Source organism: Triticum aestivum, chromosome 3B (assembly GCF_018294505.1).
Source record: "Triticum aestivum cultivar Chinese Spring chromosome 3B, IWGSC CS RefSeq v2.1, whole genome shotgun sequence".
Classification (NCBI taxonomy): domain Eukaryota; kingdom Viridiplantae; phylum Streptophyta; class Magnoliopsida; order Poales; family Poaceae; genus Triticum; species Triticum aestivum.
In genome coordinates this window covers 460,660,158-460,732,246 of record NC_057801.1, presented here as the reverse complement: position 1 = coordinate 460,732,246, position 72,089 = coordinate 460,660,158, and the positions used below count along the sequence as shown (strand labels likewise).

General features: G+C 44.5%; 1 protein-coding gene across 17 annotated transcripts; it reads right to left on the bottom strand.

Moving 5' to 3' along the window:
• Positions 1 to 21,775: 21,775 nt before the first annotated feature.
• LOC123070362 (myosin-17) lies at positions 21,776 to 47,459 on the bottom strand. Of its 17 annotated transcripts, none has more exons than XM_044493534.1 (53): positions 46,806 to 47,449; positions 45,577 to 45,705; positions 44,949 to 45,092; positions 44,709 to 44,854; positions 44,446 to 44,602; positions 44,264 to 44,322; positions 42,515 to 42,674; positions 42,284 to 42,433; positions 42,063 to 42,199; positions 41,817 to 41,963; positions 41,636 to 41,737; positions 41,461 to 41,518; positions 41,279 to 41,380; positions 40,823 to 40,860; positions 40,054 to 40,180; positions 39,803 to 39,973; positions 39,113 to 39,244; positions 38,903 to 39,012; positions 38,748 to 38,811; positions 35,129 to 35,306; positions 34,827 to 35,032; positions 34,599 to 34,718; positions 34,409 to 34,507; positions 34,090 to 34,278; positions 33,744 to 33,883; positions 32,560 to 32,727; positions 32,193 to 32,360; positions 31,885 to 32,052; positions 31,540 to 31,707; positions 28,883 to 29,050; positions 28,637 to 28,804; positions 27,831 to 27,998; positions 27,512 to 27,679; positions 27,179 to 27,346; positions 26,895 to 27,062; positions 26,553 to 26,720; positions 26,284 to 26,451; positions 26,004 to 26,171; positions 25,657 to 25,824; positions 25,305 to 25,514; positions 25,076 to 25,196; positions 24,904 to 24,996; positions 24,746 to 24,826; positions 24,465 to 24,650; positions 23,746 to 24,090; positions 23,524 to 23,655; positions 23,369 to 23,439; positions 23,196 to 23,295; positions 23,072 to 23,128; positions 22,925 to 22,981; positions 22,731 to 22,811; positions 22,367 to 22,449; positions 21,776 to 22,273 (listed from the first exon to the last, which is right to left on the bottom strand). In XM_044493534.1, the coding sequence occupies exons 1-53, from the start codon at positions 46,806 to 46,808 to the stop codon at positions 22,150 to 22,152; spliced, it is 7,161 nt and encodes a 2,386-aa protein (XP_044349469.1). In that variant the 5' UTR covers positions 46,809 to 47,449; the 3' UTR covers positions 21,776 to 22,149. The 17 variants fall into 17 exon arrangements, with proteins under 17 accessions (XP_044349469.1, XP_044349468.1, XP_044349481.1 ...); XM_044493533.1 differs by having other exon boundaries at positions 24,465 to 24,659; positions 46,806 to 47,447; XM_044493546.1 differs by having other exon boundaries at positions 24,465 to 24,659; positions 38,748 to 38,808; positions 46,806 to 47,445.
• Between the last annotated feature and the right edge of the window lie 24,630 nt (positions 47,460 to 72,089).

The following is a 72,089-nucleotide window of genomic DNA, read 5'->3' as shown; positions in this document are numbered from 1 at the left end:
TGCAACTTTCCACCGTTCCATTTACTATGACATGCTCCATCATCGTCATATTGCTTTTGCATGATCATGTAGTTGACATCGTATTTGTGGCAAAGCCACCTTTATAATTCTTTCATACATGTCGCTCTTGATTCATTGCATATCTCGGTACACCGACGGAGGCATTCACATAAAGTCATATTTTCTACTAAGTATTGAGTTGTAATTCTTGAGTTGTAAATCAATAAAAGTGTGATGATCTTAATTATTAGAGCATTGTCCCAAGTGATGAAAGGATGATGGAGACTATGATTCCCCCACAAGTCGGGATGAGACTCTGGACTTTATGAAAAACAAAAGAGGCCAAAGAAGCCCAAATAAAAAAGAGGCCAAAGAAGCCCACCAAAATAAAAAAAATAAAAATAAATAAAAAAATGAGAGAAAAAGAGAGAAGGGACAATGTTACTATCCTTTTCCCACACTTGTGCTTCAAAGTAGCACCATGATCTTCATGGTAGAGAGTCTCCTATGTTGTCACTTTCATATACTAGTGGGAATTTTTCATTATAGAACTTGGTTTGTATATTCCAATGATGGGCTTCCTCAAAATGCCCTAGGTCTTCATGAGCAAGCGAGTTGGATGCACACCCACTTAGTTTCTTTTTGAGCTTTCATACATTTATAGCTCTAGTGCATGTGTTGCATGGCAATCCCTAATCCTCGCATTGACATCAATTGATGGGCATCTCCATAGCTTGTTGATTAGCCGCGTCAATGTGAGACTTTCTCCTTTTTTGTCTTCTCCACACAACCTCCATCATCATATTCTATTCCACCCATAGTGCTATATCCATGGCTTACGCTCATGTATTGCATGAGGGTTGAAAAAGTTGAACCGCATTAAAAAGTATGAACCAATTGCTTTGCTGAAACCGGTGTTGTGCATGATGGGAGTATTTTGTGTGACGAAAATGAAGCATGGCCTAACTATATGATTTTGTAGGGATAAGCTTTTTTTGGCTATGCTATTTTGATAAGACGTGATTACTTTGTTAGTATGCTTGAAGTATTACTATTTTTATGTTAATATGAACTTTCATCTTGAATCATTTGGATCTGAACATTCATGCCACGATAAAGAAAGCTACATTGAGAAATATGCTAGGTAGCATTCCACATCAAAAATTCTGTTTTTATCATTTACCTACTCGAGGACGAGCAGGAATTAAGCTTGGGGATGCTAGAACGTATCTATAATTTTTTATTGTTCCATGCTATTATATTACCTGTTTTGGATGTTTAATGGGCTTTACTAAGCACTTCTATTTTATTTTTGGGAATAACCTATTAACCGGAGGCCCAGCCCAAATTGTTGTTTTCTTGCCTATTTTAGTGTTTCGCAGAAAAGGAATATCAAACAGAGTCCAAACGGAATGAAACCTTTGGGAGAGTTATTTTTGGAACAAACGCAATCGAGGAGACTTGGAGTGGACGTCAAGCAACAAACGAGGAAGCCACGAGGCAGGGAGGCGCGCCCCCCACCCTCGTGGGCCCCTCGTGGCTCCCCTAACCGACTTCTTTCGCCTATATATATCCACATACCCTGAAAACATCCATGATCACCACGAAACCCTATTTCCACCGCCGCAACCTTCTGTACCCGTGAGATCCCATCTTGGGGCCTTTTCCGGCGCTCCGCAGGAGGGGGAATCGATCACGGAGGGCGTCTACATCAACACCATAGCCTCTCCGATGAACTGTGAGTAGTTTACCACAGACCTTCAAGTCCATAGTTATTAGCTAGATGGCTTCTTATCTCTCTTTGAATCTCAATACAAAGTTCTCCTCGATCTTCTTGGAGATTTATTCGATGTAACTCTTTTTGCGGTGTGTTTGTCGAGATCTGATGAATTGTGGGTTTATGATCAAGTTTATCTATGAGAAATATTTGAATCTCCTCTGAATTCTTTTATGTATGATTGGTTATCTTTGCAAGTCTCTTTGAATTTTTAGTTTGGTTTGGCCTACTAGATTGATCTTTCTTGCAATGGGAGAAGTGCTTAGCTTTGGATTCAATCTTGCGGTGTCCTTTCCCAGTGACAGCAGGGGCAGCAAGGCACGTATTGCATTGTTGCCATCGAGGATAAAAAGATGGGGTTTATATCATATTGCTTGAGTTTATCCCTCTACATCATGTCATCTTGCTAATGCGTTACTCTGTTCTTGTGAACTTAATACTCTAGATGCATGCTGGATAGCGGTCAATGTGTGGAGTAATAGTAGTAGATGCAGAATCATTTTGATCTACTTTTCGCGGACGCGATGCCTATATGCATGATCATGCCTAGATATTCTCATAACTATGCACTTTTCTATCAATTGCTCGACAGTAATTTGTTCACCCACCGTAATACTTATGCTATCTTGAGAGAAGCCACTAGTGAAACCTATGGCCCCCGGGTCTATTTTCCATCATATAAGTTTCCAATCTATTTTATTTTGCAATTTTTACTTTCCAATCTATATCATAAAAATACCAAAAATATTTATCTTATTATTATCTCTATCAGATCTCACTTTTGCAAGTGGTCGTGAAGGGATTCACAACCCCTTTATCGTGTTGGTTGCAAGGTTTTGTTTGTGTAGGTACGAGGGATTTGCGTGTAGCCTCCTACTGGATTGATACCTTGGTTCTCAAAAACTGAGGGAAATACTTACGCTACTTTGCTGCATCACCCTTTCCTCTTCAAGGGAAAACCAACGCAGTGCTCAAGAGGTAGCATGCTTCCGCGGCCTCGGTCTTTGATCCCTAGTTATATGTCCACCCAAAACTCCTGCTACCGGTCATGGCAAAGAACTGTGTTTTGGGTGATGACGAGAGGAATTGTGAAGTAATCTTCGAGTGGGTCATTTTTATAGCCCAGTGCTAAGTGGGAACGCGTTTAGGTTTGATCAGTGTGAATAGATTCTCAATCATTTATTGCGTGGTAATATGGAATGTGACAAGAAACAAGCTCAAAATTTATTGATGGTTCTGGGCTCGAAGCCCGAAACGGTTCTCGGATGGCGTACGTGGGTCCATGTTCTCAGACGTGTATGTGTCTTCCCACTATCACACATGGTCTTTATATCACCAGCATGTTTGGTGGATGGGCCATCGCGCCTCCCACGCGGTGCCAGAAGGTTGACCAGAATTGCAATATGCAGGTGTGGTTGCTCGCTGTTCAGGCGGCCGCGGTGCGCTCTACTCGCCCCCCCCCCCCAGTGCGCTCTGCTCGTCGTTGAGGCGGCCGCGGTGCACTCCACTCTGGCGTCCCTGCGAGCGCTCTACTCATCGTATAAGCAAATCTACAATGGCAACGGTTAATGATTGTCTTACATATTCAGGATAATTTAAAATGCCACATGCGGCAACGCCCAAAACACTCATGACCTACATATGCTTAGTGACTTAAAATATCGATATGTGTCATTTGCATACAATTATAATAAAATATAGGCTAAAAGGCTGAGTTGGCGGCCTTCCGACGATAGTCTTCTTGGACTCCATGATCAGCTTAGCACCCTTGCGGCCATTCATTCTGAGTGTCCCGACCCGCGACCATGGTACTCGTCTCCGCCTATGGAGCTGCTGGCACTGGGAGGCTCTTGGGGTTGTTGGGCCTCTTCTAGTAGAGCTTGATAGCATGCAATCGCGCACATGACATGCCCGCGAAACTTCTCCATTTCCGTGTCTCTGCCCTGGTAGCAAATTTCGTCCATCACCTGCATCCTCAAGATACCACGTTGGCGATGTTCTACTTCATCGGTGACGACAACTCCGCCAAGGGTGCGCTCGAGCCTGGCCACCACATCGTCGGGATCGGGGTTGACACGGCCGCCGCCATCAATGGTGAAGTCATAGACTGGTTGTCTAATGACTGAATTGCAGAGGTCCTGTGCCCATTCCTGGTGGGGCATCAGGCTCTCGACGAGCACCGGTGAGGGCGGCTCTTCGGGTGGGTCGTCGATCATGCTGCCTAGCAGCTCTTGATCTTTTGCACGGTGGATGGCAAACTGCTCATCACACTTCCTCTGCAATATGTCCATTGTGCGCCCAAGGATTGTCACGGTGATATCGCTGTCGATGGGCTATGGTGCATGCACCAGCTGATGAAGCTCTTACTCCCCGACCTGCTCCGGCTCGTTCTCCTCGTCGGAGATGTAACGCGAGTAGGGGTCGACGTCGAAGCTTTGGTCGTTGCCTGGCATGCTTGGAATAACTAATGGTAGATGGGTGTGGACTAGATCTGGGCACAATGTTGCGATGGTGCGTTGCCGCCTGGGTCATATGCAGCAAGCCACTAGGTGGTGGCGGGAAAGCGATGAGGGAAGAGGCGGGAAGCATTGGCGTGGATTGTGGGACACGTGTATGACGTCACTAATTTCTGCACTGGACGTCTATGTTGGTATAGGTACTACCTCTGTCGTAGTTTATTGGACGTCTTCGTATTTAGTAGTACCAAAATTTGACCTTAAATTTAACTACGAATATAGTAATGCATGTCATCAAAAATAATATTGTTGGACCGCTATTCCCTGCTATGTTCAATTGCTATATGCAATAATTATGCATGTGCTTGCTCGCCGTTTAGGCGGCCGCGGCGCGCTCTGCTCGCGTCCCTCCGCGTGCTCTACTTGCCATTTAGGCGCCAAGGCGTGCTCTGCTAGCGGTTGGGGCCGGCGCACGATCATGATGGGGAAACTTTGGTTATTTGATCTCATATTATGTTAATTAATTATACCTCTATACCCGGATCATCCAGCTCTGGAGGTATAATTAATTAACATAAACTATGATCTCTGGCGCCCATTCCCGTCGTGCAACTCCATCCTGTCATCGGCCGTTGGGAGTATGCCGGTATGTGTGGGTAACTAGCTAGCAAGTGGATCAGTAGTGAGTCGCCATCGCCGGTCATTGCTATGGTTATTTATAGCTACGAGCTGGCTAGGGGAGGGATTTTACAATTCATCCATGTGGAGCGCGGGAAGCCTTCACTGGAGCACGGAAGCCTTTCCTGGAGCGCCAGAAGACTAAGTGAAGCACACAACCCGACAACCGTATGCGGTATCACGTGTTATCACACATGTGTTAACATAAGGAAACATATGTGTAACTTACTAATCATCGCACATAAGTACTTGCATACGCATCGTGTGCGATACTCCTAGCCACTACAAGCAACTAATTTGCATTTTCAAAGTTTTTTGTAAACACAGAATCATACACGAATTAACTGTAGTAACCGTCTGTATTATATTTTCTCATCGCAAATAGTTCATCCGAGTGGGTTGCTTGCCAGGTATCACACACAACTTGTTTACACGATTCGTTTGTGTTCTTTTGGCTCATCGCAAACAGTTCATATATGTGAACTGTATGCCGCAGATCACACATATCTTGTTAAGTTGAACCGTTTCTGTTGTGTTCCCTAATCGAAAATAGTTCGTCCGAGTGAACCGTATGCCATTTATCACACACACACCTTGATCTGGCTACCGTTTCTATTGCATTCCCTAATAGCAAACAGTTCATCCGAGTGAACTGTATGCCGTATATCCCACACACCTTTATATAGATGCCCGTTTATGTTGTTCTGCCTCATCGCAAACAGTTCGTATGGATTAATCGTATGTCACGCATCGCACACACAACTATAGTATGAATCGTATTTGATGTATCCGTCATCGCAATTGTTTTGCATCTTTTTGACAGTCTTTTACATCACCGTTTGTGATTAATGCATCACACACAGTTTTGTTGAAGGGTCTCTGATTGTAGTGTTGCGTTAACAGCATCATGTAGTAGTGTGTGGTGCCATCCTATTCGCTCCTTGTGGGATCGATAAACCTTACTTATCACAAAATTGCTACATAGCCATGTGCACTTGCAGGCCATCAAGCTTAAACATTTGAAATCCAAAGTAGAAATCCAAAATTGGAGTTCATATACAAAGAACAAGTTTTGAACTTGATGTGTTAGATCTTGGCAAATCTTCTTATTAGTAGCAATACTAAAAGTATAAATGGATTACAATGGTGAGTGATGTATATCATTGATATATAACAGGCGAGTAACAAAACTATTTTGAAAGAGATTTCAACTGGATGTGTATAAAATACAACCAAAAAGTTTTGTTAGGAATACCAGAATGATATTAATATTTCAAGCCATGTGTATGATTTGAAATAAACTATCAAGTGTTTGGAATTTGATGAAGTAATTAGAGAATTTAAACTTCATCAAGAAGCTTGTGGATATAAGAAGTTTAGTGAGAGCTCTATGGTATTTCTAATCTTACATATGTATAACATATCACTTGATCATAAATAGTGTAAAGTATATTAGCACAAACGATTAAAATCATGTTTCTAAAAGGGACTTAGAATTATTGGATGAAAATCTATATAGATAGATTGAAACATCTGATAATGCTAGACATGTACTGTAACAAAGTTTTAAAAAGTTTAGAAGGAGAAAATGTTTTCTCAAAATGTCAAATAGCAGAACACTGTGCAGAAATCAATAGTTGATGAGCATGTTTGATTCAGAGATTGAATTCATCATGTATGCTATCAAACGTACAAAGCCATATGTTTCGAATGTACTAATTATTAGTAGTACCTGCTACTTGTGAGCTGCGATGGGATTTTCCTCGAAGAGGAGGGAAGATCTAGTACAATAAAGATAAGTATTTCCCTCAGTGAGAACAAAGGTATTTTCCATGATTTGATTTAATTATGAAGGAATGAAGTCAACCGATTTTTTGGGGCGTAAGAAATTGGTAAATGTAAGGATTTCAGTTGTAAATAAGTTGTCCAAAACATGTAACGAAACTAAAATACCTCGCTTTTCAAATTGATGAGTGTTGGGTGGAAAGAGCTGGTGTGATTATAGCCCGTGTGCGGGCATTCAATGTATTGACTGCTTAGCGACTTGCTCCAAATAAACTGTACCCACATTTTTAACCTGGCGTGGACAAAAAGATGGCCATGGGATCAAGCTCCAGAGTGTCGTTTACTGTCCACTACTCTGGCGAGACTTTTCTATGCTGATTGGGATCCTAGTACATAACACGAGCTTGCAATTTCCACCGCCTCATTCTGAACAGGTTTGATTAGTGTTTGGTTGACCGGGTCACATTTGGCTGCATCGCATCTAGCATCTGAGGTGAGGCCGTGGGGATGGGAGGAGGCCAGACCGTGGGGATGGGAGGAGCGACGAGTGGACTGGGGGTTCTGTTATGCGAGAGGCATCGCGACGCCCTGCGTGAAGCTGCACGCGTGGGTGCACGTGCGGGTGCTGGCTCGCGGAAACGGCCAGAACTTGCGTTCCCGCTCAGCCTGGCTAGAAGGCCCTTTTTGCACCCGTCGGACCAGGCCCAGGTGGACATGCAGCATACCAAATAACGAGATGATTGCATGATGGGTACGAGCCAGGTGCAATACAAGAAACCAAACACGTCCTAAGAATATGCATCCAGACCGACTATTAGTTTGGTTGGCAGCTTGGTGCTGATAGCTCCTTCCATGGAGTTGCGTCCCCACTGGAACTTCATGGTATTTGGCTTAGAGACTAACATAAACGAGAGACAAAGGGGTGAATAAGAAGTGATTAATGTGGTGGACAGAAGGAAAAAAATGAAGTCTGTCGTTAGTTCAAATTGCCATGGGCCAGCTGCTCCACATAAATGGAGAGTTACTCCATATATTTAACACTGCAGGTCCGGTGCAGTTAATGGTGTGTTAATACTATCATTATACAATGCTGAAGCTTATACACAATTATTGGTATGCATACTGTGTGCAGTTAAGATTCTAGCCTCACGTGGTATCATGTCTACTACTACCTCCGTCCGGTGTATAAGTCATTCGCGTAGTTCTAGGTCGATAATTTAACTATCTAAATATGTATTATATGTGACAAAAAATATATATTTAAAAACTACATCCGCGTGGAAATCTAGTGATATACTTTTCATGACATATAACACATATTTAATTCCTCAAATCGATGACTTAGAACTACGCGAATGACTTATACACCCGGACGGAGGGAGTAATACATTTTCTATTGGCAAGTTGTTGTTGATGAGGTGGCGTTGTTTGCATGGATAGATTAATGCAAAAATAAAATGATGTGGCATTGTTTGCACGATGGATTATGCAAAATATGGAACTTCTCAATACAAGCATGACTTGCTGATGTCATACAATTTTGATTGTATGGCCACAGGTAATTAAGGTGATGTGAAAGCACACATGTGTAGAAAAATCTTATAGTGAGGGCTAACTATTTATTTATTTTTAAGCTGGGGGCTAATTATTTACATATAGAATCCTCAAACACAACGGTATACCGAAAAAGGCTTTCGCCATGTTTTATAAATAAAGCAAACCATCAGAGAGCACACATACAAGAATAGTCCACACACACCCAAGAGAACACAACGGTATAGCAGGTGCATCTTTCTCTGTGGCGATAAATGATCCTCTTCTACTCGTCTAGATTAACACACCATAATAAATCTTCAAATGTAAGTCTAGCACACATGGAACTAGCTGAACAAATAATAAAGAATTAGAATTGAAGGTGTCGGGGAAACTGATCCACGAACACCTATGGGACCGGCGGACCGAGCCCCTTTCGGTTCGGCGGGGGGCGGAGATCGCACAAAGAGCGGATCGAGGCGAAGCACACGAGCAGTTTACCCAGCTTCGGAGCTCTCCGGAGATATAACACTCCTACTGCTGCATGTCTGGGTGTATTGAGTTCTTGCCCGGAAGCGCTGAGTGCTACAGTACACACTAGCTGCTAACGAGACCGAGCGTGAGTGTTTTCTGCCTTCCAACCCCCCTCTACGTTGCGCATGGGCCTCCTTTTATATGCTAAAGGGGTCTCCGACAGGTGGCAACGTAGACAAGGGTAAAAATGGAAAAGGAATTGCGGTTGGTACAACTACCTGTACAGTGTATCATACCTAACCCTGACGGCAGGGGACAAAGGCATTAAATGCCCGTCTACGTCGCCCAAATAGTGCAAAAAGGGACCGTCAGGGACGCCACCGCTTGCCACGATGGCAATCTTGTCAGCGTCGCTTGCCACCGCGCACCGCTGGCCGCACAGCCTCTTGCCACGCGCGCCTGGAAAGGTCCCAGGGCGACACGTTGGTGGATGTGCTGGAGCGCGGGTACAGAGTGGTAGTTTGCCGCGGCAAGCGCCTTGCCGCGGTCGTTGTCTTGTCGCGTCCGGAAGCTTGTCGCTTACCGGGCCTCGCCGGGACGTGTGCGCGTCGCGGCAAGTTCCTTGAGATGCCTTGGTTGACCTTCCCGGCAAGCTCCTCTTGCCGGGGCCTTGTCTCCTTGGCTTGAATACTTTGTTCTTGAATGGCTCCAAAGGAACCACGGAGGACCTTGGCGGTCACCTGGCAAGCCTTGCCGCGGGGTGTTGCGACTGCCCGTGCACGAGTTCGGGATACTAGGGTACCCCTACTCTAGTACACCGACAGGAGCCCCCGGGCCTGGGCCACACACGGTGCCGAGCGCTATTGGGCCAGGCCCAAAACAGGGCACGGGCACGCGCGGCCTGGGTTACGCCGTATCTCACTCTGTATCCACCGCGCCCTCCTCGAACGGCACGCGTCGAATGCGGCGTCGTGGGAGAGATCGTGGGTGGTTTCTTTATTCGGAAAGACGGAACTTCCGCCCCCTCCCTCTTTATAAGCAGGGGAAACAGGGGCAGTCCGCCCATCTCGCTGGTTGCTACTTCAATCTTAAAATCCTCCGCCGCTCCCCCCTTCTTCTCAAAGCTGAAAGAAAGCAGCGCTCCGCCCCCCATCGCCACCGGCACCACCAACGCCGTCGATCTTTCTCACCACCTCCGCCATGGCTCCGAAAGCCGGGAAGGTTGTGAAGTCGGCTGAGGCGCAGCGGCTCGCGGTGCTGCGAAAGGAGCGGGCAATCTTCCCCCCTCAGCTCGCCGCGAAGGAGCTGAGGGAGTATTACTACCTCTTCTGGTCGACGGAGACGTGAGCGCATCCGCGCACGAAGGTACTCTCAGCTGCCGCCTCGGAACTGGCTCTGAACGGATATCCCTTCTTCACATTGTTCTTCTACTGTGGGCTCTGCCCGCCTTTCTCTGAGTTTTTCTGTGATATTATGAACACCTACGGGTTCCGCCTCCTTGACTTCACCCCCAACACCGTTCTGACCATGGCAGTTTTCGCACATCTCTGCGAAAACTTTGTCGGAGTCTATCCAAATGTAGCTCTTTTTCGCCACTTCTTTATGCCCCGAGTTGAGAGAGGGGAGCCTTTATCCGGTGGAATCGCCTGGATCTCGAGAGCTGGCAAGAAGGAAGCTTATCTGGAGGGAGAGCTCTGCAGCAAGTGGGAGGAATGGAGAGCAGACTGGTGCTGGATTGTCGAGGAGAACCCGCAGCCATTTACCGCCCAGCGCCAAGCCCCAATAGCGCGCGGCAACGATTGGAGCAACGTGGCCCCGGAAGACGATAGGCTGAAGATTGCCGTCACCCGGATCCTATGCCTCAGGCTTGCCGGGCTCACCATAGGCGCTGTTGGCGCAGATTTTCTTCGCCGCCGCATCGCCCCCCTGCAGGAGAGGAGGAGACCCGCCTGGGAGTTCCAGAATGCGGCGGATATCATGAGGCTGCGCCTAGGCCTCAACTTCAACTTCACTGTCCTAGAACTGGACGCGATGCTCCTGGAACTGTTTAAGCACGATCCTCAACATCCCGAAGCGTTCATGTTGCCGAGGGGTGTCGTTCCGCTGTGCAACAATTCCTCGCTCGACCGCATCCGTGCAATGATGCCGCTGTGCGATTCGCATGGAATTGTCCCAACTTGGCAAGAGCCTGCAGACGACGTCGTGCAGGAGTTCTTTGACGGCTTGGTAGAAGTGCCGGTCCGCTCCGATGAACAGAAGAGCCTTACTCGCGACACCACCGATGCGGAGATGCAGCGCATCGCCACTAGGCTGGAAGAGGCGGCGGCAGCCGCTGCCGCGGGCGAGTTTGGATTCACCGTGGAGGAGGCAGAGGCAGCAGAGGCGGCAAGCCTTGCCGAGCGAGAGGAGCTTGCCGGCGAGGGAGAGCCTGTCGGGCCTGAAGCTGAGTCGAGCGAGCCCGGCGAGGGAGAGCTTGTCGGGCCCGAACCTTCAGATAGCTCGCCGCAAGCGGAGCCCCCAGCTCCACCAAGAAGGCGTCTACGCAAGGCCGTGGACGTAGCGGGACGGCAGACGGGTCAACAGCTGCCGCGCCACGCGATGCGCTCCACCGTGGCAAGCACTGTTGCCGCGGGAGCACCTCACGCCACTGCGGCAACTGGAGCGGGGCCCTCCCGGACCACCGTTTCTGCTCCCGCCAAGCGGCTAAGGGAACCTACTCCTCCGCCTTGTCGCGCCGGAGGTGAGCCGGACTTCGACCTTTCCGCGCTCAGCTCCGACGAGGAAGAGGAAGAGTAAGATTCTTTGCTGTACTTGTAGTTCTTCAATTCTTGCTGTTTTATCTTGTATCTGATTTGCTTTACTCCGAACCCATTCCTTTTCAGGACTCTGGCCCAGAGAGCGGCGAAGAGAGCCAAGGTCCCGGTGATTGTCATCGAGGACGAACCCACCGCGACAGCAAGGGGTGTGTCCGAGACCACCTTGCCGGACCCGGCAACTATTCCCCAAAGCAGCCCCTAGCGCAGCCCCCAGCGTAAGTATATGGTTTACTTCCTGCTGTTAGGCGCGCATGGGTGCTCTTTCTTTGCTGACATCTGACTATTGGTTTGCGTAGGAGCAGAGCAGTCTCACCAGGAGTGCCCGGCAGCCGCTCCCGACATGCCATCTGCTTCGACTACACCGCCAAGGGAGGATTCCCCGGCAAGGGAGCGTTCTCCGGCAAGGGAGAATTTTCCGGTAAGGGAGAAGTCTCCGGCAAGGGACAGTTCTCCGGCAAGGGACAGCACCAGCGACCCCCCGGTGGCGGAGACCACGACTGTAGATCCTAGTACAGGTAATCCTCTTGCTTGAAAACTTCCCTTGGGTTCTTCTTCTTCTGATTTTCTTTTTGAATATTTGCTTGACTTTTCTCCCTTTTCCGGTCGTCAGATCCATCTGCCACGGAGCCGATGGAAACCGAGGTCGCCGGCGATGAGAACGCGAGCGGCAATACCGTCGACGCCGCTACCACCGAAGAAGAGGCCGGCGCTGATGATCCCGCCGGCGAAGAGGCCGCCAAAGCTGCCGCCGCAGAAGCTGGCGAGGGGTCCGGCGATCGCACTGACGGCCCCGAGGCCGCAGGAGCGTCAGGCGCTACGCCGATCGCCGATCCCTCCACCGCTGCTGCAGCGCCAGGCTCCGAAGAGTCTCAGCCCGGCGCCTATTTGAAGGCCAGCGATGGCATCTTCATCAAGCTCCCCTGGGCGTCGAGCTCCAGGGCGCCGATCGAAGGAGAAACCTTTGATGAAGAGTTGCTCGCCTCCGTTGGGCTGACGCTGGTCGACGCGCCGAGCAGCAGCAGCGGCGAGCCTGAGGAGGAGGAGCTGCTGCAGAAGCTGTTGTCGCTCTACCGCGCCCGACAAGCCAAGCTGGTATCCCGAGAAGCGCTTGTCGCGAAGGCGGGAGTGGACATCGAGAAGCGCGCGGAGGAGCTCCGGGGCCTCAACCAGGAAGCTCTCCGGTCCCTGGCAAAGGAGCGGGAGCAACTCGCCGAGGAGCGGAAAGCCTTCCTCCTCGAAAAGGCTGAAGTTGAAGAGCAACAGCGGCTTGCTGCCGAGAAGCTGTCTGCGAGAAAGGCGAGTTGGCGCAACGGAAGGTTAACCTTGACAGCCACGAGGAGGAGCTTGCCGCGCGTGAGCAAACATTCGGTGGGGCTCTCAAGGAAGCAGAGGATGCTGCCGCAGCTGCCGAGGCCGCCAAGAAGAAGCTGGAGACGAAGGTGGCGCGGCTGGAGGCCGATCTCAAGGTGAGCGGCGAGGAGCTTGCTGCGCTCAAGCATGAGCGCGAGAAGGACGCCTACACACATGGCGAGCTGCAGGGTCGTCTCACCGAGAGGAGCAAGGAGCTTAGCGCCGCCAAGGACTCCAACGCAGATCTTGAGCTGAAGCTGACTACTTTGACCAAGACGCTGGACGGTGCCAGGGAGCAGGAGGTGGCCTTGAAGGAGAAGATCAAGGCCGACGAGGCGCTGCTGGCGAGTGCTGCTGCCGCCCAGAACGCTTTTAGGGAGAATGTGGAGCATTGGACCGAGGGTCTCGTGGATGTTGCCGCAGTCATCGACAGGGAGCTGGCGCAGCTGGGGATGGAGGATCTCGGGTATTCCTCCGATGAGCACCTCCAACCCAGCGCCAAGCTCAGCTTGTTCTTCAAAGGTGTGGCTACGGCCCTCCAGCGACTCTGGGAGAAAATCCCAAAGCAGCTGGCCGACGAGTCGCGCAAGATCTGCGCGGGAGCTCTTCAAAAGGTGTTGGTGAAGGTGGCCTTCCGCAACCCAGGCCTCAACCTCACCAACGTCCTCAGGACCTTGCCGCCGGATGCTGATCTGGAAGCGCTCAAGACCCTTGTCGCACCCATTGTGGACAAGGTGAGCGGGATCAAGAGGGTTGAGGGCGATCGCGTAGATTAGGCCGCCCGTTTTCTCTTTTTCTTGTCGCTGCTGGTCATGTTATGAGAACAATCTGTTAGAGCTGCGACAAGCTATCTTGTAATATGACTCTATTTTGGGTGGCGATTGCTATGTTATTTCCTTTACTTGATTCCTTCCTTTGTATGTTTTTGCCCTACACTTTTAGGGAACTTGTCGGCGCAGGCACCTTAGCCGTGAGCGCTGAGTGCGGGACGTCAGCAGCCTGCTGGCGGTGCCGCTACCGACAAGAAACCTTGTCGCAACTAGTCGCAGCTCACTTAAGTTGTTGAGCGGACTCGAAACAAAGTAAGGGCGCAACTAGCTACGAGTTGGTTCCTCCGCGCACAGGTTTTCCATACAAAGTACGGTCATTCGAGGAAGATAACTTAAAAATTTTAAAACTGATTGCTCAAACTTTAGCAACTTAGCTTTTCTGTCGTTTGCTTCCCGGTAAGGCGAAACTTCCTCGAACAACGCTTGGTCCACACCATTATCTTCTCCTTTCCCCCTGGCAAACTTGTGGGCGAAGGAACCTTCCTTTCTTTGAGAAAGAGAAAGAAGAGAAAATAAAGATATGGAGCCTTTCGGCTCGCTATTGCTTACCGGGGGTAGGCGCTGCACAAAGTGTCAGAAAATGCATGCAAAGTAGAAAGCATGAAATTGACAAGATGTGCGGAGCACATGAGTTTTACTTATGCACGGGGTCTGCGCCCGACTTCGTACAAAGGATTACATGCAACATCGGCAAGACTTGTACAAAAGGTGGTTGCCGGAACAGGTTTCGGCAACCGCGCCCTACGGGTAAAACTTACGAAGATGCTCAATGTTCCAGGAGTTGCTCACCGGAATGCCATCTTCGGTCTCAAGGCGGACAGTGCCAGGCCTAGTGACTCGTTTCACCCGGTAAGGGCCTTCCCACTTCGGCGTCAACTTGTTGGACTTCTTGGCGGACTGAACGCGCCGAAGAACAAGGTCGCCTTCCTTGAGACTTCTGGCATTAACTTTGCGGCTACGGTAGCGGCGCAAAGCTTGCTGGTATCGAGCAGCTCGTGCAGCGGCCTGAAGATGGTCCTCCTCAAGGAGCAGCGCGTCATCTTGTCGCAACTGCTCTTGCTCAAGCTCATCATAAGCGAGCACTCGAGGTGACCCGTATACGAGTTCCGTGGGGAGAACTGCCTCTGCTTCATAGACTAGAGCGAAAGGTGTCTGGCCAGTGGCTCGATTTGGCGTCGTCCTGATCGACCAAAGAACCACCGGCAGCTCCTCAATCCAGTTCTTTCCGCACTTGCGCAGCCTGTCGAAAGTCCTGGTCTTGAGCCCGCGCAGCACTTCAGCATTCACCCTCTCTGCTTGACCATTACTTCTTGGATGAGCAACAGAAGCGAAGCAGAACTTGGCGCCAAGATCTTGGACGTACTGCATGAAGGTGCGGCTCGTGAATTGCGTGTCGTTGTCGGTGATGATCCTGTTAGGGATCCCGAAGCGGCAAACAATCGACCTGAAGAACTTGACTGCTGACTGTGCTGTCACCTTCCTCACTGCTTCCACTTCTGGCCACTTTGTGAACTTGTCGATTGCAACGTACAAGTACTCAAAGCCCCCGACAGCTCGGGGAAAGGGGCCGAGGATGTCGAGCCCCCAGACCGAAAATGGCCAGGATAAAGGGATCGTCTGGAGAGCTTGAGCTGGCTGGTGTATCTGCTTGGAATGGAACTGGCACGCTTCACACTTGGTTACTTGTGCAGTTGCATCCTGGAGGGCCGTCGACCAAAAGAAACCTTGCCGGAACGCTTTTCCGGCAAGTGCTCTTGCGCCAATGTGGTGACCACATATGCCTCCATGTATCTCTGCCAACAGCTTTTGTCTGTCTTCCCGGTGAATACACTTCAATTTCACGCTGTTGAGTCTTCTTTTGTACAGTGTGTTGTCAACAAACTGGTACATACTTGACTGCCGGGCTACTCTTTCCGCTTCTTCTTGCTCTTCGGGAAGTTCTCCTGTCTGAAGGAAACGGACAATCTGTTGTGCCCATGCTGGAGCTTGCGGCTCGACAACAAGGACTAAAGGCACATCTGCTGCTGCGGGAACATCCGCTTCTACGGCGAGAACCTGCGGCTCAGCCGGAGCTTGACGTTCCCCGGCAAGCTTGCCGGAGCAAAACTTGTCGGGAGCGTCTGCTTCAACGGAACAAACCCTAGGACTTGCCGGAGCAGACTGCTCCTCAGCACCCTTGGTGTTGATTTTAAGGACCTTCTTGGCGGCGGCTTCGGGGAGCTCTGCCGGAAAATAGTCACCAGAAATCAACTTCCTCTTCTTGCTCTGTACAGTTGATGGCGTTACAGACGGTTGAGTCAGTTTGAGCACAAAGATCCCTGGTTCCACAGGTAACTTAAGTGCGGCGCACTTCGACAGGCCATCGGCAATGTCGTTCTGAGCTCTTGGAACATGTTCCATTTGTAGGCTGTCAAAGTGCTCTTCTAGCTTTCTCACTTCATCAACGTAAGCTTCCATCAACGGACTCTGATAATTCTTGTTCACTTGGCGGACGACAAGCTGTGAGTCACCCCTGACAATGAGCTTCTTGATCCCAAGGTCTGCTGCGATCCTGAGACCGGCAAGCAAACCTTCATACTCTGCGGTATTGTTCGTGGCTTGCTCCTTGGGAAAGTGCATTTGGACTACGTACTTGAGGTGCTCTCCGATGGGCGCAACAAGAAGCACGCCCGCACCGGCGCCTTGCAGCGAGAAGGCACCATCAAAGTACATCAGCCACTCTTTGCTTGCTTCCTTGACGGGGATGCTTGTTTCTGGAATTTCTTCATCTTGTGTTGGCGTCCATTCTACTATGAACTCCGCCAATGCTCTGCTTTGGATAGTTGAAGTGCTCTCAAACTTGAGGCCAAAACTTGACAGTTCCGGTGCCCACTCGACAATCCTGCCTGTTGCTTCTGGATTTTGCAGTATCCTTTTCAGCGGAAAACGAGTGACGACTGTGATCTCATGTGCTTGGAAGTAATGGCGCAGCTTTCTCGAGGCCATGAGAAGGCCGAAAAGCAATTTCTGCACACCAGAGTACCTTGACCTAGCCCCCTGCAGAAGGGAACTGACAAAGTAAACTGGGCGCTGCACCATTCTTTTCTGCATCTTCTCACGCGCCTGCACAGATCCATCTTTGTCGGGACCAGAGCTTGCCGGTGAAGTCCCCTGCTTGTCGCTGGATGCATCTGCCGTGGTTGCTGGCTCATCATCCGTCTCCCTCTCCGCTACTAACGCAGCACTAACCACTTGATTGATTGCCGCTATATATAGCAGCAACTTCTCTTGTGGCTTAGGTGCGACAAGTGTTGGAGTGGAGGACAGGTATCTCTTTAAGTCCTGCAGTGCAGCCTCCGCTTCCGGAGTCCATTTCATTGGACCTGCCTTTTTCAATATTTTGAAAAATGGTAGGGCGCGCTTAGCAGACCTAGAGATAAACCTGCTGAGAGCAGCCACGCAACCGGCAAGTCTTCGTACATCCTTGACGCGCTTTGGTGCTTCAATCTGCTCAATGGCCTTGATCTTGTCGGGATTGGCTTCAATTTCCCGCTGAGACACGAAGAACCCGAGAAGCTTGCCGGAGGGGACTCCAAACACACACTTCTCGGGGTTAAGCTTGAGGTTGATCTTGCGCAGATTTGCAAAGGTTTCGTCTAAATCTTGAATCATAGTCGCCTTGTCCTTGCTCTTGACCACTATGTCATCCATGTAGGCTTCCACATTTCTGTGCATTTGCGGCTCAAAAGTGTCATGAACTACCCTTGCAAATGTTGAACCATCATTCTTTAAACCGAAAGGCATCCGTACGAAACAGTATGTGCCACATGGGGTGATGAATGCGGTCTTCTCCTCATCCTCTTCTGCCATGAAGATCTGATGGTATCCTGAGTATGCATCAAGAAATGAAAGCAAATCACATCCGGCCGTGGAGTCAACAATCTGGTCGATGCGCGGCAAGGGAAATGGGTCTTTGGGACAAGCTTTATTGACATCGGTAAAGTCGATACAAAGCCTCCATTTCCCGTTTGCCTTGCGCACGACTACAGGGTTGGCCAACCACGTAGGATGGAGCACTCCTCTGACAAGGCCTGCTGCTTCCAATTTCTTGATTTCTTCTGCGATGAATTCTTGGCGTTCCACTGACTGTTTCCTGACTTTCTGCTTGACGGGCCGCGCATGAGGACAGACGGCAAGATGGTGCTCGATTACTTTCCTGGGAACACCGGGGATGTCAGACGGTTGCCACGCAAATACGTCGATGTTCGCCCGCAGGAAAGCAACGAGCGCGCTTTCCTATTTAGGGTCGAGAGTGGCACTGATGGTAAAGCTACCACCAGTGCCATCCTCCTTGGCGGACACTTTCTTGGTCTCTGGTGGAGCTGCCATTGTCTTCTTACACTTGCCGGTGGAGCTCGATGGTGCGTCCTCGACGGTAGCACAGCACTCCGAAGAGGTGCGCTTGCCGGAGTGGGCATCAGAACTCTTGCCGGACTTGGTCTTCTTCTTCGCCCCGGGAGCTTCAATGGCAAGTGACTTGCGATCTGTTGCGGCTGCTGCTTCCCGATAGATCTTGTCGGCGCAGATAAGAGCATCCTTCTTGTCGCCAGGGACAGAGATGACACTTATCGGGCCTGGCATCTTCAGCATGTTGTATGCATAGTGAGAGGCTGCCATGAATTTGGCGAGTGCTGAACGGCCGAGTATCCCATTGTAAGGCAATGGAAAGTCAGCAACGTCAAAAGTGACCCTCTCAGTTCTGAAGTTCAACTCGCTGCCAAATGTTACCGGCAACGTGATCTTTCCCTTCGGCTTGCTCCTTCCCGGATTGATTCCTTGGAATGTGCCGGTCTCTTCGAGCTCGCCATCAGGGATCTGGAGTTTCTGGAGTACCGCGGAGGAGATCAGGTTCAAGCCGGCCCCGCCGTCAACTAGCATCTTAGTGACCTTGAGGTTGCGGATAGTTGGTGAAACCAACATCGGCAAGCACCCGACCGCAGTTATGCGATTAGGGTGGTCCTCAATATCAAAGATGATAGGCGTGCTGGACCATTTCAGAGGCTTGCGTGACTCGACGAGTGGTTCTGCCGCATTGACTTCCCGCACCCACTGCTTGAGCTGGCGGTGTGAAGTATGCAGAGAAGCACCGCCGTCAACGCACAGGACCTCTGTGGCTTTCTGGAACTCCTGCTCATCGGTCTCGTCGTCATCCATATCTTCATCGTCGTTGTCATCTTCATCCTTGTCGCGGCCGCGGGGAGGTCTGTCTCCTTGCCGCTGCTTGGCCTTGCCGCGGCGTCCTCCTCGGCCGGGGCGTTTCTTGTCGGCTCCTCCAGCACCTTTCTGGGCCTTCTCCTTGTCGCATCGCTCGTATTCAGCCTTTTGCTGCTCGACAAGCTGCTCGACCTTCTTGCAGCTCTGGAGGTCATGGCCCTTGATGCGGTGGATCTTGCAGTACTGCTTGTTGGTGTCGTCCTGCTTGTCGGCGACCGCCACAGCCTGGTAGTTGGTGCCTGCGGCAATCTCCTCGCCGGAGCTACCAGCTTTGGTTTTCTTGGCGCCACCTCCGTTGCCGAACTGCTCAACGACTAGCACATCTTTGCCTTTCTTCTTCCTATTGTTCCGCCGCTGGTTTTTCTTTGCCGGGGCAGCCTCCTCACTATCAGATCCTCCTGCTTCTGTATTCTCTCCGGGGAGTTTCCTCCCTTCCTCAGCACGTGCACACTTGTCGGCCAGGGCATATAGCTCACTGACGTCTCTAATCTTGCACATCGCCATCTCCTCCCGCATCCTACGGTTTTGCACGTTCTGATGGAACGCGCTGATTACCGCAGCAGGGTGGACATCTGGGATGTTGTGCTGTACGCGGCTGAATCTCTGAATGTACTTGCGCAGGGGTTCTCCTTCCTTCTGGGCGAGCAGATGAAGGTCGCTCTCTTGGCCATGAGGCTTGTGGCCGCCTGTAAAGGCGCCGACAAACTGATGGCATAGGTCTGCCCAGGAGGATATGGAGTTGTCCGGCAAGTGCATGAGCCAGGATCTGACATTGGGCTTGAGCACCAGCGGGAAGTAGTTGGCCAGGATCTTGTCGTCCCGCCCCCCGGCAGCTTGCACCGCGATGGTGTAGATGCTGAGAAACTCCGACGGATGCGACTTGCCGTCATACTTCTCTGGTACGTCTGGCCTGAAATTCTTCGTGCTGGGCCACTGGACTTGCCGCAGCTCATGAGTGAACGCAGGGCAACCTACCGCGTACGGCAAGTCGCCTGGTTCCCCTGGTGCATGCATGTTGACAGAGGGCCCATCGCGCTGGTCCGATTGACGCCGCGCTTCTCTTCGGCGCTCGATGCGAGTACGAGCGTCTTCTTGCTGTCGTTCGTGAAGAACTTGGCGCTGATCGCGACGAGTTCGTGGATCCGATGATGCGGTGGAGTCGCTGTCGAGGTGGATCCGGTGAGTCGGCGATCTTGGCCTTCGGGGTGGAGAGTGCATGGTGGTTGCACCCCCACCGGTTTCGTCGCCATCGGCTCGTGCCTGGCAGTCCTGCCGCGGCAGCGATGTATTCGGCTGCCGCGGAGTGTCGCCGTTGGCGAAGCCGATGAGACTCTGAATGGTGGCCCTCCATTGATCGATCTTGTCTGCCGTTGGAGGGTAATCCAGGAGCAGTTGAGCTCGCGCCAAAGATTCTGCTGGAGTGGTGGGCGGCAGTGGCGAACGGTGCGAGGAGCGGGATATGCTCAGGCTTCTAACTATGTTAGAAGGAGCAGTATCCCGTCCAGGCGACCGTGTCTCGCTCGTGCCAGCATGTTGGCGTGCATGCTGGTCTTGAGCACCCCGAGATCCACCAGCTCGATCTTGGTCCAACAAACGTATGGCACTGCGAATACCATGACGCTGTCGGTCCTGCGCCTCCTGAGATGGGCGCGGCGCATGTACGGACGCCGAAGTCTGCGCAGCCTTGTCCTTGGACCTGGCAGCACCGTGAGCTCCCTCGTCGATGCCCGTTCTTCCGCCGGCGTCTACCCCACCACTCGTTTGCTCCGGTGGTGGTGGGATCGACGTGGACGGAACAGCTGCCGCCGAAGCCTTCTTCTTCGGTGGCATGTCGATGAAGAATGAAGATCTAGCTCGTGTGAACGCCGGATCAGGTTCACACAACCTCGACGCCCCCTACCTGGCGCGCCAAAGATGTCGGGGAAACTGATCCACGAACACCTATGGGACCGGCGGACCGAGCCCCTTTCGGTTCGGCGGGGGGCGGAGATCGCACGAAGAGCGGATCGAGGCGAAGCACACAAGCAGTTTACCCAGCTTCGGAGCTCTCCGGAGAGATAACATTCCTACTGCTGCATGTCTGGGTGTATTGAGTTCTTGCTCGTTAGCGCTGAGTGCTACAGTACACACTAGCTGCTAACGAGACCGAGCGTGAGCGTTTTTCTGCCTTCCAACCCCCCTCTACGTTGCGCATGGGCCTCCTTTTATATGCTAAAGGGGTCTCCGACAGGTGGCAACATAAACAAGGGTAAAAATGGAAAAGGAATTGCGGTTGGTACAACTACCTGTACAGTGTATCATACCTAACCCTGACGGCAGGGAACAAAGGCATTAAATGCCCGTCTACGTCGCCCAAATAGTGCAAAAAGGGACCGTCAGGGACGCCACCGCTTGCCACGATGGCAATCTTGTCAGCGTCGCTTGCCACCGCGCACCGCTGGCCGCACAGCCTCTTGCCAAGCGCGCCTGGAAAGGTCCCAGGGCAACACGTTGGTGGATGTGCTGGAGCGCGGGTACAAAGTGGTAGTTTGCCGCGGTCGTTGTCTTGTCGCGTCCGGAAGCTTGTTGCTTACCAGGCCTCGCCGAGACGCGTGGCGCGTCGCAGCAAGTTCCTTGAGATGCCTTGGTTGACCTTCCCGGCAAGCTCCTCTTGCCGGGGCCTTGTCTCCTTGGCTTGAATACTTTGTTCTTGAATGGCTCCAAAGAAACCACGAAGGACCTTGGCGGTCACCCGGCAAGCCTTACCGCGGGGTGCTGCGACTGCCCGTGCACGAGTTCGGGATACTAGGGTACCCCTACTCTAGTACACCGACAGAAGGCACGAACAAACCAACCACAATGCCATTATTCTATACCAGCAGAACAATGATGTTCATTTTCTGTAACAATTTACAACACGTACAGCTTCACTAATTACAGCAAAACTTTGTATTACTAAGCTTATACAGGGACTTTTGCCCTTGTCCCCTTGCTATACAAGCCCAACATAACTGAAAATAAAACATGGCATGAAAAACTGGACACAAATTTACAATCAACGAACCAATCAATCGAAATCAGATACCTAAGCTCTCCTAGGAACTACTCCTCAATGGCTTGCTATCTGGTATAAAAAGAATCACACATACTGTACAACCTACAAACAGGAACTCCTGATTTATCCACAGCTGCCGAAGGCTCCACGGTGAGAAAAATAACTATTCCCCTCTTTGCAATAAAAACGCAAAGCCTGGGTTTTCACGGACAAATGGTAGCAAGTCATCATCAGCCATCTCAATGATTGGCATTGTCTTTGTAATATCATCGAGTGAAAAAGGTATACTGCATTTGAGGAATGAAACGGTGAAACCATGAGCCATAAACATTAGAAGGCTTTAAGCTGAAAGATGCTATTTTTTGTCAAATGTATCAAACCTAGAATCATCATCTAGCAGTATAGAGAAAGTTGTGACAGTATTTGCTTCCTCACGCGCTGCAGCTTTCAAGCTTGATGCGAACTATAAATAGAGAAACAGAAATCACGTATCATTTAACAGTTCATTTGTAAATGAGAAACAAATCAATATTGTAGTAAAGACCAAATTTTGTATTTTTTTAAGTGGAAGTGGATGAGGGTTGCCACATAAGGACATCCTAGGAGGTCATGATATTACTCTCGCCCCAAGTGCGCTCAAGTTCAGAGTCACATGATTAACTTCAGAGTTCTGGTTAGATTTGGGGCTTAAGTGATGGCATGATCGCATCCGACCAAATAGTATATGAGGGTACATCATCTCACCTCTGCTGAAATAGTGTTTGAACCATTGACGTCATCCAAGTACATACCAACTATGCGCTCTAGCTGCTGTATGCTGAGGGCCTGAAAGAATTTCATACAAATATTAGAAGTACAACTTATAGGGGTAAGGACTAGCAGTGGAAGAATCTTCCTTTCTTATTAAGAAAAGAATGTCAGTCAAATCAAATACTTACTTGGCACACATCAGCACGTATCTCTCTTAGTGTTCTCATTGGCTTAAGAGAAATCACCTGGCAGAAGTGAAAAATAGGAATAAAATGTATTTGTGAATAAAATACTATTGGGGAATTAATATTCAGTAAGTTAAAAAGAACGCGCACCAAGAAATCAACAGCCTGTCTGATATGCTTCAATGCCTCCCAGGCCGAACCTGCAAACTGCATCAAATACAACAGATAAGCCAATAGCTTTGGAAAATCCATTTGTAAACAGGGAAGTGAATACCTCTCGAGTAGCATTATCAGACCAGTGTTTTAGCTCAGCTAGTCCAGCTTTGACATATTCCCCGTTGCTAAATGAACAGCACTCACGCCGCAAAAGTAGCCTGTTTCCAAGGGGAAGATCTTAAGAGAAGCTTATACATATGTGAATACATGAGGCTAGGACAAAGTGTTAACCTGTTAAATAGCTGAACATCAATCAGTGAAAATATCTGTACGAACAATTTATGCACCAAAATTGATGGGACCTGCAAATTCAACCAGATAAGACAAAATGCATTCAGACAATTTTATGAACGGATACCATGGGTCCATGATCATTTTACACCTACATGGTTCGCCTTTAATACATCCAAATAGTTGGCGAGGACTTTCACGATGCTTAACCAATGTGCTAATTGGTTCTGTTGTCCCAAGCCATTTGTATTGCTTTTTGCCAGATTTGAGTGAGAAGTTCGTGGATCCTGAAGAGATTCAACATTTAACCATCTTTAAATAGAAAAGGATGAAGCTTCTTTAACTTTCTTCCAGAAAATGAGAGCATGTAACAGCACCTGGATGCACAATTCAAGTAAAGGGTTTAGTTCCTTCTTCACGCTGTCACTTATCATACCGTAAACCTTCTCAATTAGATCCACAAGCTGCTGTTTAAAGAGCAAAGCTGGATATTTTGCTTCAACTTGGGGTAATCCGGTAGCTCCAACAACTGATTGCCCGCCGAGATAAGCAAGCCCAGCATTTGAAGTTTGACTTGTATGAAATGTCCTCTCAGACGAAAATCTTCGCCTTTGCGGGGTTGAGAGTGTGGTCCTAGTAGTTTTGAATGATCGTTGAAGGAGAACTGTTAATGCAGATAAGTTGGACAACCAATATGCCAATGTTCTCACATCATGTTCAGCCTTCAAGAGAGGGAAAGCCGACATCAGGACAAGTAGCCAAACTCTACACCAATTGCATTAAGTGTAGTTTTGCAAGCAATTTGAAAAGTTGTTACTGTAGTTAATTTCCATATTTTCATGTTTTATCAATTATTCAAGGCACTCTGAGAGAACATGGATCCTAATCTTGCCAAATATTATTTTATGTACATGTTAGATGTTGCACAATAGAAAATTGGATAAATGAGATTAATTCCAATTCTGCTGCAATAGGGCATTCAATAAATGACATTCTCTCCTAGTTTGTTGCAACAAGCAGAAGTTGTACTCCATGTCATCGATGCTGCATTTAAATGAAGAAAGATGTTATTCGAATCCAAAGAAGTGTGAGGAACCTCTATTGCAGAGTTTATAGCATGCAGAATTCTGTCAAATACACCAGTCTTCATGGCTTCAAATGATCTCCAGTGAAGAAGACACTGGTATATAAGAAGAGTGGCAACAGGCTTGCTCCCAGAAAATCCGAGATATTGTGGAATGCAAGTAAGTAACCACTGCTGGTCATCTTGGGGCTGCTGGGGCTGCAGAGACTTCCAAAAAGCAACAAATGATCATCTCAAAATTAGGTTGACAGTTCAACTGAACACGAAGAACCAGCATCAAATTTGTAGAATACCTGATGTTTCTGATTAAGCACTCTTTGCAGCTTTTCTCCGTGTTCAAAGTCTTTTTGATTACTCGAGTTGGGAGCATTGCCCTATATTATTGTTTAGACATTCAATTAAATGCAATTTTGTAGAAATTATATGCAGATACATAGTTGCTATAACTCACTACTGGGGGTGTTGCTTCTGACATGCCAGCTGATGGCCTCAGCTCAGCCTGCCTTAGTTCACCGTTCAAAACATGCCCATTCTCTGGGCTTCTCTGCAAAATATACTAACAATATCAGTTTGAGGATCGAATAATCATCATATATGTGTCAGGCCCACTAAAGGTACATTACATGAATCCTTGTGATCTTTGAACGTGAGGGTGGAGATTTGGCAGTAGAAGGTGGAGTAGCAGTTGCTTGCTGACGGAGAACATGATTCTCAGCCTCTAAGTTGGCTGCTTTTCCTTCAATTCTGTTTATGGAAAGATCGCAAAGAATTGTTTGATTGAGGTACAAAATAGGAAGCAGAACCTGACCACTATTCTTGAAAACATGAAACAGAAAAAAAATGCATATGCACCTTTGTAGGGACTCCTGAAGGTGAGTTATAACTTTGCCTGACTCCTCAATTTTTTTAACCAAATCATTATTCCTGTTAAGGAGGTCTTCATTTCTCTTCAATAAATCCTCATTTCTTTCCTGAGCTTCAGTAAGAGCTCTCTTGGCAACATCACTGTCTTGTTTTTCCATCACAAACGAAGACAATCTTGATATTGCATCTACTTGAATCCTGATTTCAGGAAAAGAAGTAGACTTGTAAAGGATAACACCAATGATTTTTTATGAACATACAATACTAGTAATCATGTAATGATGTTATTCTAGTTTGAAACTCAGTGGCAGCACACTGCATACAGAATAAATATACTAACTTTTGCACTGTGTCTTGAAGTAAGTGGATCCGGTACTCATTATCACTAATTTTTCTGAGTAATTCCTCATTTCTTTCTTGAGCTTCAGTAAGAGATTTTCTGATTGAGTCATTCTCTTGCCGTGCAGCTTCTAACGAAACATCTTTTGCTGCTATATCTTCTTCAAGCCTGTTTTATTGGTAAACATAAAACTATGTCATAAATCTGAGAAGTGGAAATATTTAACAGTATACAAAATCAAATTTCGGACATCGTAAGATTGAGGTGGCTGAAAGAGTGTATAGATATGTGGGTGGCTAAGTGTAGAATAATAAAATCATACAAGAAGCATTAGTGAAGACACATACTTAATTATGGTATTCTGAAGATGTTCAATTTTTTCGTTAGTATCTTCAATTTTCATTAGTAACTCTCCATTTCTCTCTCCAGCTTCAGCAAGTTCTTTCTTCATTGCATCCTTCTCTTGTCTCTCAGATAGTAACAAAGCATCCTTTGTTGTTGAACTTTCTCCAAGCCTAATTATGTTGAAGAAATGAATATCAAGCATTAACATCTCATAACAAAAACAGAAAAATAAGTATGCACTAAACATACAGCTATACATTGAAGGCTAAGAAGATGAAGTACCTTTCTATGCTATCTTGAAGAAGATCAATTTTCCTGTCAACATCCACAAATTTCTTTAGTAACTCTTCACTTCTTTCTTGGCTCTCAATTTGCGCCTTCGTTGTTGCATCATTTTGTTCTCTTTCTCTCAACAGCAAATTCTCCTTTGTAGCTGTATTTTCTTCAAGCCTGTGTTTGTACATAAAAAAAAGGTTGATATACCTAGTATTTTTAGAGGGAGGACATGGGCATTATGATAAAAATTAGTGCCCTAAGGAACTATCATGTACCTCTGTATAGTAAATTGAAGCTGAAGAATATTTTTATCATCATCGTGAATTTTCTTGAGCAATTCTTCATTTCTTTCCTGAGCTTCAACTAGAGTTTTCCGAGTTGCCTCATGTGCTTGCTTTTCTGTTAGAAGCAAGACATCTTTGGCAGTGACATCTTCTTCAAGCCTATCAATGTGAAGAGGGAAAACAATTTGACAAAGAGAAGTTGGTGCATGATTGCAACTCTAATCAAAAAAAGATAGGATGGTACAACCAGCACATGTAGTGACCCACCCAACCCCTGCCACCAAAACTCGCGTGAACACACACCGCAACATTGAAAGAAGTACAGAATCTGACCTTTCTATTGTAGTCTGAAGGCTGTCAGATTTTCTATGTGCATCTTCAATATTCTTTATTAATTCAGCAATTTTCAACTGTTCTTCTGCAAGCAGTTTTGAGGTTGAAGCATTTTGTTCTCTTTCAGTTAGCAACAAAGTCTCCTTTGTGCTGACATTTTCTTCAAGTCTATGTGTGTAATGATGGAACGCATCGTTGTGTTATGCAATCAAAGATAAATATAATGTTAGTGCTCTGGGGTCAGAAGAGAAGCCTGATTTAATCCTATACAAGAAATGGCAGACCTCTTTATCATATCATCACGCTCTGCTAGACTTGCATGGTTATCTTGCGCTTCATTTAGTAATTCATCGATCCTTAGGCGAGCATCAGATAGTTCGCTCCTTAATTTGCTGTTTTCATGTCTTTCTATTGCCAATTGAGAATCCATGACCGATGTACTTTCTTCAAGTCTACGTCCAAAGAAGAGAAAAATTACACTAAGAACTACCTAATATAACGCGAGAGATAGTCATGTACAGTGATAGGAGACAATTCTAGAAGTGGTCAAGTAGAATTGACAAACCAACAAATGTTGGTTTCAATCTTACATATACTTAAAAGCAAAGAGATTAAACCTTTTCACCGAAACTTCAAGCAGACCGATTTTGTTATCCGAGTCCTCTATTTTGTTCGTTAACTGTTGATTTGTCTCCTGAGCTTCAAATAGCTCAGTTATGGTGTCATCGTAACTTTGCTTTGTTTTAAGAAGCAAAGACTCTCTTGTCATTGCATCTTTTTCAAGTCTATATTTATTGAAATGAAGGAAATAAGTGTTAGTTCACAATACTGAAATCATAGGAGTCAGAATTCTATTGTAGCAGTTAGTGCAGATCATCAAACTTAGCTGCTACTTATGCTAACCTACCAATAAAGTTAGCAAAAAAAAAAACAGACCTTTCCACATTCTCTAGAAGATGACCAATGTTTTTATCAGCTTCTTCAACTTTCCTAAGCAACTCCTGATTTACTTCTTGAGCTTCTGAGAACACTTTCTTGGTTTGATCGTGTGCGTGCTTTTCTTCTAAATAAAGAGCATCCGTTGTTGTTGCACCCTCTTCTAACCTATGTTCAGGTTTAAATTATAACAGGTGCGATCCATAAAATCGATGAGGGAGAATCTATCTTATCAAAGCAGATGCCAAATTACTTAGAATCTACTACACTGTGCCTCAAGCTGCAAATAACCCCCACATATTGCCTTTAAGAAACACATCCTACAGGACATGCAGCACAACTTAAATGAAAGATCATGATGCTTAACAATATTGTGACCTTGGCTTTCTTTTTTTCTAAGTTCAGTTTATCTCTCAACCAGCTCCCAGAACAAGTGAACCATGGCATGTACTTTTATGTTTACTCTAATGTTGGAAAGAACTGTCACTATTTCCTTCCATTCCTAGAGCTGTGGGCAGTAATGGGATGATAGCCAGCAAAAAGCATCTATAAAATTTAGGTACAATCTCTCAGAAGACTAATTATCACACTCACAGGAAGGAAGTTTATGAGAAGAGATAAGCACTAGTGAAATTGTAAGTGGATGGTTGTGAAATACTCAAGTGAAATGGAATACTGCCAGAGTACCGCTTTAAAAGCCTATGCAGCATGACGTTTGCATATGGAGGTAAATGCATGGATGATGTGCAAGTGATTTTCCAGTAGTAAAGTTTACACAAAGAAGTTCACTTCATGAAAAAACAAACCTTTTCATAGTTTTTTTAAGTAGATCAATATTTATATTAGCAGAAGAAATTTCCTCCAGCAAACCATCAATCCTCGCTTCTGCCTCTGCTAGTGCTTTAGATTTCGCATCTTTCTCCTGATGCTCTGTTAGTAAAACTGCCTCTCTTGCAGACGCACTTTGTTCAAGTCTACGTTCATGGATATAAAACAGTAAGAAACAGGTTCACTCAGAGGTTTCATGGATGCTTGCTTTGGAGTAAACAGACCTTTGTATACTATCTTGAAGCTGATGCATACTGCTGTTAGCACATTCAAGTTCTTTAACTAGTTCCTCGATTCGATCCAGAGCTTCAGTTAGTGTCTTTTTGGTCACCTCTTTTTCTTGCTTTTCAGCTACCAATAAAGCATCTCTTGCGGTAGATTCTTCATCAAGTCTAGGTGTATGAAAAAAAAAAAACTGAACTCTCCTATATTGAAAGGCTAATAGAGCTCAGAGTAAGACGAGAATTGGTAATGCAAGCCAGAATCAGACGAGCTTAAAATAACTCTTGACAGAAAGAAACTAACCTGCACACCTTATCGTCACTCGTCAGGCACTCATAAATTCTTATTTTCCTTGGTCAATCATCATTTTAGTGCTAGCCAGCTAGTTCATTTAACAGCTTCTTAGTTTTTCTACCTTCCAGTTGCAAAAAACTTTTTGATACTGGATGCTACTATTAAGTTCTATGCGCCAACCAGTAGAAACAAAAGTACGAACTGATGGGGAAGATTGGGCAATCCACATATACTTCAACACATCCTCGCACGTGTGGCTCAAGAAGGCCATACATGAAGAGAAAGAGGGCAAGCATTTTTGTTTTATTTTTATTGTGAAAGCCAAGATTCAAATCCAAGATCTCTTTTTCATGCACCAACCAGTAGAACCAAAAGTCCAAACTGATGGAGAAGGTTGGGCAATCCACATATACTTCAACAGCTACGAGGTGCTCTTCCATGGCACTGTCGAGTATGATTCCTGGAAGCAAAACTGGAAGATGCAGGCACCTGGCAAGGTCAAGTTCTCCATCATAGCCGCTGTCCAAGCCAAGCATCTTACTTTTTGGACCATGCTGCTGGCAACACCTCATAGCCGACCAAGAGGGCATGGTTATATGGAGTTGGTCCCTGGACTTGGAAGTACTTGGTGAAATCTGTGTAAGGGATTTCTTCGTCAGTCACGCCATTTTCCCATGCCACAAAATCCTGCGAAGGCTCATGCACCCCTGAGGTGTCGCCTCTTCCTCTGGCTCGCTTTGCAACACCGGTGCTGGAAACTGACAGGCTTGAGCGCCATGGCCTCCCTAGCCGCAAAAACTGCTCCTTGTGTTCCCAGGAACCAGAGTTGGCGCAGCACCTCTTCATTCAATGTCCATGGCCCAGCCATCTATGGGATCTTATCCTCTGTTGAGCAGGACATGTCATTGCCATCCCCTCTGTGACAAACTCCCTGGAAGAATGGCAGCCGACCATGCAGAAGAGCACCCCCTAAGCACAAAAGGAAGGATTTTGACTTAATGGTCCCCTAAATGTTTGATCCATTTGGTGTGACCGTAACAAGGTCCATTTGGTGTGACCAAGGTATTTCAAGGGGAGAGCAAGGACATTATGATAGTAAAGAACGACATCAGGGACGAAGCAGAGTGGTGGCAAGAGGCTTTTAATTAATGGTTGCACAAACTGGAGTGGGTGTTGGTTGTCTTCTGTTGTGTGTGCTGCTTGATCTTTGGTCGTGTTTTGATCTTTGATCCCCGCACTAGCCGCCCAACTCTCATAACTATTTTCTTCTCCTAGTAATGAAAAAATGTGCAAAAAATTGTCCGCATATTATTTAAAAAACAGAGTAATGCACACATTTTCCGCAGAGAGACTTCGGCAGGGCCAATGCTAAATTCTCAATCAAGGCAGGGGCTAAGACGTCACAGCTGCTTCTGCCTATCGACCTTTCTTATATTTTATGGTTCGTCAATTGGCTGTAGCCTGTTCTCAGATTTGTACACAACCTTTTTGTTCTATGATGCAAACGAGGTGCAATGTTTATTGCAGTTTCTCGACGAAAAAAAAAACTTGGCTACTTGCATGATGCCCTTGTGCGTCAGGATTCAGGTCATGCTTTGAGTGAATACTAGTTAGTGAGGATGACCCCTTCATGCCTTCATTCATGAGGATGCACTTTTTGATAACCGGCGGTTAAAGAGAGCAGTTTGTTGGTATTTATCCTGTCAATATCATATATGATGAAGAAAGCGCTTCTCTGATTGTACAAACCATCTTTCTCCAATAGGAATGGCCCACTTTCACGGTTTCACCACATTTCATTTTTTTTTTTTGTTAATGATATATCTAAGACCACAGCTTATACTTGATCAAGTGTACAGGAAGATTGAGAAAGCAAGAACAGGACTCCTGCTCGAAACATTGGTGCTGTTGCTCAAATATATGTTAGCAGTTAAGCATGACCAATGACAAGTACTTACCGATATGCTAGGTCCATCACACTTAGTACTTTGTATAATCGTCTAGTCGAGCATGTAACATGTACAGTATCTTAGACATGTCAGGAACTTCCAACTTCTTTAGATATTCTTCATTTGTTTCTCCTTTCTTTTACACCATGTTTACATAAATTCTTTATGTATTGCATGTTTTTCCTGACACTAGTCAGCAAAATGTTGTTATTTTTATTCTAGAAAAAATGTTGTCAAACTCGGAAGAAGGATTCACTCTAGTTAAAACAAAAGACTAACTCTTGCTGATAGGAGGAAATAGTGCACATCGGTTATCCCTGCCAATGCATGCTAACCAGATGTGTTGTCTCGCAGAAGAATGGGAACAATCTTGACAAATATGATTATGAGTAATAAATTTAAGGTAAGAAAGGAACCTCTGTAAAGAATCTTGAAGCAGACTGTTTCTCTTATCAGCACCTTCAAGGTTCCTCTGTAGCTCTACAATTTCTACCTGGGCATCTGCTAGTTGTTTCATGATCACATCATTTTGCTGCCTTTCATCTTTCAAGGAAATCTCCACTGCCGCTACATTTTCCTCGAGTCTAAATCAACATGGAACAAATAATCAGCTGTGACAATGGTGCGATAATAGACACAGTTCTCCAACAACAAGATCAAAGAGTGTAAAGTTAGTAGCTCAGATTTGGATGCTAGAAAACGAATCAGAAATGAAATGCCCTCAGGTTTAGAAATAAGGCGGTAAATATCAAGCAACACACCTTTGGGTGGTGTCTTGATAATGAACAATATTTTTTCCAGCATCTTCAAGTTTCTTGAGTAATTCCTCATTTTTACCCTGAACTTCATTGAGTAATTTCTTAGTTGCTTCACTTTCTTGTCTTTCTGTAGTTGATAGAGCATCATTCTCGGTTAATCTTTCTTCAAGCCTATATACATGGAAAGAAGAAATGACTATTATTTGAATATCCCGGTCAAAAACTATTATTTGAATATGTTGACAAATTCATAATATTATGATTGATAAGGATTCCTATGTAGAGTAGGTTGTAAAGGGGAACCAAAGAACCTTTGTACAGTAGTCTCAAGCAGAGTAGACTTTTCATCAGCGTCCCCAACTTCTCTCAGAAGTTCCTCAATTTTACCTTGTGCTTCAGCTAGTTCTACCACACTTGCCTCATGTTGTTGCTTCTCAATTGTCAGTGAAGACTGCAGATCTGCCATGCTATATTCGAATCTGCATTCCACAACAGGGTGCAAGCTATCAGATCACACCGTATAGAAGGATGAAAACATGTTCAGTAACTGCCCGTGCACCCACCAAAAGAATGGTTTAAGAATAACTATGAACTCATAGGTACAAACTAAAGAGTATCAATGTGATGATGGCTGATTACGCGATAGAATCACTGCTCAAAGGTACATTTGGGACAAACCTTTCAACATTTTCCTGGAGCAGAGTGATTTGTTTCTCAGCCTCTTCAATTTTGATCGCAAAAGCTTGATCTCGTAGGTGAGATTCAGCTAGTGCGGTACTAGCTTCTTCCTTTTGCTGCTTCTCTGTTAGCAAAAGGGCCTCTCCTTCTCTTACAGTCTCTTCTAGTCTGTGTTCATACAGAAAACAAAATGCGGCATTTTCAGAGTAATCCCTTGAAAATTAGGAGACTAGATTCTAATACAAGCAGCATCCAGCAAAGTTAGGGCCCATTCGTAGTCTAAAAAAAGTCAGGTGCCCGTCCCATTAACTACTGGAAGGGTGGGGGCAAGAGAAATAATGTATTTTTCAGTTTACATAAATATACATCAAACTGCAAAAAGGCAACCGAGTTCTCAAAATGTAATTTACAGAATGCCCCTGCAGACTGCAATTGCAGACACTTTCTGGATATGTTACCGTTGAGACAAAACCCAGAAACTATGCTGCTCCCGGAACTGGAGCACCATGTGCCGTGAATTTATATCAACACTTCAATGTGGCACCATGTGGCGGCAGTTTTCGAGTGATGGGAGATACACTGGATCAAGGATCAAAGATCGGAGAATTTGATGTTCTTTAACAAAAAAAGAACACCTTTCGCAAAAAAAAACAAAAAAAAAACACAGGTTTACCCTATACAGCATAAGAAACACAGAATGTGTACCATCTTATGTGTGCACAATCATGTCTCTGTTGCTTGCAAGCATTAGTGTGTACAGTTATGCATGAGGCTCTTCTAAGTAGTTTTCGAGTACAGCTTCCCTTAAACAACAATTAGTAGAGGCCATGTCGAAGAAAAATGATGAGGGACGCATGCCTCTAATAAAATTTAGTCAATGTTGGTATCAATACACATTTTCTGGTAGCAATACCGATTTTGGAGTTGGTATCTCCCTGGAAGTGACTGGTGGATGTACATTAGTACATAGTATGAAACCTTACAGAATAGCCACTATGCTTAGAAATTTAGATGCAAGTTCAAGAAACTCCATAAGATCTTTAGGTATGACTCACTAGACTATGACCTTCTTTACAGGCCGTGTTTTAATAATATTTCAACCAGCTCTGTGTAGAAGAAAACCTTCTGTGCAATCAACAAGATATAGTATTGAGAAACTCGGGCAATTAAAAACAACAGCAAACCTCTTCACGGTATCATTAAGCTGCTTGATCATTTCATCTGCATCCTGGACTTTCCTATTTAGTTCTTCATTTCTTTCCTGGGAATTCGCGTGTGCTTTCTTTGTTACATCATTTTCCTCTCGCTCTGCTACTAGTAGCACCTGAAACAGTAGCATGTGTCTATTATCACAATATTTCGCACTACGCGCAAGAATGTTAATTATTTGGATCTTTTTAACTAGAGCAGATACTGTAATATATATTGATAAATGCAAGTCACTATATGAAGCTATAACACCACCCCCTTGCTCCAGTCCTTTGTACTGCAGTTCAACTGTACTTCCATAGTTAAGGTTGAAGAGCATACCTTCAGGCCCTCAATTTCAGAAGTCAATGAACTGATCTTTTCTCTTTCTTGAGCTAGAGCTTCTTCGACAGCTTTTTTAGCTGATTCGTTTTCCTTCATTGCGGCAGCTTCTTCCACTCGCTGTTCCATGTCATGAAGAGCAGACTGCAGTTTAGAAATTTCTGTTGCTTTGGACTTCTCCAGATCAGTCTGTAAATTGTATACACAAGTACAACAATTAGTTGGTATTTCAATACATCAATAAAACTGCAGATTTACCATATACTCAGTAATTTCAGTATGACCAATATTCAGCAATTATTCAAGACCAAGTATTAACCCTTAGTTTCTTTTCCAAGCTCAAGCGGCTCATTAGCTCTTCCACACGCTCCTCCAGTTTCTCCTTTGCCACCTTTAGAGCTTGAGTATCTCTTGCAGCCTAAAAGTTTGTTCCCAAATAAGCTTTACAAAAAAGCAACAACCACAAAAACTACCAGAAAAAGCACACCACAACAGGTGATATCAAGTACCATTTTGAGCTGCCGCAGTTCCCTTCTGGCAACCCTTCCTCTCCAAGCACATTGGTAGGTCAATGCTGCTCTCTTTAACTTCATATAACTTAAGTTATCTCTGTGGCGACGCCAACGGGACTGCAATGTTGTAGTGATGGTCCAAATACAAGTGAACAAGAAACCCATAAAAATGGCAGGAGCCAAAATTCGTCTGCAGCAGAATAAGGAAAGGAGCACTGCACCTACCTGGATATGGATAGAAGCTTTGTTCTGATTTCTAGAATTGAATTCATTGCGAGCTGCCATGGTCCTTAACCCTGTCTGCAATGTAATGGCTGACAGGCATAGCTGAGAATAAGTTCTCCGTGCAAAATAACGGCGTATATTTTTCTGTATTTTCAGCGCTGCTGCTTGTTGTCTCAAGAATCCATGCAGTTTACAAGCCAATCTTGCTGCAATAAGCAAAGGAAGTCTTAACATATGCATATGGCTCCATCAATACTATGAACATAATGTCCAATTCAGATGTCATATGGAAATGAATTTACCTCTGACAAAGGATTGCAAACAAACAGATGCATTGCGCAGTATTAGGAACTGCTCACGAGCAACATGAGTACGTAACTGACTCTGAACACCTCTTGCTGCAGTATTTCGCACCTCTGTTCTTCTAGCATCCAATTCAGCCATTTGGCCAGCTCTAAGGAATACCTTAGTTCTTCCTATCTGTTGATCAGAAAATATGCTGCAAATGTTAAAGGACTGAGTGAACAAACCTTTTTTTTTGCGGGGGAGTGAACAAACTCTTGCATAAAAATATTTCCCAGATACTAAACAAAATCAGTCCAAAAGAATAAGTACATTATTAACCAGTTGCAAGCAAGGAGTTAGTTCAGAATCTCCATTGTATGCTGCAGAATACTTGTGAAACTATCTAAAAGGTAAAAGGAATCTAAAACAAATGCAACATAGAACTCATACATGCCTGGTAATGAGCCAATTTCTAAACCTTAACTCATACTAGCCTAATAATTTACACAAATAAATAGCGGTCCCCAACCAAAATATATTTAGCTCAGTTATAACCCAACCTATAATTCAACTCAGCCATGTCAGGTCTAGCCCTGACTAAGTGATTAGCCCACACAATTTCAAGTGAACTCAGCACCTTACTTTGTATGCATTTCTGACAGTTTTTTTTCCTGGGCGGAAAATTGAAATTAAATTAATATATGAGTTGTATATATGTATACAGATGTGAAGAAAGAAGGAAAAGGTCTCTCTTGAAGAGAAAGGAAGAAGGAAAAGGTCTCTCTTGAAGAGAAAGGACCAAGTGCCAAGACTAGGGTTTAAATTGTCAAAGATTTTAGCATTTCTTTGCTTCCAAATGGCCCAAGCAGCGACGGTACTGAAGGCCTCCATGAAGAAAGGCTTGCCAAAGTCCGCCCTGGTCATGGTGATCCTGTTCTCCATTCTAAGATCGCTATCATGGTGCAGGTTGATTGATGTCCAACACTCCTTGCTGAAACAGCAGTTCCAGAAAAGGTGATCTCTGGTCTCGAGCTGGTCATCATTACAGAGAATGCAGTTGACTCCATCATTGACCTGGAAATTTCGATTTGCAGCATGTCTTTAGTGTTGAAGCGGTCATTTAGCAGAAGCCAAACAAACGCCTTAAGCATGGAGGAGCATTTAGAGTTCCAGATCCTGTTTGAGAAAATAGGGACCAGAATATGATTGAAGGATAGCTTATAAATTTTTGAGGCAGAGAAGGAAGCCCCCCCTCCCCCCTGCACACACACACACACACCTGTAGCTCCAAAAGTTAACACCAATGTTATTTATGTGGAACTGAAGGATCATCTGTCTGGATTCATGAAGTTCATCAAAAGCTTGTGGGGACAGAGGCAGATGGAGGAGATAGAGAGGATCCGGCACACATGTTCAAAGCATCACCAACTGAGGCTAGGCTATTAATAGCAAAGTGCAATCTGGGAGATTTATTTCTCATACGATCAATTGGGTTTTTGAGGGGAACATAGTCTCTGATTTTTGGCCTAGAGAGGACAAGGGGGAGCCCGAGATAGGTGAAACAGAAAGAGGCGGCCTTGCAGCCAAATAAACTGGCTAAGTGACTTGTTTTGTTCTCCGGAACATTGATGGAGAGGATGCAGAATTTGTGATAGTTAACATGGAGCCCTGTATATTGGGCAAAGGTTTTGAGGAGGCGCTCAAGGCAAAGCAATTGACGAGGGAAGGCTTGAATGATCATGGTCTGCCATCTGCGGCGTTCTCTTTATGGGCTTAAGCAAGCTCCTCGTGCCTGGTTTGAGCGCTTCTCCTCCGTTGTCACAGATGCTGGTTTCAAAGCCAGCGGTCACGACCCTGCTCTCTTTATTCACACCTCCCCTCGTGGTCGGACGCTTCTTCTTCTATGTGTCGATGATATGATCATCACCGGCGATTACTCTCCGTTCATTGATTTTGTGAAGAAGCGTCTTAGTGACAAGTTCTTGATGTCAGATCTGGGTCCACTTAGATATTTCCTTGGTCTTGAGGTGTCTTCTACGCCCGAGGGCACTCTTCTCTCCCAAGAGAAGTATACTCAGGAGCTTCTTGCCCGTGCTTGTATTTCTGATCAGCGCACCGTGGACACTCCCATGGAGCTTGGAGTTCACCTTCGGCCCACTGATGGCGAGCCTCTTAAGGACCCCAGCCGATATCGTCACCTTGTTGGGAGCCTTGTCTACCTTGGCATCACACGTCCTGACATCTCTCATGCTGTCCACATTTTGAGCCAGTTTGTTTCTGCTCCTACTCAGCTTCACTACTCCCACCTGCTTCGGGTTCTGCGCTATCTTCGTGGAACCTCCTCTCGCTGCCTATTCTTTCCTTGTTCGAGTTCCTTGAAGCTTCAGGCATATTCTGACGCCACGTGGGCTAGTGATCATGATGATCGTCGATCCCTTTCAGCGTACTGTGTTTTTCTTGGTTCATCTTTGATTGCCTGGAAGACTAAGAAACAGACAGCGGTTTCCCGTTCGAGTGCTGAGGCTGAGTTGAGGGCTATGGCAGCACTGACAGCTGAAGTCACTTGGTTGCGGTGGCTTCTTGATGATTTTGGGGTCTCTACTACTGCACCGACTCCTCTTTCTTCGGACAGCACCGGCGCGATCAGCATTGCTCGTGATCCTGTGAATCATGAGCTCACAAAACACATTGGTGTGGATGCTTCTTACACGCAATCGCAGGTGCAAGACCAGATTGTGACTCTCCAGTTCGTGCCCTCCGAGCTCCAACTTGCAGATTTCTTCACGAAGGCACAACTCGAGCTCAACACAGCTTTTTTCTTTCCAAACTCAGTGTTGTAGACCCACCCTGAGTTTGAGGGGGGTGTCAAGTGTTATAGTGCTGTGTATAGGGCTGTGTAGTTTCTCCCAGTGGCGGAGACAGGGGGGGACCAGCAGGGGCCCTGGCCACCCCCTAACGCCATTCATTTAAGCCTAATATGCATGTCAAGAGGTGATAAATTGCTGCTAAAATGATGAATTTTGATGCACCGGACCTCCCAAACCAGGCTTAACTATGTTTGGCCTCCCTCATTGACTTTTCCTGGCTCCGCCACTGGTTTCTCTTTCTCCCTTATATAGGGGTCTATTTGCATATGTACCTTGTACTTATCTGGCCTGTTTGGCCCATAGCAATACAAGGGTTCAGTTTGTAACAGTTTAGTAGGCCTGAATGATCATGAGGGTATCGTTGGCATATTGAACAATTGGGAAGTCCCCATCATTAGTAGAGGTAGGAAGCTAGAGGAGATTGCGCCGATGGACTCTTGATGGATTGAAGATCAGCAGCCAGGCCGAAGAGGAGAGGCGACATGAGATCTCCTTGTCTAAGCCCTCTGCGGCAGTAGAATTTTTTTCCCAGGAACTCCGTTAAGGAGCACAGCTGACGATGTACTGGAGCGAAGAATAGAGTTGATCCAGGCAATCCAACAAGCATCGAAACCATTGTGCCTGGGCATTGACAGAATAGTGCAATGTTCTGATAATTTATGCTGTACTTATACGGGAAACCAATTTGTTGAACCACTAATCGGAAAAAAATTGTTGAACCTAAAGTACAAAGTTGTTGCTTGGTTTAGAACATAAAAAACCTGCTCACCTGATAGCCCTCCAGTCCGATTTTGTCCAAAACCTTTTGGCAAGTCGTCTTTTCATCATTTCTACTAGAAAAGAAAACATGTAATTGTTAAGAAGACAGGCTAGAGATAAAGAAAGATAAAAAAGAAAATGTAATCCATGATTAAAAAGACTCACTTCTCTTTTAGAATTTCAGGAGCAAGAATGCGAAAACGATGTAAAAAATCATGAAACAGTTTTCTTGTAGGATATCCAGCGCAGCTGATTCTAATTGCTTCTAGAACACCCTAAGATGGTGAAAAAATATTATCAGGGGACACAATGGCACTGAATTTCTCAAATTTTGAAAAAAAAAAGAAAGGGGAGAAGCATGAAATATCTTATTACCGAGCATCTAAGTTGCTGTAGAACGTTGGTGTTCTCAAAAATAGCAGGCTTAAGAACACTATTTGGTTTTACACATCTAATGTAGTGAGGTTCTGTAGAGCTTAAAGTCTCCATGAGTTCATGAAGTTGCATCTGAAAATTACATTGAAAAATTAGATACACAATGTCATCACAAGAAAACTTCCACAAAGAAATTTGAGAAGTAAATATCACCACAGGTCCCTATTATTTACTATACATTTCAACTGAATGCCTATTCTTCTAATTTGTAAAGTGGGGCCCTTAAGTTCATTTGTGGGTTCAACTCGGCCCTCCCTGTTAAAAATCCTTCTGTTATGAATTAGCAGGCATGGAGGGCCACGTTAGCAATGTACTGTTGGTGTGGTACACCAACCCCAGTCTAGTACCATGTGGCAGCAAGGTTCTCCCTTACTGTTTTTCCTAAAAATACCTAGCAACAAGATCAAGGAGGCACCAAGTCAATAATTAAATGACAAATGATCATGCATAAGTGAGATACTATGACCATTAATCTCTTTGAAAGCATTTTCTTAGGTATAGAAAGTGGAAATTTTGAAATAAATTCACAATAGGCTTTTTTTTTTTTGCACGGAGACCCCTGGACCCGTATTGCACAACAAATGATGATAGATGATATTACACAAGCCTTTAACTATAGCAGAATGTGACCTTGAAGCGAGTAGCAATTGAGGATGACTTTGATGATTTTGTGTTCTCTTCTGGTGCTGGTGGGAATAAAACTGATACAAAAGAGCACCTGGAAGCATTAAGTAATTCCTGGTGTTCTGCTACCACATAATCTTTGTTTTTGTCCAGGAAATGATCAGATTGATATATCACCTGCAGATGAATTAAAAAAATGGATGTACTTGAATAAATGCGTGAATAAAGGAAGTGCTATGATGTAAAAAAAAACTTACATCTCCAGCATAATGTTGGATTGTAAATGCAGTACGAGAAAGTTTCGGTTTAGCAAATCTTTTGTGATTCTTGAACTTTTCATACAGCTTCTGAGACAATGTCTCGTGTGTCGACTTTGGAAACATGCTGGAGGATATATAGACACGGAAGAGAAAGAATCTTGTCAGAAACATGTGAACAAAATCATTTGGTGCAAAAATGCATGTCCTTGGCTAAGACAAGAAAAATGAATTAGCAAGTGTTTCTTGGATGTTGACATGACGCGTTCAGTCTGGCAAACTATGAAGAATAATCTGGGCATGCATATCCTCAGCCAAAACAAGAAAAATGAATGAACAACCATTGCTTGGATGTTAGGATCAGGTAATCAATCCGGCAGACTATGGAGAATAATTTGGGCATGCATGTCATAAATTTGCTACCAAAATAATTAATCAGAACTTTCGGTTCTCTCCAACAGGCAGGCATAAGGCAGCAAGCAACACACACTGATGTATAAAAGGACTGACCCAGTGCATAGAAGCTCCCACACAAGGTGGGGTCTGGGGAGGGATTATAGGAACCTAGTCTTACCCCTGCGAAGTGCAATGCAGAAAGGCTGGTTCGAACCCAGGACCTCTTGGCACAAGTGGGGAGGACTTCACCACTGCACCAGGCCTGCCCTCTTAGCAACACACACTGACATATATGTTTATTTATTTATTTGAACACGCACATCCTAGTAAAACTGCAACATGTAGTGCCAACAAATGAGGCATTAAAACTTACCAAGCTTCATCAAGAAGTGCAATAATGCCACCTGGTTTCTGGACACAAAAAGGTGGTAATTAAATGTGCGAACATAAAAAAAGTAAGCAGATATTGCTAAGAATGTACAACAAATACACAAATATATTGATAATTTCCATCATCTATATAGGACATTGTAGCTGATATTGTACTGCATCAAACACTGAACGGAGCTGAGCGCAAGATCACATAGACTAATGTGTTATCCTTGAGCTTAATTTGTTGTGTTTCAGCTCTACTGATCAAAGGAAGCTAAGATCAGCATGACACTCCTTTACAAATCACAGAAACTTGAGGTTTGCCATATAAATATAGAAATTTGCACAATATTTATAACTATGAACTAAATACAAATAGTTTTAGGTACAAGAGGGGGGAGAAATAAAAGGAAATTACAAAAGCGAGTCAATGCATGTAACAGCGACCAACCCGTACCTTCTCAATCAAATCAAGAACATCTTGGTTGTCAACAAACTCTATGTAACTCCAGTTAATCTGCTCCCTTGTGTACTCCTCCTGCTCCATTTTGAATACATTCTGCCGAAACAAACACCGCTGGTTGCTTGGCACAGGAAAGAGGAGAAGAAAATTCTAACAAAGATGAGTTTTGCATATACCTGGTTAAAATGTTGCTGGAGTTTTTCGTTCGTGAAGTTGATGCATAATTGTTCAAAACTGAAGAGTAGTTGCAGACCAAAGGAATATTTAGCAACACCATATAAGTTATAAGGTACTCCTTACTATGTATTAGCTTCAAATTTCTTTTTCTGGAACAACTTAGTGCTTACTCACCTATTAGTCTTAAAACTTTCAAAGCCATATATATCAAGTACCCCAATCAATTTGTCTGAGTTTGGATCTTGCCCAATTGATGCATTTATTCTATTTACAAGCCTGCAATAGTACAATTGTATATAGTTAGAAAAGATAGGCACATAATTATAGTACATAATATGTGATCAAGTTTTTTTACCAGTCAAATAGTCGAGAGTATATTTGTTTTGCAAAGCCATCCCTGCTAACAGTAGCAGAATTAGGACCAACTGTAGTAGTAATAACTCCTTCTGGCGTATTTATTTCCCTCTTTATCAAGGCATTCTCCAATTTCTCACAGTCACACCTGCAAGGAGCATTCCAATGTATCATAGATTACAAATATTAATTATGAAAGATAGTAATAAAATTATAGAGAATTGGTGAACCAAAACCAACAGCCTACATCAAGAGCTCTCCTGCTGTATTAAGATGGAATCTTGCTTTGGCATCCTTTATTACAGATGAATCTGCCTCTGTCCCTTTCGCAAAACTAATATTACCAAGATGAAGCACAGCAGCAACAACCCGGAATATAGCTTCCTGTAAAGAAACATCCCGTTGAAAAACAAATGTGATATCCACAGCTGACGAGCAAATCCTTGCTGAAAAGGGCTGAGTTTGAACCTGTTCTTCCTCAGTGATGCCAACCATATCCATAGCATTTCTTGTCGCAAGATACTCTTCAGCATCATTGATTCCATCAACTCTGATGCAAGATGACTGGTTGAGGTAGTGAAATGAAGATGGGTCCCCCAGCTTATATTTTTTAATATCCTGGACCAAATTAGACATAAAAAGGTATAATAGCTTGAAAAGTATAAGTAGCAAACTGACACCAGTAACATTTTTTTTTACCTCTGACGGTGCTGAACAAAGGAAATAAAAGCAATGGTAGTTTCTCTCTGGACTACTAGTTTGGCAGACCCGAGATCTCTCGAGCAAGTAAGTTCTAATAGCAGCACCAGATATCTTCCCGCTCTTGTCGAATTGGAGCTCCACAAACTTGCCAAATCGACTTCATCATGTCGAGAAAAAGTTAAAGAGGTATGTAAGTCACATAGAGCAACAATCAGAACATAAACCGATAAATAGTGTACTCCCCCCGTTCACTACTATAAAATGTTCTAGCTTTTTTTTATGAATCGGATGTATATAGACGTGTTTTAGTGTGTTTGTTCACTCATTTCAATCCGTATGTAGTCCATATTAAAATATCCAAAACATCTTATAATAGTGAACGAAGGGAGTATATGATACTGTGTACTGCCCATCTAGATGAGATGAATGTTGAGAATGAAACAAAAAAAAGAACTATTTGGCTTTGACCTCCCATACAGAGTCTGATTGTTTATTTTATATTCAATACTCAAATAGTTAATAATCTGGAGGGACCCATAACCAGTTATATCACACAAATTAGGAGGAATTTTATATTTCACCAGAGTTGTGGTAAGGTATACTGTGCCACGAATCGAAAAGAGAGGTCTTGCTCATTTTCTCTGTTTTCTTTACCAATAAAAGACGACTAGAAGCCACATGCTCTTTTGTCAGTTATGACAATAACTGTGATGGTTACCTCAAAAAAAAAACTGTGATGGGCTTTCTGAGTGAAACCAAGCAGAAACCACAGATCTTTCAAACTTCCATATCTTGGTCTCAGAATCAATATCACAATGTTTTGATTATGGTAAGAGATGAATTGTAGGGAGAGCCCTAATGAAACTATCACATTGCCATACTTTTTGGTTGAAACACAACCATCCTTCAATATTCACAATGCAATCTTGAATGGGTGGATCTGGAAAAGTAGAGGCATGCTATGCTGCTTACAAAAAATTATTAGTGAATGAAGTTCAGCGGTTCCTATGCAATGCTAATGTGGTGGTGGAGTGAATGTATGTATCTTTTCTTTGTGTCCCAGTTTAGTCTGAGCTAACGGGTACTTAATTTGGATAAGTTCAGATGCATCTATTAGAATATTTTATATGGTTAACTTACCAAAATCAAAGCTGGAGATAAAAATAGTTTATTCAAAGGTGTACACTCCAAATCCCCCCACCCCCTCTTAAGACAAAAAACACATTTAGAATAACACGTGTAGAGTTGCCCAACAACTAGCTGAAGCTTTGACTAGGTGGATTAGCATATCAAGGAAAAAAGGGAATGGTTCATCTTATAATTTGTAATTTGTCCTACCATACTACATTCTAATTTTGTTTGCAGCTTTTAACCATGAGTAACAATAACATGCTTGGTTTTGGTTGCCTTCAATACTATGTTGGATTGGGCTGTTTAGCACTTTGAGCTGTGCCTTGGGTCCTCTGGAACCTTGTAAATTTCTATTTATCAATATATTTCAGTAGGGTCTTCCCTGCTGTTGTAACAAAAGGTTTCATTTCCTTCAACTAAAAAGCTTCCATATGTTTGTCCGTACTTTTGGTTACCCAGTAAACTCTGCTACTGTATGATACTTTTGGTTATGACTTGTATAACACATACGATACTACTAGTAACATACGATACTACTACTGGCTTGGTGTTACTTTGACGACACCAATGAAACACAATAAATATCTTCTGATTTCCATAGTATGATATCCATACCTTGAATTATTGTTCCGAACAGTTTTCGCATTCCCAAAAGCTTCAAGGACTGGGTTAGACTGTATGCAAAGCATAAATGATGATAGAATTAATACAGCTGAAATCATTGCATTGAATATCTTTGAACAAACACAGAGCTTGCTGTCAGCGAGAAGCATTACAACTTATGAAATCTAACTTACTTCCAAAACCTGTTGTTCAACCGTCCTTCCTCCTGTTCCAGACCGACCACCCAAAAATGCGAGATATCTCATCAACAATTTTGTAGTCTCAGTCTTTCCAGCGCCACTTTCACCACTGACCAAAATGGAATTACTCTTTCCTTCATTCATCATTTGCCTGTTTCCTTATTCAAATGAATGCAAAATGGTTCCATCAATATAGACCTACAGGGGCAAAGCTCACTGTAGGAGAGTCGTAGCATAATAGTAGTATAAGCATTCACCTGTAAGAGACATCAGCTATTGCAAATACATGAGGATCTAAATCTCCAAGATTTGCACCTTTGTATTTTTCCATAGTCTGGACGTCAACGAGATTAGGCAACCTTTGGAATGGATTTATGGCAATCAGAATGTTCCCCGTATAGGTCTGAAACTCAGGATAATAGCATTAGAAAGAAAAAGAAAATAAGGCACTTACTATAATGATTGTGGACTTGACATCGCAAGATATGATCACTCACATATATTATATTTTTTGCATATCTGACAGCCAAATTATCCAGAACACCGGGCTCATGCAAGTATGATAACCTTGTCATGTCATCGACTCCATCAGGTGGTGCTTCTGTGTCTTTAGGATGTATATCTGATACATTTGCAGTAATCTGGTTGCACAAACAACAGTATAACCATGTAGTTTTCATGACAGAAAACTAACTTTCGTACTAGAAGAATATCACATGCAGTTCTCCTTCATGGTTTGGAAAAAAAAACGGGGAAAGAACCCCCAAAGTACAACAAATTACACAACTCGAGAGAGCCAATCACTGCACCCCATAAAACTCCTCTAACACTAGAAAAACACAGACCCGAAAGGAAGCGACGTTAGTAGATGCGACTGAACGAGAACCTATCTCATCCTTGGTCTGGTTGAAGAAAACATCTATCTGCGTGAAAAACTCTCAAACACACGACCGTTTCTCTGCCTCCAAATAGCTCAAACAACCAGCACACTCTTGCTTAATGAAACATTCAAAGATTGACAGTCAATGACACAAAGAGTAAATTGAAGTTCAAAATGCACTCTTTGTCCGAGGTCCATCTAAGTCCAAAAGTAACAGGGATGCAACAGAAATCATGGACACATACCGTATTTCCCTTGGTTGTGCGAACATGAGCATTTTGACCATCAATTTTGAAGACCTCCCCATCAATCCAAGCTAAATCTTTGTCTGCCACCCATACATGAGAGCCTATAACAATGTTTAACACGGGAGCCTGCACACGTGACAAGTGACAAGTTTAACATGTCAAATAGATCAAAATTGCATGATAATGGATCATACATCTGCACTGAAATTCGGCATTCCAGTAGATGCCAAACCGATAATGTGCATATATTGATAATATCCCAGGAAAAATGAGCAAAAGAATAATAACACCTATATATCAGATATGAATGACTCATGAAACCAAGATGCGAGATGCGTAAAGCAAACCTAAGAATAAGATGTATGATGAAGAAATATCTATGAGTTTCAATGAATTCTCATGGTGATATTGCATTGTTATAAACCATTTATCAAACTGAAAATTGTTTATGGAAGAAGCCTCGAGAATTTAGGTCTGGTTGGTTCCACAGAAACCAGTGCAGTTGACATCTACCTAAACAAGTAGAGCAGAGTAATGTACCATCATATGGAAGAGGGTATTGGCATTTAGTTTGATTATAAGATTTGAGTAAATTTGGGCTTTGTCTGCCAGGGCATAAGCATATAAAACTATCCAAAGTCGCACAGAAGAGAAGTAGAAACATCAATACAAGCATGAGAGCCTTTTAATATACAATAAACTAGCATGTTCACCCGGTTTAACATTATAAATGTGAAGCTAGTTGATGCAATCTGTGTCTCTGTCCTGAAACTATACCCCTTGGTGGGCACAATTCAGCTAAACCTCTAAAAGGCACTCAACTCCATTTCATTATCATCATTTAGCAAACAGGTTGGACTGAGTTGTAGGCAAGCAAAAGATGCTAAATGCTTAGCTAGAGCAGATTCATGCTAAATGCCTCACTCGTGACACCCGCAGAACAAGTACGTCCCGCTACTGTCGGCAGGTGCAGGGATTCAGCTCACTCAGCATGTGTAGGATAAATTTTCACTCGATGAATGAAATCCTCCAAAATTCGGCAGAATGCCGGCTAAAATCCACTTGGTTTCCCAGACACGAGCTCGAAAACCACACAGAATTCTCCCCCAAACCCAGACAAAAAAAATATACCGCGGCGGAAGTAGACAAAAGCGCACCCCGACGCATTCAATTGAATCTCAGAAGAGAACAAAAGAAAAACGGCAAGCGTGACAAGTCAGACGCACCATGTATCATCTGGGGCAGTCGCGGCAGCCGTAGGAAGAGAATCGGGACGCGGCAGGAGGTGTTGCGGGCAGGCACGATCGGACGGGAGGAGACGCGGCTCGGCGGCGGTGGCGGCGCCGACGGGCGATCTCCTCCCCTCGGCCCGGTCGCCGATGGCCTCGCGGCGGCGCGATCCGGCTGGAGGCGCGCGGCGTCGGCGGCGACGCGCTGGGGCGGGGGAGCGCGGTGGCGGAGGGCGACGCGAGGAGGGGGAGCACAGGAACAGCGCGACGAGGGGGGAGAGGGGGGAGCACAGGCAGGCAGGCAGGCAGGGCCAACCAGGCGCGCGCGACTCTCATTAACAGGAAAAAGAAATGGCGAATAATCTGGGTGCGCGGCGCGAGTTCGCCAGCACCAACGTGCCGGATCGGGTCGTCGTCAGCACCACCAGCGCACCACCGCGGCTGCGTGCGGCATTCCTTTCCTTTCCTTCCCAAAAGGGAGGCGGGCGGGCTAAAGGTGGGGGAAGGTGGCGGCGGGTGGTAGGATTAGGAACGGGGGTGAGGGATTAAAGCCGAGCCAGACAGCGACGGATTCTCCTTCGGAGAAAAGGTGGTGGTGGATTTGGAGCCAGGAATGGAGGAATCGGGGTGGATTAGTGCGGGTAAACCCGCGATTCCGATGGTGAAAGCGTCGTCACGGGGACGATTTGGCCGCGGGGTGGAGGGGTGACATGTGCGGGGAGGGCCGGGGCAGGAAGGAGGAGGGCGGTGGATTGGCGGGACGGGAGGCCGCGGTGGCCCACCTGGCCGACAGTTAGGCAGCGTGTCGTCATTAGGTGGACGGATCTATGGATGGAGAAAAAAAGCTCGATTGCTTTCGGCACCGGAAACCGAAAATTTGTACACGTACATGTACACTCACCATGTACAAGTCGGATGTACGCCCACCAATGTAGAGTCGACGTACCGGTACTGGTACGTTGTACGTACTCGTGCAAGGCAATCTCCAAGGAGTTACTGCTGGTACTACCTGCCCGAACCGCCATTTTGGGCGTACTCGTAAACAGTGGTGGGTCACCTGAGCGACGTACGCTTACTTTGTGCTTTTCCCATCCTGCTCTTGTACAACTCCTTTTTTTTCTAATGAATTGTGCAACTCATTTTAGTAGTGCCAGCTTGACAGTTCAGTCTCGGCTAGTTTATGTTCATAACACGGCAGGGAGGCGCGCAACGTACGATTCAATTCCGCGATAGCAACTCCTCCTGACCTTGCCTAGCTAGCGTAGTGCTGATCCCTTTGAAAATTGCAGCGTGGAAAAAAAAAAGTTGACAGTTGGGAGCAGTGGATTGGACGTTTTAGTTTCAAGTTTTTAGAAATACCTGATCCGCTGCGTGGAAAGAGAAATCTGTTTGCTGTTTTATTCTAAGTATTTTCTGTGATGAAGAGATATGTTTATTCTACCAAGTTATAACATACAGAAGCTCGACTAGCTGGCTTACTCAAGAGGCATCTGTAGTCCAAACATTCTATTCCACTGAAAAACAAATAAACAAAAGAAATCTGTCAAGGTATCGTGACCACGACTGGTTGCAATAGAAACAAAATTAAATGAAGGAACTGTCTATCACACGCAGGCCGGCTTGACCCATCTTCCAAGCATTGATAGATCGAACAGGCGCCTTCTTGTCATGGACCCCGTCGCAAAGAAAAGTTTGGCTCCATCCTTTCTTTCCTCATCCTTCCATGCATCAAGCTACTAGACAAGATTGAAGGCATACCAAGGTACAGTTAGGTGGTTGGGCTTGGGCGTGCATAATTGCGCAACAAATCATCGATCGGATACTTGATATTTTTTTAGTGAGTGAGAACAGATCCCTAATCTTCCGTGTAGGACAGCAATAATATTGCTCACTGTTCAGCACTCGGCGACCATTTATGATTTCCATTGTTTCTCTCTGTAGATAGAGAATGCGCACACGGGTGGGTGCTTGCGTTGCGTTGCGTTGCGTTGCATCTATCGGTGTCACTGTGTCGGAGTCGTGCGGTTACGTACGCTTTGCCAGCTAGAGAAATCCGGAAACTGCAAGCAGCGTGATCACCACTTTTTTTATTTTTATTTTTTTGCTCCAGCAGGCCTCGTCAGTCGCAGCGGCGACATGCCTCGCACGCACACACACGATCGCCTAGCTCTGTCCGCCGGCCGGAGTATACAAATAGCCGCGGGGATTGGTTGCCGTGAAGTTTGATAGAGCTGATAGGAATCATGGCATCAGCATGCAGAGTGAGAAGTTTCAGTAGCGTCCATTTAAGTTTAACCGCTCATTTTTTTTTCAAAGATTAGATCCATCACAAAAGTTTATGAAAAGTACAGAGCATCTCAAACATGATAAAAATTACATTGAGATTTCGAGACCATCAAACAACAGCTAGTGCCATCAGAACAAGTCACCGACGAGCATTGTCGCCGCTCCCCTACCGTAGTTGGCTTGACCTTGTTGATGACAATCGGTAAGTCTTCGTGCTCGTGCCCGTCAAGACCATCAACATTGAGCCGCGGATCGTCGTCGTTGAACCATTGCATAGATCTGAAGCATCTGACACCAATCCTCGGCACATGACGAGAAACCATAACCTCACCGCCCCAAGGAGACGATAGGGATCTACGCCGGAGCTCCGTCGATTATGTCCAAACAGACAAACTCAAGAAGGATAGAATCATGGAAGACAAACTTGAAGAAGCAGCGTCATCATCCTCTCGAACACCGCACCTCCAAGGACTCAAAAAATCCCTAAGGGCCCATGTGGGTTATATGGCACTAGATGGGGTGAGAAATTAGTCCCACCTTGTTAGTTGGAGAGGAGTTGGACCGCCTTAGCAGGTTTTCTCTTCCACATGCTACTGAAGCTTGAGAAGAGAAGCGGTTCTCGCGCGCTCCTCCTTGGCCGCCCGCCTCGCCACGCCATGCCATAAAAAGAACCACGTTAGTGGCTCTTTTTTGTGTAGAGAAGGGTTCAAGTTGGTTTTCGAGTCCAATAAATTAGTTGTTATGAAATATGGACTATTTGGTGAAAAATGTCATGAATGCGGAGGAATGTTCGGCCTTTCCCTTGCTGATTTTTATAATAAAGTTGTGAACCATATTCATTCGAGTGTTAATGATTTTGAAGTTTGGCATTCACGTCGTTGCCACATTAGTTTCGGTGTTATGATGCGACTAGCTAAGTTCAATGTCACTACTTCAGGATGTTGCTAACGTGTGACACTACGATCAGAGACCCTTTGATGAAACTGTGTGCGATGCATTAATCGCAAATTGTGATGTAAAAAACGTCAAAAAAGGTGCAAAACGTTTTGCGATGACGGATGTGTTGGGAAACGTAGCATGCAATTTCAAAAAAATCCTACGCTCATGCAAGATCTATCTAGGAGATGCATAGCAACGAGAGGGGGAGAGTGTGTCTATGTACCCTCGTAGACCGAAAGCGAAGCATTTGTTAACGCGGTTGATGTAATCGAACTTCTTCTCATTCCGACCGATCAAGCACCGAACGTGCGGCACCTCTGAGTTCTACACACGTTCAGCTCGATGACGTCCCTCGAACTCTTGATCCAGCAAAGTGTCGAGGGAGAGTTGCATCAGCACGACGGCGTGTTGATGGTGATGGCGAAGTGATCCGCGCAGGGCTTCGCCTAAGCACTACGTGAATATAACCGAAGGCGTAAACTGTGGAGGGGGCGCCGCACACGACTAGGAATAGTTGATGTGTGTTCTAGGCGCCCCCTTCCCACGTATATAAAGGAGGGGGGAGAGAGGCAGCCCTAGGCACGCCCAAGTAGGAGGAATCCTACTTGGGCTCCTAGTCCAAGTCGGCCTCCCCCCTTTCCTTTTATCGGAAGGGGGAGAAGGGAAGAGAGGGGGAGGAAAGAAAGAGGGGGGGGGCGCCCCCTCCTCCTACTCCAATTCGGCCTCCTTCCTTGAGGGGGGCGCGCCACCCCTTATGGGTTGGTGTGCTCCCATCCTATGGCCCATATCTTACCCCGGGGGGTCCGGTAACCCCCACCCCCCGGTACTCCGATATGTACTCGATACATTCCGGAACACTTCCGGTGTCCGAATACTATCATCCAATATATCAATCTTTACCTCTCGACTATTTCGAGACTCCTCGTCATGTTCGTGATCTCATCCGGGACTCCAAACAACATCCGGTCACCAAATCACATAACTCATATAATACAGAATCGTCATCGAATGTTAAGCGTGCGAACCCTATGGGTTCGAGAACTATGTAGACATGACCGAGACACCTCTTCGGTCAATAACCAATAGCGGAACCTGGATGCTCATATTGGTTCCTATATATTCTACAAAGATCTTTATCGGTCGAACTGTTATGACAACATACGTTATTCCCTTTGTCACCGGTATGTTACTTGCCCGAGATTCGACCGTCGGCTGCTACGTCTTGAGCTTGCGTTGGTTTTCCTTGAAGAGGAAAGGGTGATGCAGCAATAGTAGCGTAAGTATTTCCCTCATTTTTTGAGAACCAAGGTATCAATCTAGTAGGAGGCTCCTCAAAAGTCCCACGCACCTACACAAACAAACAAGAACTTGCAACCAACGCGATAAAGGGGTTGTCAATCCCTTCACGACCACTTGCGAAAGTGAGATCTGATAGAGATAATATTATAAGATAAATATATTTTTGGTATTTTATAATATAGATTGGAAAAGTAAAGATGCAAATAAAAGTAGATTGAAAGCTTATATGATAAAGGATAGACCCGGGGGCCATAGGTTTCACTAGTGGCTTCTCTCAAGATAGTATAAGTATTACAGTGGGTGAACACATTACTGTCGAACAATTGATAGAAAAGCGAATAATTATGAGATTATCTAGGCATGATCATGTATATAGGCATCACGTCCACGACAAGTAGACCGACTCCTGCCTGCATCTACTACTATTACTCCACACATCGACCGCTATCCAGCATGCATCTAGATTATTAAGTTCATAAAGAACAGAGTAACGCATTAAGAAAGATGACATGATGTAGAGGGATAAACTCATGCAATATGATATAAACCCCATCTTTTTATCCTCAATGGCAACAATACAATACGTGCCTTGCTGCCCCTGCTGTCATTGGGAAAGGACACCCCAAGATTGAACCCAAAAATAAGCACTTCTCCCATTGCAAGAAAGATCAATCTAGTAGGCCAAATCAAACTGATAATTCGAAGAGACTTGCAAAGATAACTTAATAACACATAAAAGAATTCAGAGGAGATTCAAATATTTCTCATAGATAAACTTGATCATAAACCCACAATTCATCGGATCTCGACAAACACACCGCAAAAAGAGTTACATCGAATAGATCTCCAAGAAGATCAAGGAGAACATGGTATTGAGATTCAAAGAGAGAGAAGAAGCCATCTAGATAATAAATATGGACCCGAAGGTCTGTGGTAAACTACTCACAACTCATCAGAGAGGCCTTGGAGATGATGTAGAGGCCCTTCGTGATCAATTCCCCCTCCGGCGGAGTGCCGGCAAAGGCTCCAAGATGGGATCTCGCGGATACAGAAGGTTACAGCGGTGGAAATAGTTTTTCGTGGTCGCTTCTGATGTTCTCGGGGTACATGGGTATATATAGGAGGAAGAAGTAGGTCGATGGATGCCCAAGGGGCCCACGAGACAGGGGGGCGCGCCCTCCACCCTCTGTCACATCCCTAGTTCTTGTATGCTCAAGGCTAGCTAGTCATGTGTGCATCATGTTTAAATTCCATTTAAATTTGAAATGGGGATTTGTGAAACCCTCAGAATTCTGGAAATGACCCAGATAAAAATTGCCCCAAAAAGGTCCAAGATAATGTTCATGTTGCTCTCTGAAAATATTGGACAGAGATAAAAATCAAACCAATATTTTTAGGAGCTCATAGATATTTATTTTGGGCATTTGGATTAATCCAGTAATTATTTTGCCTTGGATATATTATATATATATATATATATAATATGTCCAAGAATTATGCCAGTTGTTGAGGAGCTCTGGAATAACACCACTAGCCCCTACAAAAATTGGCATAAGGGAATAAATTGGTTTAGTATTATTATTAAATCAAAACAAATGTTAGAAAATGGAAAGAAAACAAAATGGAGAAACTTACCTGCGGCCCAGCTCCTGTGCTGGCCCAACAGTGTTGCCAGCCCAGCAGCAGCCCAGCCCGCCTCCTCCTCTGTCTTCTTCCTCGCGCCTACTTGCACTGTGCGTGTCGCGCGCGCGCTCACCCGCGGCCACGTCTCCCGCCACCTCCTGCTTCTCCCCCTCGTCGCCTGGAACGCCCGGATGACGCCACGCGCCGCTCCGCACCTCCCTCACTCTCCCTCACTCTCCCTCACTCTCCCTCCTCCCCTGGCTCTCTCTCTCTCTCTCAACCCGCACGAGCGCTGCCGTCATCGCCGCTCGCCGTTATCGTAGCCACCGCCTCCCCCTCGCCTCTCCGACCAGCTCAGAAGCTCCGCCACGTCACCGTCCACCTCTCCGTCGAGCCACGCGATGCGGGAAGCCCTGGAGAGCTACCATCGCCGCCGTCTTCATCTCCGGTCGCCGGAGATCACCCTTGCCGTTCCACTCGCGTCCGGCCTTCCCGAGCTCGCCGAACACTCCATCAGAACTGTCGTGAGCTCCTGCCCCGTCCCCCTCTCTCTGTTTAGCCGTTCGCACGCCGTAGCTCCATCCCCCTCCACGGCCATAGCTTCTCGCCACCGTCCATGTCGCTGCCATCACCCTGGCCACCACAGCCCGCAATCGAGTGCGTCACCGTGCTCCTGGTGACGCCAAGAGGTCGTAGAGCCTCTCCGCTCACTCCATCGTGCATCGCAGCCCTCGCCCGCCCTTGGCCGTGCTCCGGCCGCCGCCGCGAGCTCTGCTCCGGCGAGCTCCAGCACCCCCACGGTCTCCCGCGTGTCCCACTGGATGCGCGCGAGCCTGGGCTTCGCGTAGGTGGTCTTCGCCGCGCATTTGGTCGTCGGAACGACGATCCCGAGCCCCTTCGCCGCGTTCGGCCTCGCCGGCGGCTAAACGCCGGTGGGGTTTGACCCCTTTGACCTCGCCGGCCCGTCAGGTGGGCCAGTGGGTCAGGTGATTAGCTTAGGGCTAATCACCGTTTAGCTAATCCCTGCCCCTAACACTGACTCGTGGGCCCAGCGCCCTAACATGTATTTAGGATAAACTAACCCCCTGTTTAACCCTGAGACACTAACGTGTGGACCCCACACGTCAGGTTTGACTTGAGTCAGCGTTGTTGACTTGCTGATGCAAGCATGACACAGTGCTGACGCAGTTATTTATTTTCTGGATTTAAATTAAATCAGGAAATTCCAGAAAATGATATAAACTTCAAAAAATCATAGAAATTCAACCGTAGCTTAGATTGAAATAATTTATATATGAAAAATTATCAGAAAAATGCAATCTATCCATCTGTACTAGTTTCATGCATGAAAAACCAACCTAAACCTGCTGTATAGGTGAAAACATATGAATGTCATTTATAAATGTTAAGTTTGGAGTTGCATTTGAACCTTGGTTCAAATGGACTTCATTCAAATAGAATGATAGATGCATTAGCACAAACCACATCACATATTCATGCCATGTTCATGCATCATATTGTTTCATATGCTTGTGTATTGATTGTCGACACCGTTCCTTCTCGATAGGTCCTGCTCCGGAGACCGTTCCAGAGTACCTGTCTGAGGAGCAGTGTCCCCTTGTTGATCTACCAGGCAAGCAAACCCCCTTGTTCATTTTGATACAATCCTACTCTCTCGCCTCTGCTCTCTGTTATTGCATTAGGAAAACAACGGTTAAATTGCTACTTTGTGCTGCGGTAGTTGAACCCATTCCTCTGCATGACCTGTCATTGCCACAGTAAATAGTTGAAACCCACTAGCATATGTAGGAGTTGATTGAAGCCATTGTTGTGTTCCTACCATGCCATGCCTGCTATTGCTTAGAGTGTGTCAGGTCTGATTCATTGGGAATGAATTGGAGTGCAGTGCTATGTTCTGGTGCTGAGAGTTAAGTGTGTGAATATGATTTGGTAAAGGTAACGGTGAGAGGCCATGTAGGAGTACATGGTGGGTTGTCTCACTGGAACCGTCCTTAAGCACTGAGTTCTATGTATGTTGTCCAATGACTCGATACTACCACACATTGGGCTCCGGGCGCTCCAAGCCCTCTCGACTTATTAACCAACTTGATCTCTGTCCAGGAGTCGCAACTAGTTTCTAGTGTTTGTGGGTAGTGCTATTTTTCTACCAAGTGGCACCCAGCAGTGTGGGCTTGGGACAGACTAGGCACACGTGGCCTGGTGTACCGAGTGGCACCCGGATGGTGGGCTCGGGAACCCTGCACACATCGTTTGGGGCCGTGATGGAAACCTCGTCCGGACTCCCTTGCAGATGGAACCCGAATAGGCGATAAACCTGGACTAGAGTCTTGTGTGGTTAGTCAGATCATGGCCGACACCCTCGCCAGGCTTCCGCTTGAAGGTTGCCGAGATACATGACGTGTACATGGCGGTAAGTGGCGAGAGCGTGTGTGAAGAAGTACAACCCTGCAGGGTTAACATGATCTATTCGAATAGCCGGGTCCGCGGTTATGGACTTCTTGGATGCTTACATGGTACATAGACAACTTGAAGTGGATACTCTAAAATGCTCAAGACAAGTGTGAGTGCTATGGATGGCCTTCTCGTAGGGAGACGGGGATGAATCCATAGCAGTGTATTGTGTGGTGATTAGTGGACTCGTGTGCGCCATCTCACCTCAAAGAAGTTTCTCGTAGTCATAGAACAGGATAGCCACCGAGTCAAAGCTGGCTTGCTGCAACTAAACCCCACATTACCATCTTGATACAAATGCATGTATGATAGGATCTGATGTAAGTCTTGTTGAGTACCTTTGTACTAATGTTGCTTTATTTATGTTTTTGCAGCGGAGACTTCGGTCTTACTAGTTTCCGTGCACTTCGACAAGTAGCTTGTACCTCAGCTACGATCTTGATCAGATGTTGTAGATAGTCAAGCTCTTCAGCCTTTTTCATTTGTAGATGTCTGTACCCAGACATGTAATGCTTCCGCTTGTTGCTTGTATGCTCTGAATGTTGGGTCATGTGACCCCTGTTTGAAATAAATGCTATGATGGCTCTTTGAGCCTTATCTATATGAGTTGTTGAGTTATGCTGTGATGCCATGTTGTACAACACATACTTGCATGTTATGCGTACGTGTAATGTGTATTGCTATGTGTGGGATCTGACTATCTAGTTGTTTATCCTTAGTAGCCTCTCTTACCGGGAAATGTCTCCTAGTGCTTCCACCGAGCCCTGATAGCTTGCTACTGCTCCGGAACACTTAGGCTGGCCGGCATGTGTCCTTCTTCATTCCTGTGTCTGTCCCTTCGGGGAAATGTCACGCGGTGTCTACCGGAGTCCTGTTAGCCTGCTACAGCCCGGATTCTCTGGAGTCCTGTTAGCCCAGCTGCTATAGCCCGGATTCACTCACTGTTGACCGACACATTCGTTGTTGGGTCATGTATGCATGTCCCTATAAGTTAGCGCCACTTTGGGTTCACGACTAGCCATGTCAGCCTGGGTTATTTGTCATATGGATGCTAGCGACACTATCATATACATGTGCCAAAAGGCGCAAACGGTCCCGAGCATGGTAAGGCGACACCCGTGGGAATACCGTGCGTGTGGCCGCAAAGTGATATGAGGTGTTACATGCTAGATCAGTGTGTCATAGAATCGGGGTCCTGACACCCTCGTGGCTTCCTCGATTGTTTCTTGACTTCTACTCCAAGTCCTCTGGATCACGTTTGTTCCAAAAAGATCGCTCCTGAAGGTTTCATTCCGTTTGGACTCCGTTTGATATTCCTTTTCTTCAAAACACTGAAATAGGCAAAAAAAACAGCAATACGGGTTGGGCCTCCGGTTAGTAGGTTAGTCCCAAAAATGATATGAAAGTGTAAAGTAAAGCCCATAAACATCTAAAACGGGTAATATAATAGCATGGAACAATCAAAAATTATAGATACGTTGGAGAAGTATCAAGCATCCCCAAGCTTAATTCCTGCTCGTCCTCGAGTAGATAAATGATAAAAACAGAATTTTTGATGTGGAATGCTACCTAGCATAATTCTCAATGTAATTTTCTTTATTGTGGCATGATTGTTCAGATCCAAATGATTCAAGATAAAAGCTTGTAAAACATAAAAATAATAATGCCCGAAGCATACTAACAAATAATCATGTCCTATCAAAATAGCATAGCCAAAGAAAGCTTATCCCTACAAAATCATATAGTTAGGCCATGCTTCATTTTCATTACACAAAATACTCCCATGATACACAACCCCAATGACGAGCCGAGCAATTGGTTCATACTTTTTAACGCGCTTCAGCTTTTTCAACTCTTACGCAATACATGAGCGCAAGCCATGGACATAGCACTATGGTGGTATATGGTGGTGGTTGTGAGGACAAAAAGGGAGAAGATAGTATCACATCAACTAGGCGTATCAACGGGCTATGGAGATGCCCATCAATAGATATCAATGTGAGTGAGTAGGGATTGCCATGCAATGGATGCACTAGAGCTATAAATGTATGAAAGCTCAACAAAAGAAACTAAGTGGGTGTGCATCCAACTCGCTTGCTCACGAAGACCTAGGGCATTTTGAGGAAGCCCATCGTTGGAATATACAAGACAAGTTCTATAATGAAAAATTCCCACTAGCATATGAAAGTGACAACACAAGAGACTCTCTATCATGAAGATCATAGTGCTATTTTGAATCACAAGTGTGGAAAAGAGATAGTAGTATTGTCCCTTCTCTCTTTTTCTCTCATTTTTTTATTTGGCCTTTCTTTTTTATTTATTTGGCCTTTCTCTTTTTTTTGGTTGGCTCTTTGGCCTCTTTTTTTTAAAGTCCGAAGTCTCATCCCGACTTGTGGGGGAATCATAGTCTTCATCATCCTTTCCTCACTTGGGACAATACTCTAATAATGAAGATCATCACACTTCTATTAATTTACAACTCGAGAATTACAACTCAAAACTTAGAACAAAATATGACTCTATATGAATGCCTCCGGCGGTGTACCGGGATATGTAATGAATCAAGAGTGACATGTATGAAAATATATGAAGGTTGCCTTGCCACAAATACATTGTCAACTACATGATCATGCAAAGAGCAATATGACAATGATGGAGCGTGTCATAATAACGGAACGACGGAAAGTTGCATGGAAATATATCTCGGAATGGCTATAGAAATGCCATAATAGGTAGGTATGGTGGCTGTTTTGAGGAAGGTAAATAATGGGTGCATGATACCGGCAAAAAGTTGCGCGGCACAATAAAGGCTAGCAAAGTGGAAGGGTGAGTGTGCGTATATCCATGGACTCACATTAGTCATAAAGAACTCATATACTTATTGCAAAAGTCTACTTAGCCCTTGAACCAAAGTACTACTACGCATGCCCCTAGAGGGATAGATTGTTAGGAAAAGACCATCGCTCATCCCCGACTGCTACTCACAAGGAAGACAATCAAAAGAGCACCTCATGCAACAAATTTGTCACACAACTTTTACCATATGTGCATGCTACGGGACTTGCAAACTTTAACACAAGTATTTCTCAATTTCATAATTATCCACTAGCATGACTCTAATATTACCACCTTTATATCTCAAAACAATTATCAGGCATCAAATTGATCCTAATGTTTAATGCACTTTCTATGATAGTTTTTATTATACCTAACTTGGATGCTCATCATTCTAGGACCAATTTATAACCATAGCAAATACCATGCTGTTCTAAAAGACTCTCAAAATAATATAAGTGAAGCATGAGAGGTCAACAATTTCTTTAAAATTAAGCCACCACCGTGCTCTAAAAGATATAAGTGAAGCACTAGAGCAAAAACTATCTAGCTCAAAAGATATAAGTGAAGCACATAGAGTATTCTAATAAATTCCAATCAAGTGGGTTTCTCCCCAAAAGGTGTGTACAGCAAGGATGATTGTGGTAAACTAAAAAGCAAATACTAATATCATACAAGACGCTCCAAGCAAAACACATATCATGTGGCGAAAGAGGGGATGCCTTCCGGGGCATCCCCAAGCTTAGGTTTTTGACTATTCTTGAATATCTTGGGGTGCCATGGGCATCCCCAAGCTTAGGCTCTTGCCACTCCTTATTCCATACTCCATCAAATCTTTACCCAAAACTTGAAAACTTCACAACACAAAACTCAACAAGAAATCTCATAAGCTCCGTTAGTGAAAGAAAGAAAAACCACCACATAAGGTACTGTAATGAACTCATTATTTATTTATATTGGTGTTAAACCTACTGTATTTCAACTTTTCTATGGTTCATACCCTTACATACTAGCCATAGATGCATCAAAATAAGCAAACAACACTAAAAAAATAGAATATGTCAAAAACAGAATAGTCTGTAGCAATCTGTAACTCTCGAATACTTCTGGAACTTTAAAGATCCTACCAAAATAGGACGTCCTGGGAAATTTGGCTATTTATCTACAGCAAAAAGAATCGACGCAAAATCACATTTCTGTAAATTATTAAAATTATTGTTGTGCGTGCAAAGTTTCTGTTTTTTAGCAGAATCAAATTAACTATCACCATAGGTTATCCTATAGGTTCTACTTGGCACAAACACTAAATAAAACATAAAAACACATATAAACAGAAAGTAGATGCAAAATTTATTACTGAACAGAAGCAAAAACAAAAAGCACAAAATAAAATTGGATTGCCTCCCAACTAGCGCTATCATTTAACGCCCCTAGCTAGGCATAAAAGCGAGGATATATCTAAGTAGTGCCATCTTTGGCACTCAACTCATAAGTAGCGCGCATGATAGATTCATAAGGTAAGTTAACTTTCTTTCTTGGAAAGTGCTCCATGCCTTTCCTTAATGGAAATTGGAATCTAATATCCCCTTCCTTCATATCAATAATCGCACCAATCGTTCTAAGAAAAGGTCTACCAAGAATAATAGGACAAGAAAGATTGCAATCTATATCAAGAACGATAAAATCTACGGGCACCAAATTCCTATTTACAACAATGATAACATCATTGATCCTTCCCATTGGCTTTTTAATGGTGGAATCCGCAAGGTGTAAATTTAAAGAGCAATCATCAAGATCATGGAAACCTAAAATATCACATAAAGTTTTCGGAATCGTGGAAACACTAGCACCCAAATCACATAAAGCATAACACTTAGGATCTTTAATTTTAATTTTTATAGAAGGTTCCCACTCATCATAAAGTTTTCTAGGTATAGAAACTTCCAAATTAAGTTTTTCATCAAAAGATTGCATCAAGGCATCAACAATATGTTTGGTAAAAGCTTTATTTTGACTATAAGCATGAGGAGAACTCACAACGGATTGCAACAAGGAAATACAATCTTCTAAAGAACAATCATCATAATTAAATTCCTTGAAATCCAAGATAGTGGGTTCAATGCTATTTAAAGTCTTGACCGCTTCAATCCCACTTTTACCAAATTTAGCATCAGGATCTAAGAACTGTGAATCATTGGGACGCCTTTTAACTAAAGTTGACTCATCTCCAGTCCCATCATTATTAAGATTCATATTGCAAAACAAATATCTAATAGGGGACACATCAATAACTTTAAGATCTTCATCATTATTTTCATGGAAACTAGAAGAACACGCCTTTATAAAGCAATCTTTCTTAGCACGCAATCTAGCGGTTCTTTCTTTGCACTCATCAACGGAAATTCTTATAGATTTGAGAGACTCATTGATATCATGCTTAGGAGGAGTAGATCTAAGTTTCAAAGAATCAACATCAAGCGAGAGTCTATCAACGTTCCTAGCCAAATCATCAACTTTGAGCAATTTTTCTTCAAGCAAAGCATTAAAATTCTTTTGAGATATCATAAATTCTTTCACACTATTCTCAAAATCAGAGGGCATCTTATTAAAATTACCATAAGAACTATTGTAGGAATTTCCATAATTATTAGAGGAATTACTAGGGAACGGTCTAGGATTAAAGTTTCCTCTATAAGCATTATTACCAAAATTATTCCTACCAACAAAATTCACATCCATAGATTCATTATTATTCTCAATTAAAGTAGACAAAGGCATATCATTGGGATCAATAGGAGCACTCTTAGTAGCAAACAATTTCATAAGTTCGTCCATCTTTCCACTCAAAACTTTAATTTCTTCTATAGCATGCACTTTTTTACTAGTAGATCTTTCGGTGTGCCATTGAAAGTAATTAGCCATAATATTATCAAGGAGTTTTGTAGCTTGTCCTAAGGTGATTTCCATAAACGTGCCTCCCGTGGCCGAATCTAAAAGATTTCTAGAAGCAAAATTCAATCCGGCATAAAAAATTTGTATGATCATCCATAAATTCAAACCATGAGTAGGGCAATTGCGAATCATCAATTTCATTCTTTCCCAAGATTGGGCAAAATGCTCATGATCAAATTGTTTAAAATTCATAATATCGTTCCTAAGAGAGATGATCTTAGCGGGAGGAAAATACTTAGAGATAAAAGCATCTTTGCACTTGTTCCATGAATCAATACTATTCTTATGCAAAGACGAAAACCAAACTTTAGCACGATCTCTAAGTGAAAACGGAAATAACTTCAATTTAACAATATCATTATCCATATATTTCTTCTTTTGCATCTCACACAAATCAACAAAGTTGTTTAGATGGGTAGCGGCATCTTCACTAGGAAGGCCGGAGAATTGATCTTTCATAACAAGATTCACCAAAGCAACATTGATTTCACAAGACTCAACATCATTAAGAGGAGCAATTGGAGTACTAAGGAAATCACTATTATTGGCATTGGAGAAATCACACAATTTGGTATTATCTTGCACCATCGCGACAAGTAATCCAACACACAAGTAAACAAAAAGGCAAGCGAAAGAGAGAGGAGATTGGGAAAGAGAGGGCGAATAAAACGGTAAGGGTGAAGTGGGGGAGAGGAAAATGAGAGGCAAATGGAAAATAATGTAAATGCGAGGGAGATGATTTTGTGATGGGTACTTGGTATTTCTTGACTTGAGCGAAGACCTCCCCGGCAACAGCACCAGAAATCCTTGTTGCTATGTCTTGAGCTTGCGTTGGTTTTCCTTGAAGAGGAAAGGGTGATGCAGCAATAGTAGCATAAGTATTTCCCTCAGTTCTTGAGAACCAAGGTATCAATCCAGTAGGAGGTTCCTCAAAAGTCCCACGCACCTACACAAACAAACAGACAAGAACTCACAACCAACGCGATAAAGGGGTTGTCAATCCCTTCACGTCCACTTGCGAAAGTGAGATCTGATAGAGATAATATGATAAGATAAATATATTTTTGGTATTTTATAATATAGATTGGAAAAGTAAAGATGCAAATAAAAGTAGATTAAAAGCTTATATGATAAAGGATAGACCCGGGGGCCATAGGTTTCACTAGTGGCTTCTCTCAAGATAGCATAAGTATTACGATGGGTGAACAAATTACTGTCGAGTAATTGATAGAAAAGTGAATAATTATGAGATTATCTAGGCATGATCATGTATATAGGCATCACGTCCGTGACAAGTAGACCGACTCCTACCTGCATCTACTACTATTACTCCACACATCGACCGTTATCCATCATGCATCTAGAGTATTAAGTTCATAAAGAATAGAGAAATGCATTAAGAAAGATGTCTTGATGTAGAGGGATAAACTTATGAAATATGATATAAACCCCATCTTTTTATCCTCGATGGCAACAATACAATACGTGCCTTGCTTCCCCTGCTGTCACTGGGAAAGGACACCGCAAGATTGAACCCAAAGCTAAGCACTTCTCCCATTGCAAGAAAGATCAATCTAGTAGGCCAAACCAAACTGATAATTCGAAGAGACTTGCAAAGATAACTTAATAACACATAAAAGAATTCAGAGGAGATTCAAATATTTCTCATAGATAAACTTGATCATAAACCCACAATTCATACGATCTCGACAAACACACTGCAAAAAGAGTTACATCGAATAGATCTCCAAGAAGATCAAGGAGAACATGGTATTGAGATTCAAAGAGAGAGAAGAAGCCATCTAGCTAATAACTATGGACCCGAAGGTCTGTGGTAAACTACTCACAACTCATCAGAGAGGCTATGGTGTTGATGTAGAAGCCCTCCGTGGTTGATTCCCCCTCCGGCGGAGCACCGGCGAAGGCTCCAAGATGGGATCTCATGGATACAGAAGGTTACGACGGTGGAAATAGTTTTTTGTGGTCGCTTGTGATGTTCTCGGGGTACATGGGTATATATAGGAGGAAGGAGTAGGTCGGTGGACGCCCGAGGGGCCCACGAGACAGGAGGCGCGCCCTCCACCCTCATGGATTCCTTGATTGTTTCTTGACTTCCACTCCAAGTCCTCTGGATCACGTTTGTTCCAAAAAGATCGCTCCCGAAGGTTTCATTCCGTTTGGACTCCGTTTGATATTCATTTTCTTCGAAACACTGAAATAGGCAAAAAAAACAGCAATACGGGCTGGGCCTCCGGTTAGTAGGTTAGTCCCAAAAATGATATAAAAGTGTAAAGTAAATCCCATAAACATCTAAAACGGGTAATATAATAGCATGGAACAATAAAAAATTATAGATATGTTGGAGACAATATCATCGATATCTTCATACCTAATTCAATCTCGTTACCGGCAAGTTTCTTTACTCGTTCAGTAATGCATCATCCCGCAACTAACTCATTAGTCAGATTGCTTGCAAGGATTCTTATGATGTGCATTACCGAGAGGGCCCAGAGATACCTCTCCGATACTCAGAGTGTCAAATCCTAATCTCGATCCATGCCAACCCAACAAACACCTTCGGAGATACCTGTAGAGCATCTTTATAATCACCCAGTTACGTTGTGACGTTTGATAGCACATAAGGCATTCCTCCGGTATCCGGGAGTTGCATATTCTCACAGTCGGAGGAATATGTATTTGACATGAAGAAAACAGTAGCAATAAAACCGAACGATCATAATGCTCAGCTAACGGATGGGTCTTGTCCATCACATCATTCTCCTAATGATGTGATCCCGTTCATCAAATGACAATACATGTCTATGGCTAGGAAACTTAACCATCTTTGATTAACGAGCTAGTCAAGTAGAGGCATACTAGGGACACGGTGTTTTGTCTATGTATCCACACATGTATCAAGTTTCCGGTTAATACAATTCTAGCATATGAATAATAAACATTTATCATGAATAAGAAAATATAAAATAACAACTTTATTATTGCCTCTAGGGCATATTTCCTTCAGTCTCCCACTTGCACTAGAGTCAATAATCTAGATTACACTGTAATGATTCTAACACCCATGGGATCTTGGTGTTGATCATGTTTTGCTCGTGGAAGAGCCTTAGTCAACGCGTCTGCCACATTCAGATTCATATGTATTTTGCAAATCTCTATGTCTCCCTCCTTGACTAGATCACGAATGGAGTTGAAGCGTCTCTTGATGGGTTTGGTCTTTTTGTGAAATCTGAATTCCTTCGCCAAGGCAATTGCTCCAGTATTGTCACAAAAGATTTTCATTGGACCCGACGCACTAGGTATTACACCTAGATCGGATATGAACTCCTTCATCTAGACTCCTTCATTTGCTGCTTCTGAAGCAGCTATGTACTCCGCTTCACACGTAGATCTCGCCACGACGCTCTGCTTGGAACTGCACCAACTGCCAACTCCACCATTCAATATAAATACGTATCCGGTTTGTGACTTAGAGTCATCCACATCAGTGTCAAAGCTAGCATCGACGTAACCACTGCCGAGCTCTTTGTCACCTCCATAAACGAGAAACATATCCTTAGTCCTTTTTGAAGGAAATATGCCCTAGAGGCAATAATAAATTTATTATTTATTTCCTTAATTCATGATAAATGTTTATTATTCATGCTAGAATTTTATTAACCGGAAACTTAGTGCATGTGTGAATACATAGACAAAACTTATAGTCCCTAGTATGCCTCTACTTGACTAGCTTGTTAATCAAAGATGGTTATGTTTCCTAACCATAGACATGTGTTGTCATTTGATGAACAAGATCACATCATTAGGAGAATGATGTTATGGACATGACCAATCCATTAGCTTAGCATTATGATCATGTCAGTTTCATTGCTACTGCTTTCTTCATGACTTATACATGTTCCTCAGACTATGAGATTATGCAACTCCCAAATACCAGCGGAACACTTTGTGTGCTACCAAACGTCACAACATAAATGGGTGATTATAAAGGTGCTCTACAGGTGTCTCCGAAGGTATTTGTTGGGTTGGCATAGATCGAGATTAAGATTTGTCACTCCGTGTTTCGGAGAAGTATCTCTAGTCCCTCTCGGTAATACTCATCACTATAAGCCTTGCAAGCATTGTAACTAATGAGTTAGTTGCGGGATGAAGTATTACGATACGAGTAAAGAGACTTGCCGATAACAAGACTGAACTAGGTATGATGATATCGACGATCGAATCTCGGGCAAGTAACATACCGATGACAAAGGGAACAACGTATGTTATTATGAGGTTTGACCGATAAAGATCTTCGTAGAATATGTAGGAGCCAATATGAGCACCCAGGTTCCGCTATTGGTTATTAACCGGAAGTGAGTCTTGGTCATGTCTACATAGTTCTCGAACTCGTAGGGTCCACACGCTTAACGTTCGATGATGATCGATGTTATGAGTTTATGTGTTTTGATGTACCAAAGGTTGTTCGGAGTCCCGGATGTGATCACAGACATGACGAGGAGTCTCGAAATGGTCGATACATAAAGATTGATATATTGGAAGGCTATGTTTGGACACCGAAAACGTTCTGAGTGGTTCGGGCATTTTTCTGGAGTACGGGGAGGTTACCGGAACCCTCCGGGGAGTTAATGGGCCTTAATGGGCCTTGGTGAAAGATAGAAGGAGGCGGCCAAGGTGCCCCCCAAGCCCAATCTGAATTGGGAGGGGGGTCGGCCCCCCTTTCCTTCTCCCCCTCTCCCTCTTCCTTCTTCTCCTACTCCAACTAGGGAAGGGGGGAAACCTACTCCTACTGGGAGTAGGACTCCCCCCCTTGGGCGCGCCATAGAGAGGGCCGACCCTCCCCTCCTCCATTCCTTTATATACGGGGGAGGGGGCACCCCATAGACACACAAGTTGATTGTTTAGCCATGTGCGGTGCCCCCCTCCATATATTTCCACCTCGGTCATATTGTTGTAGTGCTTAGGTGAAGCCCTGCGTCGATAACTTCATCATCACCGTCTTCACGCCGTCGTGCTGATGAAACTCTCCCTCGACCTCAGCTGGATCTAGAGTTCGTGGGACGTCATCGAGCTGAACGTGTGCAGATCGCGGAGGTGCCGTACCTTCGGTGCTAGGATCGGTCGGATCGTGAAAACATACGACTACATCAACCACGTTGTCATAACGCTTCCGCTTTCGGTCTACGAGGGTACGTAGAAAACACTCTCCCCTCTCGTTGCTATGCATCACCTAGATAGATCTTGCGTGACCGTAGGATTTTTTTTTAAATTACTGCGTTCCCCAAAGTGGTATCAGAGCCAGGTTTATGCGTAGATGTTGTATGCATGAGTAGAACATAAAGAGTTGTGGGCGATAATAGTCATACTGCTTACCAGCATGTCATACTTTGATTCGGCGGTATTGTTGGTTGAAGCGGCTCAGACCGACATTATGTGTACGCTTACGCGAGACTGGTTCTACCGACGTGTTTCGCACACAGGTGGCTAGTGAGTGTCTGTTTCTCCAACTTTAGTTGAATCGAGTGTGGCTATGGCCGGTCCTTGTTGAAGGTTAAAACAACACACTTTATGAAAAATCATTATGGTTTTGATGCCTAGGTAAGAACGGTGCTTGCTAGAAGCCCGTAACAGCCACGTAAAACTTGCAACAACAAAGTAGAGGACGTCTAACTTATTTTTGCAAGGCTTGATGTGATATGATATGGTCAAGGCATGATGTGATATAAATTGTTGTACGAGATGATGATGTTTTGTAACAAAGTTATCGGCATCTGGCAGGAGCCATATGGTTGTCGCTTTATTGTATGCAATGCAATCGCCATGTAATTGTTTTACTTTATCACTAAGCAGTAGCGATAGTCGTAGTAACAATAGTTGGCGAGATGACAATGATGCTATGATGAAGATCAAGGTGTCGCGCCGGTGACGATGGAGATCATGATGATGCTTCGGTGATGGAGATCATGAGCACAAGATGATGATGGCCATATCATGTCACATATTTTGATTGCATGTGATGTTTATCTTTTATGCATCTTATTTTGCTTAGTACGGCGGTAGCATTATAAGATGATCCCTTACTAAATTTCAAGGTATAAGTTTTCTCCCTGAGTATGCACCGTTGCTACAGTTCGTCATGCCGAGACACCACGTGATGATCGGGTGTGATAAGCTCTACGTTCACATACAACGGGTGCAAGCCAGTTTTGCACATGCAGAATACTCAGGTTAAACTTGACGAGCCTAGCATATGCACATATGGCCTTAGAACACTGAGACCGAAAGGTCGAACATGAATCATATAGTAGATATGATCAACATGGTGATGTTCACCATTGAAAACTACTCCATCTCACGTGATGATCGGACATGGTTTAGTTGATTTGGATCACGTGATCACTTAAATGATTAGAGGGATGTCTATCTAAATGGGAGTTCTTAAGTAATATGATTAATTGAACTTTAATTTATCATGAACTTAGTCCTGATAGTTATTTTGCATGTCTACGTTATTGTAGATCAATGGCCCGTGCTATCGTTCCTTTGAATTTTAATGCCTTTTTAGAGAAAGCTAAGTTGAAAGATGATGGCAGTAACTACACGGACTGGGTCCGTAACTTGAGGATTATCCTTATTGCTGCATAGAAGAATTACGTCCTGGAAGCACCGCTGGATGCCAGGCCTGCTGCAGATGCTACTGATGACGTTAAGAATGCCTGGCAGAGCAAAGCTGATGACTACTCGATAGTTCAGTGTGCCATGCTTTATGGCTTAGAATCGGGACTTCAAAGACGTTTTGAACATCATGGAGCATATGAGATGTTCCAGGAGTTGAAGTTAATATTTCAAACAAATGCCCGAGTTGAGAGATATGAAGTCTCCAACAAGTTCTATAGCTGCAAAATGGAGGAGATTGTTCTGTCACTGAACACATACTCAGAATGTCTGGATACCATAACCACTTGACTCAGCTAGGAGTTGATCTTCCAGTTGATTGTGTCATTGACAGAGTTCTTTAATCACTTCCACCAAGCTATAAAGTCTCCAACAAGACTATTCTCGAGCTCTTCGCAATGCTAAAGGCTGCGGAGGTAGAAATCAAAAAGGAGCATCAAGTGTTGATGGTCAACAAGACCACTAGTTTCAAGAAAAAGTGCAAATGGAAGAAAGGGAACTTCAAGAAGAACAGCAAAAAGGTTGCCGCTCAAGAGAAGAAACCCAAGTCTAGACCTAAGCCTGAAACTGAGTGCTTCTACTGCAAAGGGACTGGTCACTGGAAGCAGAACTGCCCCAAGTATTTGGCGGATAAGAAGGATGGCAAAGTGAAAGGTATATTTGATATACATGTTATTGATGTGTACTTAACTAATCCTCACAGTAGCGCCTGGGTGTTTGATACTTGTTCTGTTGCTCATATTTGCAACTCGAAATAGGGGCTATGGATTAAGCAAAGATTGGCTAAGGACGAGCTGACGATGTGCGTGGGAAATGGTTCCAAGGTCGATGTGATCGCCATCGGCACGCTACCTCTACATCTACCATTGGGATTAGTTTTAGACCTGAATAATTGTTATTTGGTGCCAGCGTTGAGCATGAACATTATATCTGGATCTTGTTTAATGCGAGACGGTTATTCATTTAAATCAGAAAATAATGGTTGTTCTATTTATATGAGTAATATATTTTATGGTCATGCACCCTTTCTAAGTTGTCTATTTTTGTTGAATCTCGATAGTGATGATACACATATTCATAATATTGAAGCCAAAAGACACAAAGTTAATAATGATAGTGCAACTTATTCGTGGCACTGCCATTTGGGTCATATCGGTGTAAAGTGAAGGAAAATGCCCTAGAGGCAATAATAAAGTTATTATTTATTTCCTTATTTCATGATAAATGTTTATTATTCATGCTAGAATTGTATTAACCGGAAACATAATACATGTGTGAATACATAGACAAATAGAGTGTCACTAGTATGCCTCTACTTGACTAGCTCGTTGATCAAAGATGGTTAAAGTTTCCTAGCCATAGACATGAGTTGTCATTTGATAAACGGGATCACATCATTAGGAGAATGATGTGATTGACTTGACCCATTCTGTTAGCTTAGCACTTGATCGTTTTAGTTTACTGCTATTGCTTTCTTCATGACTTATACATGTTCCTATGACTATGAGATTATGCAACTCCCGATTACCGGAGGAACACTTTGTGTGCTTCCAAACGTCACAACGTAACTGGGTGATTATAAAGGTGCTCTACAGGTGTCTCCGATGGCACTTCTTGAGTTGGCATAGATCGAGATTAGGATTTGTCACTCCGATTGTCGAAGAGGTATCTCTGGGCCCTCTCGGTAATGCACATCACTATAAGCCTTGCAAGCAATGTGAATAACGTGTTAGTTGCGGGATGATGCATTACGGAACGAGTAAATAGACTTGCCGGTAACGAGATTGAGCTAGGTATTGAGATACCGATGATCGAATCTTGTGCAAGTAACATACCGATGACAAAGGGAACAACGTATGTTGTTATGCGGTTTGACCGATAAAGATCTTCGTAGAATATGTAGGAGCCAATATGAGCATCCAGGTTCCGCTATTGGTTATTGACCGGAAACGTGTCTCAGTCATGTCTACATAGTTCTCGAACCCGTAGGGTCCGCACGCTTAACATTCGGTGACCATAGGTATTATGAGTTTATGTGTTTTGATTTACCGAAGGTAGTTCGGAGTCCCGAATATGATCACGGACATGACGAGGAGTCTCAAAATGGTTGAGACACAAAGATCGATATATTGGATGACTATGTTTGGACTTCAGAAGGGTTCCGGGCAAGTTCGGACAAATACCGAAGTACTGGGGGGTTATTGGACCCCCCCCCCAAGGGAGTGTGATGGGCCTATTGGGACTTAGTGGAGAAGTGGAGGGGCGGCCAGGGCAGGCCGCGCGCCCCCTCCCCCTCTAGTCCGAATTGGACAAGGAGGGGTGGGGGCGGCGCCCCCCTTTCCTTTCCCCTCTCTCCTCCTTCCCTCTCTCCTACTCCTACTCTTGGAAGGGTTGGAGTCCTACTCCTGGTGGGAGTAGGACTCCCCTTGGGGCGCGCCTAGGAGGGCCGGCCCCTCCCCCTCCTCCACTCCTTTATATACGGAGGAGGGAGGCACCCCATAGACACACAAGTTGATCATTGATCTTTAGCCGTGTGCGGTGCCCCCTCCACCATAATCCACCTCAGTCATATCGTAGCGGTGCTTAGTCGAAGCCCTGCGTCGGTAGCTTCATCAACACCGTCATCACATCGTCGTGCTGACGGAACTCTCCCTTGAAGCTCTACTGGATCGTGAGTTTATGGGACATCACCAAGCTGAACGTGTGCAGATCGCGGAGGTGCCGTACGTTCGGTACTAGGATCGATCGATCATGAAGACGTACGACTACATCAACCGCGTTGTCATAACGCTTCCGCTTACGGTCTACGAGGGTCCGTGGACGACACTCACCCCTCTCGTTGCTATGCATCACCATGATCTTGCATGTGTGTAGGATTTTTTTTGAAATTACTATGTTCCCCAACATAAAGCGCATGAAGAAACTCCATGTTGATGGACTTTTGGAATCACTTGATTATGAATCACTTGGTGCTTGCGAACCATGCCTCATGGGCAAGATGACTAAAACTCCGTTCTTCGAAACAATGGAACGAGCTACTGACTTGTTGGAAATAATACATACCGATGTATACGGTCCAATGAGTATTGAAGCTCGTGGTGGGTATCGTTATTTTCTTACCTTCACAGATGATTTGAGCAGATATGGTTATATCTACTTAATGAAGCATAAGTCTGAAACATTTGAAAAGTTCAAAGAATTTTAGAGTGAAGTGGAAAATCATCGTAACAAGAAAATAAAGTTTCTACAATTTGATCGTGGAGGAGAATATTTGAGTTACGAGTTTGGTCTTCATTTGAAACAACATGGATAGTTTAACAATTAACGCCACCTGGAACACCACAGCAAAATGGTGTGTCCAAACATCGTAACCGTACTTTATTGGATATGGTGCGATCTATGATGTCTCTTACTGATTTACCGCTATCGTTTTGGGGTTATGCTTTAGAGACGGTTGCATTCACTTTAAAAGTTTAAATAGGGCACCATCAAAATCCGTTGAGAGGACACCTTATGAACTATGGTTTGGCAAGAAACCAAACTTGTCATTTCTTAAAGTTTGGGGCTGCGATGCTTATGTGAAAAAAGCTTCAACCTGATAAGCTCGAACCCAAATCGGAGAAGTGCGTCTTCATAGGATACCCAAAGGAAACTGTTGGGTACACCTTATATCACAGATCCAAAGGCAAAATCTTTGTTGCTAAGAATGGATCCTTTCTAGAGAAGGAGTTTCTCTCGAAAGAAGTGAGTGGGAGGAAAGTAGAACTTGATGAAGTAATTGTACCTTCTCCCTTATTGGAAAGTAGTTCATCACCGAAATCAGTTCCAGTGATTCCTACACCTATTAGTGAGGAAGTTAATGATGAGTATCATGAGACTTCAGATCAAATTACTACCGAACTTTGTAGGTCTTCCAGAATAAGATCCGTACTAGAGTGGTATGGTAATCCTGTTCTGGAAGTCATGTTACTAGACCATGATGAACCTACAAACTATGAGGAAGCGATGATGAGCCCAGATTCTATGAAATGGCTTGAGGCCATGAAATCTGAGATGGGATTCATGTATGAAAACAAAGTGTGGACTTTGATGGACTTGCCCGATGATCGGCATGCCATAGAAAATAAATGGATCTTTAAGAAGAAGACCGACGCAGACGGTAATGTTACTGTTTACAAAGCT

Bases quoted from the DNA above. Each gene is read 5' to 3' on its own strand.
- LOC123070362 (XM_044493530.1), bottom strand. The intron at 41,738-41,816 runs GTAAAAAAACTT...GTACTATTGCAG, and splicing joins TACTCTCGACTATTTGACTG to GCTTGTAAATAGAATAAATG. The intron at 40,861-41,278 runs GTACGGGTTGGT...TTTTGTGTCCAG, and splicing joins TTCTTGATTTGATTGAGAAG to AAACCAGGTGGCATTATTGC.